This window comes from Gopherus evgoodei, unplaced genomic scaffold (genome assembly GCF_007399415.2).
Source record: "Gopherus evgoodei ecotype Sinaloan lineage unplaced genomic scaffold, rGopEvg1_v1.p scaffold_50_arrow_ctg1, whole genome shotgun sequence".
NCBI lineage: Eukaryota > Metazoa > Chordata > Testudines > Testudinidae > Gopherus > Gopherus evgoodei.
Window position 1 is genome coordinate 267,575 of NW_022060071.1, and position 72,089 is coordinate 339,663.

The following is a 72,089-nucleotide window of genomic DNA, read 5'->3' on the forward strand; positions in this document are numbered from 1 at the left end:
TCCTACTTGCTTTCTCCAGCTTCTGCAACAAAAAGTTGTCTCCCATACATTCCAAGAGCTTGTTAGATAATCAATGCCCTGGTGTAGACAGCAGGAGATGAATTCTTCCATTGACCCAGCTACCACTTCTCAGGGATTACCTGTGCTGAGGGGAGAAGCCCTTTCCATCCATGTAATTAGTGTCTATATTGAAGCTCCATGGCAGCACGTCTGTAGCATTTTAAGTGTAAACAACCCTTTAAACAGATCTTCCAGAAAATCATCCAGTCTGGGTCTGTCAACATGGGGAACTGGAGAATCCAGCATTTCCCTTCTCAGTGTGTCCCAATGTTCAGGGCCGGCTCTGGCTTTTTTGACACCCCAAGCAAATAAACCTGTGGGCCGGCCGGAGCGGCGAAGGGGGCGGGGCGGAACAAACAAATCTGTGGGCCGGCCAGAGCAGTGAAAGGAAAAACAAACAAACAAACAAAACCTGTGGGGCAGTGGGAGCGTGGGTGCAGGGGGACTCCTGGCTCCGCAGATGTGCCCTGGGCAGAGGGGGGCAGAGAGAGCAGGGGGGCAGCCAGGGCTTCCTTCATCAGGGCGCTTGCCACGCTGCCTGCCATGAGGCCTCTGCAGTGCTCCGGTTGGCGGGCAGGGAAGGACGCGGGCTGCTCTGCAGGGCTCGCTGCAGACCTGGCACCGCTCCCAGCAGGGCGCGCCCCTCCTCTGCACTGCCGCCCCCTACAGGGCTGCTGGAGCAGCGAAGCAAAAAGAAAAAAACCTGCAGGGGCGGCCGAAGTGACCAAGCAAAAAAAAAAAAAAAGATTGGGCAGAAGCCCCTTGGAATCTGCTGCCCCAAGCACGAGCTTGCTTGGCTGGTGCCTGGAGCCGGCCCTGACAATGTTTAATTAGTGCTAAATATTTGGACCTAATTTCTAGCTGGAATTTGCCTGGCTTCAGCTTCCAGACCTTTGATCTTGCTCAGCCTTCCTCTGGTAGATTATAGAGCCCATAATTATCCATGGTTTCCTCAACATGGAAGTCTCCACTTGATCATCTTTTTGATAAGTTAAAGAGATATACACCTTCATGTCTAACAATCCGGCTTTTTCTCTATCATCCAATCATTTTTGTTGCTCTTTTCTGCCCCGTCTCCAAGTTGTCAACATCTTTTTTTTTCAAATGGGGACCCCAGAACTGGAGGCAGTTTGTTTCACCAATCCCATGTGCAGAGGTAAAATCCTTCCTCGGCTCCAACTCACCACTCTCTGTTTATGCATCCGAGCACCACATCATCCCTTTATGCTACAGTGTCCCGCTCTACACTCATGATGAGTTTGTTGTCCACAATGTCCCTTAAATCCTTTTCAGGGTCCTTGGGTTCCATTATATAGTGCCCTAGTCTGTGGGTCAGGCCTGTGTTGCCTGTTTTGAGAGGATCATTTTACATTTGCCTGTATTAAAACATTTTCTTTACATGAGGCCCACATTCCAAATGCTCCAGTCTTTGGGTCATTTGCAAATTTTATCTACAGTGATTTTCTGTTTGCTTCCAGATCATTGATGAAAATATTGAATAGCATCAGGCCTAGAACTGATCCCTATAGAACCCCGCTACAAACAGCCACATTTACTAACAAAGGCCTATTGACTATAGCTTTCTGAGATTCATCAGTTAACCAGTCTTCAGTCCATGTTTTACATGATATTGCAGAGTGTTAATATTATTAACTCAATATTTTCCCCTACTAAATGAAATGCCTCTGAGAAATCAAGGTGTGCAGCATCTGCATTGTTCCCTTGATCAATCAATGTGTACTCATATAAAAGACGGAAATCAGGTTTATTTGACAAGATCTGTTTTGCATAAACTCTGTTGGTGACTGGCATTACATGCATTTCGAGATTTTTTTTAACTAATCCCATATCAGCTTTTCCATTGTTTCTTGATTTTGTAAATTCTTTTACAAAAAAAAATTTCCCTTTTCATTTAATACTTTACATTTAACATAAAACTTTTCTAGGATTTCTCTTGTTGTTAACATACTTAATAACCTCCTTTTTGTGATCCAGAGCCCTGCCAAACATGGAGCTTTCCCTGATGCTTTAATGTCCCTTATCAATTTTCATACTTCCCGAGTTCATTCTTAGCTATCTATTTTCCCTTTCTCCACTTTGTTACATATTGTTTCCCACCTCTCAACTGCTGCCTTCACTTTCCCACTGAACTAGGTTTTACCCAAAGTTGATCACTTTGTTGACTGTGGAATCATGAGTTTTCCATTATCTAATAAACTGTTATCAAAGAATCACCAATTTTCATTCATATTTTTCTGTCTAAATTTTTCCTCCCAGTCAATTTTTTTGACAATTTTCCTCAGCTTTGGGGAATTAGTCCTCTTGGAGCACTAAGTGTCTATAGATAGTACTGGTTGGGAATGGTCCATTTGAACGTAAATCAGTTTCAATTTTTATTTTCTTCTCCTGTATCATATGCTCTCTTCTTTGTCTCTTGTGTAAACTAAAGAGTCCCAGACTTTTCTATCTGTTTGCATATGGCAGCCTCCCCCATTCTCAAAGCCTGTCTTGGAAATCCCTTTTATATATGCTATATCAATGGAGCCCAGGTCTTTTCCCTGAGGTCATCCCAAAAGTTTGTTTTTTTCCACTCTCAGATTTCGAGCAACTGGATGAATGGGAAACTCACTACAATATGGACTCACTATCCTGGCTCTCATTGCATAAAGGAACAATGATAGATAACCAGTATCCACACTTGTGTTTCCTGTTGGTCCCTCTTCAGGTTCCCCCACCACAAAGTGTAGGAACTATTAACTCAGGAAGCATCAAAAAATATAGAATTAGATTGAGTAGTGTCATTGTTCATAGTTATTTTTTCTGAATAATAAAAATGTAATTTTTCAGTGTGTGAAGAGCTATCAATCTGCTTCTCCAATGAAAACAGTGTCCACTACTGCATGCTGTGTCTCATATTAATGTTCTCTCCATTCAGGCATTTCTACTGTGACCATCACCCAAGACCTTGGGAACACACAGAAAGTCAGGGGAACATACAATACATGCAGGAGACACTCTTATGCCTCAGAGTTGGACACCTTCTCCCCTATTCCATGTCAGATTCTAATATAACCTACTTCACCAACCCTTCCACCTTCATCCTGCTGGGCATTCCTGGCCTGGAGATGGCCCATGTCTGGATCTCCATCCCCTTCTGCACCATGTACACCATAGCCGTGTTGGGGAACTTCACCATCCTGTTCATTGTGAAGAGAGAGCCGAGCCTCCATGAGCCCATGTTCTATTTCCTCTGCATGCTGGCTGTCACCGACCTGGTCATGTCCACATCCGCCATACCGAAAATGCTGAGCATCTTCTGGTTCAATTCCAGGGAGATCAGTTTCAGTGCCTGCCTCATCCAGATGTACTTTTTTCACTCCTTCTCAGCAATGGAGTCTGGGATCCTCGTGGCCATGGCTTTTGATCGCTATGTGGCCATCTGCCATCCCCTGAGACATTCCACCATCCTGAAAAACTCTGTTGTGGCCAAGATAGGCCTGGCAGTCGTGCTGCGAAGTGGCATACTCGCATTACCTTATCCCTTCCTGGCGAGGCAGTGGCCATATTGCAGAACCAACACCATCCCCAATTTACACTGTGGACATATAGCTGTGGTGAAGCTGGCCTGCGCTGACATTCGCTTCAGTAGTTACTATGGACTGTTTGACCTTTTCTCTGAGAACGGAGTGGATGTGATTTTTATCACTGTGTCCTATACTCTGATCTTCCGGGCCATCTTCCGCCTCCACACAAAGGATGCCCGGCTCAAAACTTTTGGGACCTGCATCTCTCATCTTTGTGTCATCTCAGCTTTGTACATCCCAGATTTCTTCTTCTCTCTAACGCAGCGGTTTGGCCACAATGTGCCCCAGCACTTCCTTGTTCTCATTGTCAATGTTTACCTGCTGGTGCCCCCCATGTTACACCCCATCATTTACGGGGTAAGGACCAAACAGATCCGGGACAGGCTGCTCCAGCTCTTTACTCGTAAAGAGACTTAAATGTTTTCTCCATGTGCTCTGGCTCTCAGATTGCGCTCTGTGCAGAGCTGGCTGGTGCATGGTGATGAGGCCTCTTCCCTGAATCACTTACTGCACAGACAGCTGCGACCCAGTCATCTCTAAAACCAGTGTGTTCTCACATCTTATGGCAAGTCACTTAAGGACTCTGGTTAGAGTTAATATTTTAATGTTTATTCTTACTTTGTTACTAACTCTGTGGAGCAAGAGCCACCATCAGGACTCCTGGGAGCTATCTGAGCTCTGGGAGGGGGGTGGGGTATAGTGGGTTACAGCAGGAGGCAGATACATCTGGCGTCTAAAGAAGATCAGAATGGCCATACTGGGTAAAAGCCTCAGTCTTTAAGGAGGCTAATGAGGAGCTTAGGGATGATGGAAGGATGACAAATGGGAATGAGGATAAGGAGGTAGATATTACCACATCTGAAGTAGAAGCCAGACTCGAACAGCTTAATGGGATGAAATCGGAGGACCTAGATAATCTTCATCCAAGAATATTAAAGGAATTGACACACGAAACTGCAAGCCCATTAGCAAGAATTTTTAACGAATCTGTAAACTCAGGGGTTGTACCGTACGACTGGAGAATTGCTAACACAGTTCCTATCTTTAAGAAAGGGGGAAAAATGATCCAGGCAACTACAGGCCTACACACTGGGTAAAACCAATGGTCCATGTAGCCCAATAGCCTGTTTTCTGACAGTGCCCAGTGCCAGGTGCTTCAGAGGAATGAACAGAACATGGCAATCAGCTTGTGATTGATTTGGAGCATCTTGGCAGAAGCCTTGAGTCCAGACTGCTTAGCTTCAGCAAGCAGGAGTTCAAGCCTCCCACTCCACAGGAGCAACCAGGGAATGGGAGGAGTCCCAGGTAGAACAGCAGAAGAAGCCCTCAGCTCAGGCTGCCCTGAGACCTAGCTGCAGGGGCAGATAAGCCCTACCCATTTTTGTCCTCTCCATCTTCCATATTGCTCCAACCCAGGGTTTTTCTCATTTCCCCTGTTCTTGGACGAATCTCAGGGGGTGCTTTTTTTTTTTTGTCTCTCGTCCCTGACCGTTTAGGGGCTATTCTCCTCCCTGCAGCTCCCTTTCCCTTTTTGGAGATAGAGACAGGCTGTGCATCACCATCAGTACAGACGAAGCACAGTGGGCTACAGGGTTGTAACGGGGCCCCAGTCTGAGGATTATTATGGGTCCACAACAGCATCCCTCACTGTGCTGCGGGATAAGCTTCACCATTTTCTGGTGGATGCTTGTAATTTCAAGGGTAAGGTCAAGCTCTCTCTCCAGCATCGGGGAGACTTCCGTCTCATCTTCTGGGCCACAAGTGCTGTTTCAGAGGAGAGATATAGCTCAGTGGTTTGTGGGTTGTGACTTCAATGCTTGAGGTGGCTACTTAGGGATCTGGGGCAAAAATCAGTACGTGGTCCTGCTAGTGAAGGCAGGGGGCTGGACTCAATGACCTTTCAGGGTCTCTTCCAGTTCTATGCGATAGGTATATCTCCATATATTATATTAACCAGGAGGCAGGACATCCTGGTCTGCCAGCGGGCCTGTAACTTCTGTCACAAGCCTTTCAGGTTTGTCAGCGATTGTTGCAAGGCTGGCTGCAGATCCTCCTGCCAACAAGGATCCTCCTCAGGCAGCAGAATGAAGCCAACCATCTTTTCAACATTGAACTTCAGAGGCTCTAAGATGGGTCTCCACAGTTGCCAGGTACTCTCCTTCCTTTGTGATGCAGGGTACTCTGTGGTTTGCCTGCAGGAAACCCACAAGGATCCATCCACTAGTTGTCGACTGGCGCGGTATATTTTAGATACCTCAGCACTCATTTGGCTGGGGTGGCAACCCTGTTCTTCCCAACCTAGAGCCTGAGATGCCGGGAGTTGCTGAGATGATCGTCCCAGGTCACCTGCTGCACCTCCAGTCCTGTGTGGATGGGTTGACATCGAATCTGTTCAATTTCTACCCCCCCACCCTCGAATGCAGTTCAATTAAAAAAGTTCCAGCCTTCCAATTGGCTCTTTTGTCCAGATGCCAACTCACTTCCTTTTCGATTTTCATTGCAGTGAGATTTTTTACCATTTACAGGTAAAGCAAGTACAGAACAGCTACTAAGAGGGATTTTATAACTAACTGCCTGGCAGGGTCCATAAAAGGGAGCTACCCCCTCCACCCCCACTTCAGTTATAATGAATATAATGCAAAGCAGTGAATGTAATAAAGGCAAGCTAGTCCACTGGGCTACAATCTGGGGTTCAAGGCCACCCAGAGAGGGGGACAAGTGAGGCAATTGGCCCCAGGCTCTGGGCCACACGGGAGCCCCACGAGCCCTGGCTTGGCAGCGGTCCAGGTCTTCGGCAGCATTTTGGCGACAAGGGACCCTTCAATCACTTCGAGTCTTCGGCAGCATTTCAGCAGCGAGGGGCCCTTCAATCGCTCCAGGTCTTCGGCGGCATTTCGGTGGTGTGGGACCCTTCAGTGCTGCCAAAGATGGGGAGCGACTCAGGGCTGCCTGAGGGGGAGGCAAGTGGGGCAGGTGCCCCCTCAAGAGCTTTTCTGGGGGCCCTGGAGATATCTCGCCTGATGCATCCCAAGACTGCATTAGCTTTTTTCATGGCCATATCACACTGGCAGCTCATAGTCACCCTATGATCAACCAGTGCTCTGAGGTCCTTCTTCTCCTCTGTTACTTCCAACAGATGCGTCTCCAGCTTATAACAATAATTCTTGTTATTAATCCCTAAATGCATGACCTTGCACTTTTCACTATTAAATTTCATCCTATTACTATTACTCCAGTTTACAAGTTCATCCAGATCTCCCAGTCCTTCTCTGTATTGGCAATATAAATCCACTAATAACCTCCCTCCAGCCTGACAATTCACCTTTCTGTATGACTCGTTGTAGTTTCCCCTTTAACCAGTTCCTTATCCATCTTTCAACGTTCATATTGATCCCCATCTTTTCCAATTTAGCTAATAATTCCCCATGTGGAATTGAATCAAATGCCAAAGTAAATTAGACCCACTGCATTTCTTCTGTCTAAAAAATCTGTAACTTTCTCAAAGAAGGAGATCAGGTTGGTTTGGCATGATCTATCTTTTGTAAAACCATGTTGTATTTTGTCCCAATTACCATTGACTTCAATGTCCTTAACTACTTACGTTTTCAATTTTTTTTCCAAGACCGTACATACTACAGATGTCAAACTAACAGGCCTGTAGTTGCCTGGATCACTTTTTCCCTCTTTCTTAAAAATAGAAACTATGTTAGCAATTCTCCAGTCATACGGGCTGCCAGTTACTTTAATATTCTTGGATGAAGATTATCTAGGGCCCCCTAATTTAGTCCCATTAAGTTGTTTGAGTTTGGCTTCTACCTCAGATGTGGTAATATCTACCTCCATATCCTCATTCCCATTTGTCATCCTACCATTATCTTTAAGCTCCTCATTAGCCTCGTTAAAGACTAAGACAAAGTATTTGTTTAGATATTGGGCCATGCCTAGATTATCCTTAACCTCCACTCCATCCTCAGTGTTTAGTGGTCCCACTTCTTTCTTCATTTTCTTGTTATTTATATGTTATTTACTATTGGGGTTAATTCCCTTTGCAAGGTCCAACTCCATATGGCTTTTGGCCTTTCTCACTTTACCCCTCCATGTTCTGACCTCAATAAGGTAGCTTTCCTTGCTGATCCCTCCCATCTTCCATTCCTTGTAGGCTTTCTGCTTGTCTTAATCACCTCTATGAGATGCTTGCTCATCCAGCTCAGTAATTCCAGGCCTTCTCCATCTTTAGATCCCCAAGTTCTTCAATCCAATCCAGTTCCCTAATTTCCTTAATTTTTTAAAGTTAGCCCTTTTGAAATAAAAAACCCTAGTCCCAGATCTATTTCTGTTTATCCTTCCATTTAGTTTAAATTGAATTAGTTCATGATCGCTCAAACCAAGGTTGTCCCCTACAACTATTTCTTCTACGATGTCCTTACTACTCACCAAAACCAAATCTAAAATGGCATCCCCTCTTGTTGGTTCAGCAACTACTTGGTGAAGGAATCCATCAGCTATTGCATCTAGGAAAATCTGAACTTACGTAGACACAGGGAGGCAGGGTTAAACTCGCCCCACCCCCTTGAATTGCAGGAGCTGATCAGGTATAAAATCTGTTACAATGCTGAACAGCTCAGTACAGAACCCTGGGGGACACCACTGTTTACCTCTTTAAATTTTCAGCACAGAGCAGCACAGAGCTCATCATATATGACACTCAGACTGTATTGCCGGTAACAGCTCAATCTGGGTCTAGGGCTTGTGCTGTGAACAGGACTCAAGTATGAAACTCAAGGGGCCTAGAGGCCCCTGACCTCCATAAATGGTGCCTTCTTCCCAGCTGCTCAGTAGCTGGGATGGAAGCTAGTGCTGTCTGACAAGGAGAATGCCTGCAGGTACGAGGTGGCCACAGGTCTGTTTGCTTTAACCATTATGTGCGCGGAAAGAGAGAAACTGGAAACAGAGTGGACCCAAGGGGGAGCCCTTGGAAGGGTGTGCTGAAAGAATTGGAGAATCTGGGGGATCCAGGCCAAAATTAGTCTCAGGGACCTGGAGCTTGGTGCACAGTCTCTGCTGCCAGATGGAGGTGCTAGAATGGAAGCTGCATCCTGACAGTGGGCCTAGAAACCCAAAACCAGAGACGGCCTGAATATTGCTCCAAACCAAAATCACATGGGTCCAGTGAGTGGGACCCAAACACAGTCACTAGGCTGCTGTCCAGCCACAAGAGCTGGAGTGGAGCTGTGACTGCAAACGTGGAACTGCCTTGCAGATGCTAGTGGACTGTGAGTGGAAGGGGAGTGGATCTGGGCAGGGTGATGTCCACAAGATGTTGTCTTCAAACACATATGGCTCCTCTGCCCTCAGTGTTTTCCCAAATGCTCTGGTTCCAGGATTTATCCAGCTGGGCTCCCCTGAAGGAAATTTTTTGTGAACCAGGAAGTGCTGGTTTCGGGTCAGGGAGAGGATTTCTCTTCTCCCTTGGAAAGTGCTCCCTGGAATGGAAGAGGCAGGAAGTGCCTGTTTTAGTGGGTTTCATCCCATCTCTCTCCGTTCACTAAGGTCCGTCTCTCCCTTTCCTTTGTAACTCAACCCCTCGCCTCACCAAATGCCTCTCACTCTCTGCCAATTCTATTCTATATCCCACGCTTGGTGCTACTTACAAACACTCTAGGCGCTGTTATTCCATCGACTTCAGTGGCCACTGCAGGTGCAGCACTGGGAATCGCTGCAGCTGAGAGCTGATCTGGTTGGGCAAGAAGCTGTGTGCATTACTCTGGTTATTCGTCCAGGTAAAACGAAGTCCCTGGCCATTATCATCAAGCAGCCTACAACTTGAAACTGTAACCTGACTGGTATTAACCTGTCAGGAGGGATTTCTAAACACGTGCAAGGCTGCTTGAGATGTAGCACTTGGAGAGCAACAGCTGCTTCCCTGTTCCCTTCTGCAGCCTTTGTGGGGATGTCGTGGCATCAGGCTTGCTGCAAAGCTGCAAGTCTATAGAGCAATGGGTACCCCAGCTCCAGTAGATGGAAGTGAAATGTGGGGGCAGAGGAATTCTGAGCACTCGGACCTGACATTTTCAATGCTCCTGGTCTCCAGCAGCTGCTCCGAATCAAAGGGCAGCACAAGATTAGGAGTTAGGATACATTAAACCCACAACTGCCCCCATCAGCTGTGTCAGTTTTGGCAACCTTCTTGCTGGGGACACATTGCTAGAGTAAATGAGCAGCAAATTCTGAAGTGGGCTTACCAAGGAATGCAGTTAAACAACCAACAATCACGTGGGCGCCAAAAGCTTCAGTAGCACGACAAGACAGCCCTGCATGACTATGCAACCAGACCCCCTTAAGCACCTTCCCAACGGTCGATCAGGGCAGCACTCAGTTTTCAAGGAGGCTACATTCCTTTGGTATTTCCCATGAAGATGATGCTGACTGGCAGGACGAATGGCTCCCCAGATACTGTGGGAAAAGGTCTGTTAATCCAGTAAAGTGTGTGAGTCTGAGGTCTGACAAACAGGAAGTGTAGGTGACTATCACTGAACAAGAAAGTTAAAGGGACATTTTTAAGGGATCACTTATTACATGTGAGATGAGTAATGGGGAAAACACTCTTTCATTTTACTTTGCTCTGTACCTCAGATTGATTTTCTCCTGTATTACATACCAGAATGTAGTCTTTTTCAATACATTGATTAATGTCTTTGTAGCCTATAGGACTAACCTGCTTGCATATGTATAGATATCTTTTTATTTGATGTATTTTGTTAGGTTTATAGAAGTGTATTAAAGTGAGTTTGGCTGTAATGCAAGAGACCTACAGGCCATATCTTTTATGTTAAGCTAAAGCAAAGTTAGCATATCTAGATTAATATATTTTATTCAGAAAGCAAAGTTGACATATAGCTTGTTATCTAAATAGATGAGTATCCATGCCTATGTCTATGACCTTTTATTTCGACTGATAGACAATGACGAATGGCATAGCAGAGGTTTCCCACAGACTTAACAAGTACACCACAAAGACTAATGTGCGTACATACCTGTCATCAAAACGCACATACATACCAGCCTATGGGGTAAGTGTACCCTAACATTTCTGTGTTGAGGAATGAAATTTGGGCATAAGAGGAAGGATTTCTGGCATTTGCCTTATAAAAGAGGCAACCACCTCAATATAGGATCTCCATTCTCTCAATTTTTTTCCATTTTCTTCCTGGCTTTAGATCTCCATTTTTCTCTCTATCTCCATTTCTCACGTACTTCTTCCACTACAATGACTGCTACTATTCATAGGCTAAACTTGTTCTTCTTAAACTTTAAGTTTCAAGAGAACTAGGCTAAACTTGGTTTCCCTAAGTTTTATTCTTTGTTTATTAGGTTTTGATTTAAGTTTAAGATAGTCAAATAGAACCTAGTCAGCTTTAACAGCTCTTAGCATTTTCTAAGCACTGCATCCCTCACTCAAGAATTGAGAAACCTGAACTGAAAAGCTGGTCCTGTGTCTCTTACCACCAGGTTTTCAAGGAAGGGTTTGAGGATATTAACCACAGGCTTGTTGCATATAATACTATGTAATCATGTGTATCTTTGAATAGCAGAAATGCAATTGTAACTTTGTAACTCTTGAGTATTTTACCTTTTACTTATTATTATTGGTTTTAATAAAAAGTCTTTAAGGCTCTATCTGTCTCAGTGTGAGCTTTCTCTCATACCCCCGAGGATCCTTTATAAATTCTGTGGAGCCTGATTCAGGACAAGAATTTTTATTTTCTGATCAAACAGACTGGCAAGCCTAAACCCATATTAATTATTATTAATATTATTATGAAGATCAAATAAAATTACATTAATAAACTAAATTCCCATATTATCCAAATTAATATTATCAGTACACCCTAAATCAGAAGCTTATATAAAAATAGAAAATTGTATCTCAGAGAGATCTAGTTCAATAGACATAATGCTGTGACACTCTGTACCCCAAAGCAAGACACTCGTACCCCCATATTCCTCACTGTTATATTATTTCAATAAATCTTGTACAAAATATGTCAATGGAAAAGTTGTGATTGGCTGAACATGATTATCTTATTTGTATGCATGTCTCATTTTTATACCTGATATTATGACTGTTGACTACGTATCTGTATTTCAGATGTGTTTGTTCCTGTGGTAGCTCCCAAACGGTAGTTTACATCCTGTCTACCTAGCACATTGTCAATGCACTATTCATGTTTGGGACCCATCAGTGTACACAACGGATGATGGAAGAAGCTTCTCCCCACCTGATGGACTTTTCTGGGGAGATTCTTGCCAAGATATGGCTAATGGCTCCTTCTATGACCCATCAAAACATGCAAGGACATGTGACTAGCTCCTGTGACTCTGGACTCTATATTCAGTCTGTACTTCTCCACTCACTGTGCTTTGGGCTTTATTTGGAGGAATGAAGTTCCCTCCGCATGGCAGAAGCTGTTAAAAGTGGAAATGACATCACCACTTGGTCTTACTCCTTACAACCCAACACCTGAAAACAGGGTTAGAGGAAGTAAACTTTGACTAAGGAGATTGTCCCAGGGTGTAAAGTAGAATTAGCAGTCTCTGAATGGAAGATTGGTGGACAGTTTGTACCATCAGGTTGAGACACTGTTTGAGTCAAATCTTGTCTAGTATATAGAACTCAGTTTATGATTTTGTTTTATTTCTCGGGTAATCTAGGAGTTTGGATTTTTGTTCACCAAGGAATTGGTGAAGTCTCTCAAGGCTGCCCAGGGAGGGGAAAATTTTGGGGGGATAGAGGTGTGCCAGACACAGAACTTCCGGCTGGTGGCAGCGTACCAGATCTAAGCTAGTAATTAAACTTAGAAGGGTCCATGCAGGTCCCCACATCTGTATCCTAAAGTTCAGAGTGGGGGAAAACCCTTGACATGGTGGAAGAAGTGGGATAATTGTTTTTTTTTTAAGAACCCAAAGCCAGTGAGATTTTTTCTCTCCTTTCTAGCTGCTTGAAAAGCAGCCTGAGGGCAGAGTTGTTAAGTTTTTTTAGCAAGCGTCTTTGTTAACAGGAGGCTTCAAGCTGGGAGCAAACAGATAGCAAAAAGGCATTTGCAAGCTGAATTGTTGTTTTTTTTCTTTCCACCTCTCTCGGGCATAGCTAGTTAGAAAATCTCTGTTAGCCAAGCAGCCTGAGTCAGTGAGTTCCAGGGGAGTGTGGCCAGCACAAGAAAGCAGAAAAATGAGTACCAAAAAAGCAACTAAACAGGAAATGACTAGCCTGGAAGCAGAGGAGAGAGCCAAGGAGGCTGTCACAGGAGAGCTATAGAGATGATGGAGATGAAAGAGAGAGAGAAAGAGAAGAGAAAGCCAAAGAAGTGACAATTCACCCATTCATGTTAAAATCTTTAAACTTGCCTACAGCTGAATTACCTGTCCAGTACAAGGGCTGGTCAGGAATGTGGACTTTTGCAGTCTATGACAATTATCCCATCCCCATGCTACTGGGGGAAGACTTGGCCAACCAGGTAAAGCTGGCCAAGAGGGTGGGAATGGTCACCCGCAGCCAGGCCAGGCAAGCTTCCACACCCATCCCTGTTCCTGAGCCGTCCACCAGGGCCCCGTCTGTGTTACCAGAGTCCCAGACAGAGGTGGTGGAACCAGATCCCATGCCAACAACTGCAACAGCCATAGTGCATCCAGTCCCAGAACCGGAACTGGAAAAGCAACCAGCACCAGAACCGTTGCCAGCACTTGCAAACCCATCTACCACTCCAACACCAGAGGGCACCAGCGGGCCTGAACTGGCAGAAGCAGCAGACAAGCCTACGCAAGAGGCTCAGCCAAAGCCTGAAATATCACATAGTGCACCAGCGGAGAGCGGTTCACCATCAGCGAAAACAACCCCATCACCTACATCGCTTCCAGAGGGACCAAGCCCAAGTCCCCAGTCTGAGGAAGAACTGGTGTCTCCAGCCTCAAGGGAACAGTTCCAGACTGAGCAGGAAGCAGATAACAGCCTTCAGAAAGTGTGGGCGGCGGCACGGAGCACCCCACCACCTCTCAGCTCTTCTAACTGATCCCGGTTTGTTGTAGAACAAGGACTTTTATACAAGGAGACTCTTTCTGGTGGACACCAGAATGACTGGCATCCTCAAAAACAGTACCGGGTAAAGCTCTTAAGCTTAACCAATGATCATCCCAGTGGCCATTCTGGGGTAAACAGAACCAAAGACAGGTTGGAGAAGAGATTCCACTGGGAGGGGATGGGCAAGGACGTTGCTAATTATGTCCAGTCCTGTGAGGTGTGCCAAAGTGTGGGAAAGCCCCAAGACCAGGTCAAAATCCCTCTCCAACCACTCCCCATAATTGAGGTGTCATTTCAGCGAGTAGCTGTAGATATTCTGGGTCCTTTCCCAAAGAAGACCCCCAGAGGAAAGCAGTACATACTGACTTTCATAGATTTTGCTACCCGATGGCCGGAAGCAGTAGCTCTAAGCAACACCAGGGCTAAAACTGTGTGCCAGGCCCTAACAGACATTTTTGCCAGGGTAGGTTGGTCCTCCGACATCCTTACGGATTCAGGGACTAATTTCCTGGCCGGGACCATGAAAGAACTGTGGGAGACTCATGGGGTGAATCACTTGGTTGCCACCCCAGATCACCATCAAACCAATGGCCTGGTCAAAAGGTTTAATGGAACTTTGGGGGCCATGATACGTAAATTCGTGAATGAACACTCCAATGACTGGGACCTAGTGTTGCAGCAGTTGCTGTTTGCCTACAGGGCTGTACCACATCCCAGTTTAGGGTTTTCACCATTTGAGCTTGTATATGGCCACAAGGTTAAGGGGCCATTACAGTTGGTGAAGCAGCAATGGGAGTGGTTTATGCCTTCTCCAGGAACTAACATTCTGGACTTTGTAAGCAACCTACAAAGCACCCTCCAACACTCTTTAGCCCTTGCTAAGGAAAGCCTAAGGGATGCTCAGGAAGAGCAAAAGGCCTGGTATGATAAACATACCAGAGATACTTCCTTCAAAGTAGGAGACCAGATTATGGTCTTGAAGGTGAAAATGGGCCCATAAAATGGAAGCATCATGGGAGGGGCCATTCGCAGTCCAAGAGCACCTGGGAGCTGTTAACTATCTCATAGCATTCCCCACATCAACCATAAAGCCTAATGTATACCATGTTAATTCTCTAAAGCCCTTCTATTCCAGAAAATTACAGGTTTGTCAGTTTACAGCCTGGGGAGGAGATGACGCTGAGTGGCCTAAAGGTGTCTACTACGAAGGAAGAAGTGACGGTGGCATGGAAGAGGTGAACCTCTTCACAATCCTGAAACGTCTGCAGCGGCAACAGATCAAGGAGCTGTGCACTAGCTTCACCCCATTGTTCTCAGCCACCCCAGGACGGACTGAACGGGCATACCACTCCATTGACACAGGTAATGCTCACCCCATTAGAACCCCACCCTACGAGGTGTCTCCTCATGCTCAAGTTGCTATAGAACAGGAGATCCAGAACATGCTGCAGATGAGTATAATCTCCAATAGTTTTAGTTCCCAAACCAGATGGGGAAATTCGCTTTTTCGTGGACTACCGTAAGCTAAATGCTGTCAGCTCGTCCCGACAACTATCCAATGCCACGCACCGATGAGCTATTGGAAAAATTGGGATGTGCCCAGTTCATGTCTACAATAGACTTAACCAAGGGCTGCTGGCAAGTACCACTAGATAAACCTGCCAAAGAAAGCTCAGCTTTCATCACCCATGCGGGGATGTATGAATTTAATGTGCTTCCTTTCAGGCTGCGAAATGCACTCGCCACATTCCAAAGACTTGTAGATGGTCTCCTAGCAGGATTGGGAGAATCTGCAGTTGCCTACCTCAATGACGTGGCCATTTTTTTCTGATTCATGGGCAGAACACCTTAAATACTTGGAAAAAAAGTTTTCGAGCGCATCAGGCAGGCAGGACTAACTGTTAAGGCTAAAAAGTGTCAAATAGGCCAAAACAGAGTGACTTACCTTGGACCCAGCTGGGACAAGGAACAACAACTCCCCTACAGGCCAAGATGGATGCTATCCAAAAGTGGATGTCCCAAAGTCAAAAAAACAGATCCAATCCTTCTTAGGCTTGGCCGGATATTACAGGCGATTTGTACCACACTACAGCCAAATCGCTGCCCCACTAACAGACCTAACCAAAAAGACTTAGCCCAATGCAGTTAAGTGGACTGATGAGTGTTAGAAGGCCTTTAACCAGCTTAAGGTGACACTCATGTCTGACCCTGTGCTAAGGGCCCTAGACTTTGATAAACCATTCCTAGTAACCACAGATGCATCTGAGCGTGGTGTAGGAAGAGTTTTAGTGCAGGAAGGACCGGATCAAGAATTCCATCCTGTCGTGTTTCTCAGCAAGAAACTATCTGAGAGGGAAAGCCACTGGTCAATCAGTGAAAAAGAGTGCTACGCCATTGTATATGCCCTGGAAAAACTATGCCCATACGTTTGGGGATGGCGCTTCCAGCTACAAACTGACCATGCTGCGCTAAAGTGACTTCATACTGCCAAGGGAAACAACAAAAACCTTCTTCGATGGAGGTTAGCTTTCCAAGATTTTGATTTTGATTTTGAAATTCAACACATTTCAGGAGCTTCGAACAAAGTAGCTGATGCACTCTCCAGTGAAAGTTTCCCAGAATCAACTGGTTATCTCTAGCTTGCTTGCTAGCATATATATACCTGCCCCTGGAAATTTCCACTACATGCACCTGAGGAAGTGGGTATTCACCCACGAAAGCTCATGCTCCAAAACATCTGTTAGTCTATAAGGTGCCACAGGATTCTTTGCTGGTTAAAAATTGTCCTTGAAATGTGAAATCTTGTAGTTTTATATAATTAGTAGTATATGTACAGGTGCATGTGTTTTATTAATCTGTTTATTCTAAAGTTCTAGGAAGAAATCACCACCAGTGTGGTTCCACACTGTCTGAGATTTGGGGTGTGTGTCTTAAACAGATGGTTAAGGGTTAATGTCTCTTTTACCTGTAAAGGGTTAAGAAGCTCAGTAAACCTGGCTGACACCTGACCAAAGGACCAATAGGGGGACAAGATACTTTCAAATCTTGGTGGAGGTTCGTTGTTTGCTCTTGGGGCTAAGACGGACCAGACGTACACCCAGGCTTTCTCAATCTTTTTGAATCAGTGTTTCATGTTTCAAAATTGTAAGTAATAGCCAGGCAAGGCGGATTAGTCTTATGTTTGTTTTTTTCAACTTGTAAATGTTTCTTTTTTACTGGAAGGATTTTTACCTCTCATAGACTCTGTTTGCTTTAACTTTGAATCTAAGGCTGGAGGGGGATCTCTCTAGTCTATATGAATCTAAATACCCTGTAAAGCATTTTCCATCCTGATTTTACAGAGATAATTTTTATCTTTTCTCTCTTTAATTAAAAGCTTTCTTTTTTAAGAACCTGATTGATTTTTCCTTCTTTTAAGACCCAAGGGGATTGGGTCTGAACTCACCAGGGCTTGGTGGGGGGAAAGAAGGTGGGGTATGGTTAATTTCCCCTTGTTTTAAAATCCAAGGAGTTTGGATCTTTGTTCACCAGGGAATTGGTGAAGTCTCTCAAGACTGCCCAGGGAGGGGAAAGTTTTGGGGGGATAGAAGTGTGCCATACACAGAACTTCTGGCCGGTGTCAGCGTACCAGATCTAAGCTCATAATTAAGCTTAGAAGGGTCCATGCAGGTCCCCACATCTGTACCCTAAAGTTCAGACTGGGGGAAAACCCTTGACACCTCTGTATTGAGCCGAAATATGTGTGTGTGACTAAGGCCGGGGGTGCATTAGGATTTTACATCATAGAATGACAGAGCCATAGAGTTATAAGGGAACACAAAGGATAGCTAGTCTATCCCCTGACAAGATGCAGAATTTCTTTTGTCTTAGTCATCTAAGATTGGTGGTCATTCATATGAGTTTGGAAAACCTCCACAGATAGATCTTCCATGACTTCCCTGGGAGTCTGTTCCATTGGCCTCCTGTACTTAAAGTTAGGAAGATTTTTCTGAAATTGAATTTAAATCTGCTAGGCTGGAATTTGAACCCATTGACTCTTGTCCTGCTCTTCTGTTGTAAGACAGAATAACTTTCCTCCACCTTTTTATGGCAGCCTTTCAAGTGTTTGAATACCACTATCCTGTCCCCCATTAATCTCCTCTTTTCCAAGTAAACATCTTGGTTTCTTTGGTTTGCTCTTACAGTTTGCATTCCATCCCTTGCATAACATTTGTTACTTGTCTATGGATCTTTTCCAGATTCTCTACATCCTTTGTATACATTGAAGAGCAAAATTTGACACATTTCTCCAACTAACAGCTAACCCACACTGAGTAGAGGAATATAACACAACATAGTATTTGCCTTTTTTGAAACATTTTTCCTAATGTCAAACCTAAACCTCCCGTGCTGCAATTTAAGTCCATTGCTTCTTGTCTTCTCTTCACAGGTTAAGGAGAACACTTTTTCTCCCTCCTTGTAACAAACTTTAAAACTGTTATCATTTCCCGCCTCAGTCTTCTCTTATTCAGAAGAAACAAACCTAGATCTTCCAGTCTTCCCTCAAACACTATGTTTTCAAGACCCTTAATCATCCTTTTCTCCAGTTTTGAATGGAGAATGTTTGAATGTTTTTCTGATTCTGTAAAGACTTTCAACCCCTCCCAACTTAGTATCATCTGCAAATTTAACAAGTTTACACTCTATGCCATGATCTGAATCATTGATGAAGACATTGAAAAGAACCGGACCCAGAACTGATCCCTGCGGAACCCCACTTGTTATACCTTTTGAACCTGACTGTGAGCCACTGATAACTATCCTCTGGGATCATTTTTTTCAACCAGGTATGCACACACCTTATAGTAGCTCCATCTAGATTGTGTTTCCCTAGTTTGTTAATGAGAAGATCATGCGAGACTGTATCGAAAGCTGTACTAGTGTCTAGATATACCACAGCTACTGCTTCCCTACATCCACAGTGCTTGTTGAATCCATGCTAACTATCACTTATCACTTTATTATCTTCTAGAGGTTTGCAAATTGATTCCATGATTATTTGCTCCATTATCTTACCTGGTACAGAAGTGAAGCTGACTGGTCTGTAATAGCCTGGATTTCCCTTATTTCCCTCTTTATAGACAGGCACTATATGTGCTCTTTTCCAGTCTTCCGGAATCTCCCCTGTGTCCCATGACTTTCCAAAGATAGTAACTAACGGCTCAGATAGCTCCTCAGTTAGTTCCCTCAGAGTATTCTAGGATGCATTTCATCAGGGCCTGGTGACTTGAAGACATCTAACTTCTCCAAGTGACTTTTAACTTGTTCTTTCCCTATTTTAGTAGATGAATCTACCCCATTTTCACTGGCTTTCTCTATTGTAGGTGCCCAAACACCACCCACCCTCCTGGTGAAAACCAAAACAAACAATGGTTAATCACCCTCACTGCTAAATATTTGTCCCTAATTTCGAGCTGGAATTTGCCTGGCTTCAGCTTCCAGCCCTTCTGTCTCACTCAGCTTTCCTCTGGTAGATTACAGAGCCCATTATTACTCATGATTTTCTCGAGAGTGCCTCACCGTAAAATGGGCCATGGAAGCATTGCGCTACTACTTGCTCGGGCGCAGATTTGTCCTCATGACCGACCATGCCCCTCTCCAATGGATGCAGCGGAACAAAGAGAAGAACACAAGGGCGACCAGGTGGTTCTTATCCCTCCAACCTTTCCAGTTCCGTGTGCAACACAGAGCAGGGAGCTGTCACGGCAATGCCGATGGCTTGTCACGTGTGCACTGTCTGGCATCCCAAGCTGCCCAACCCCTTGGTGTGGAGCAGGGGGGAGGGATATGTGATAGACCCAAACCAGTGGGGTACAGGAGTCTGGTAGAGGGCAAATATACTAGTCACTGGCTGAGTAGTTTTCTGTTCCCTGAGTGATCAGAGCAGGGGCTGCACTAGAGTAATCAGGAACCTGCTAGAACCAATTAAGACAGCCAGGCTGATTAGAACACCTGCAGCCAATCAAGGCAGGCTAATCAGGGCACCTGGGTTTAAAAAGGAGCTCACTCCAGTCAGGCCGGGGGGAGCCAGAGGAGAGGAAATACGTGTGAGGAGCTGGGAGCAAGAGGCGCAAGGAGCTGAGAGTGAGAGGCTGTGCTGCTGGAGGACTAAGGAGTACAAACGTTATCAGACACCAGAAGGAAGGTCCTGTGGTGAGGATAAAGAAGGTGTTTGGAGGAGGCCATGGGGAAGTAGCCCAGGGAGGTGTAGCTGTCATGCAGCTGTTATAGGAGGCACTCTAGACAGCTGCAATCCACAGGGCCCTGGGCTGGAACCCAGAGTAGAGGGCGGGCCCAGGTTCCCCCCAAACCTCCCAACTCCTGATCAGACACAGGAGAAGTTGACCCAGACTGTGCGGAAGATCACTGAGGTGAGCAAATCTGCCAAATAAGTGCAGGACTCACCAAGGTAGAGGAGGAACTTTGTCACAGTATTCTAGGATGCATTTCATTAAGCTCTGGTGACTTGAAGATATTTAAATTTTCCAAGTGACTTTTAACTTCTTCTTTCCCTATTTTAGTAGATGAATCTACTCCATTTTCACTGGCATTCTCTATTTCAGGTGTCCAAACACCACCAACCATCTTGGTGGAAACCAAAACAAGCAATGGTTAGTCACCTCACTGCTAAATATTTGGCCCTAATTTTGAGCTGTAATTTGCCTGGCTTCAGCTTCCAGCCCTTCGGTCTCACTCAGCCTTTCTCTGGTAAATTACAAAGCCTGTTATTACCCATGATTTTCTCCCCATGAAAGTCTCTGCTTGGTCATCTTTTTGATAAGTTAAAGAGAAATATGCATTCAAGTCTAACGATCCAGCTTTTACTCTATTCTCAAATCATTTTTGTGGCTCTTTTCTGCACCGTCTCCAAGTTTTCAGCATCTTTTCAAATGTGGACCCCAGAACTGGATTCAGTTTACTTCACCAATCCCATGTGCAGAGGTAAAATCCTTACCCTGCTCCAACTCACCAACTCAATATTTTCCACTACTAAATCAAATGCCTCTGAGAAATCAAGGTTCATTGCATCAGCACTGTTCCCTTGGTCAACCAATTTGTACTCTCACAAAAGGATGAAATCAGGTTTACTTGAGAAAATCTGTTTAAATTGGCGACTGGCATTACTTACATTTTTAAACTTTTTTTTTAACTAATCCCATACCAGCTTTTCCATTCCTTGTCAACTCTTTATCTAATATATATATATATATAAAACCCTTTCCCTTTATTTTTAGTACTTTATATATAACACAGGAATTGACATAAATCATTTCTAGGATTTAAATTTTTATTCTTAATATAATTAATAACCTCCTTTTTGTGATTCATAGCGCTGCTACACATGGAGTTTTCCCAGATGTCTTAACTTTCTTCATCAATTTTCTTAACTTCCGATTTCTATTCTTGGCCAGCTATTTTCCCTTTTTCCTCTTTGTTACATATTGTTTCCCTCCCCCTAATTGCTGCCTTCACTTTACCTCAAAACTGAATTTTTGCCCAAAGTTGTTCACTTTGTTGACTGTGGAAACATGAGTTTTCCTCTATTTAATGAGCTGTAATCAAAGTAATACCAACATTCTTTCACATTTTTTCTGATTAAATTTTTCCTCCCAATCAGTTTTGCTGACAATTTTCCTCAGCTTTGGGGAATTAGTCTTCTTGGAGCACTAAGTGCCTATCAATAGTACTGGCTGAGAACTGTCCATTTGAACGTAAATCAGTTTCATTTTTTATTTTCCTCTCCTATATCATATGTCCTCATCTTTGTCCCATGTGAACAGTAAAGAATCCCGGACTCTTCACAATCCTGAAACGTCTGCAGTTTTTTTTCCCCCTCTTGGATTTTGAGCAACTGGATGAATGCGGATCTCCCTTCAGTATGGACTCCCTATCCTGACTCTCCTTGCATTACGGAACAATGATGGATAACCACTATCCACATTTGTGTTTCCTGCTGGTGCCTCTTAAGGTTCCCTCTGCAAAAGAGTTTAGGAATTATTAATTCAGGGAGCACAAGAAAATATGGAATTGGATTTTGTAAGGTCATTGTTAATAGTTATTCTCTCTGAATAATGAAAATGTAAATTTTTCACTGTGTGAAGACAGATCAATCTTCTTATCCCATGAAAACAGCTTCCACTACTGCATGCACAGTCTCATATTAACGTTGTCTCTCCATTCAGGCATTTCTACTGCGACCATCACCCAATGTCCTGGGAACACATAGAAAGTATGGGGAGCATACAGTAAATGCAAGAGACACCCTTAAGCCTCAGAGTTGGACGCTTTCTCCCCTACACCATGTCAGATTCGAACACAACTTACTTCACCAACCCCTCCACCTTCATTCTACTTGGCATTCCTGGCCTAGAGGCAGCCATATCTGAATCTCCATTCCCTTGTGTGCTATGTACGCCATAGCCGTGTTGGGGAACTTCACCATCCTGTTCATCGTGAAGAGAGAGCCGAGCCTCCATGGGCCCATGTTCTATTTCCTCTGCATGCTGGCTGTCACCGACCTGGTCATGTCCATATCCACCCTACCCAAACTGCTGAGCATCTTCTGGTTCAATTCCAGGGAGATCAGTTTCAGTGCCTGCCTCACCCAGATGTACTTCATTCACTGCTTCTCAGGGATGCAGTCTGGAATCCTCGTGGCCATGGCTTTTGATCGCTACGTGGACATCTGCCATCCTCTGAGATATTCAACGACCCTGACAAACTCTGCTGTGGCCAAGATAGGCCTGGCCGTGGTGCTGCGCGGTGACATACTCGCATTACCCTATCCCTTATTAGTGAGGCGGTGGCCATATTGCAGAACCAACATCATCCCCCACTTCTATTGTGGGCATATAGCTGTGGTGAAGCTGGCCTGCGCTGACATCCGCATCAGTAGTTACTATGGACTGTTTAATATTCTCTCTGTGATCGGAATGGATGTGTTTTTTATCAGCGTGTCCTATACTCAGATCCTCTGGGCCATGTTCCACTTCCCCACAAAGGATGCCCGGCTCAAAACTTTTTGTACCTGCATCTCTCATCTTTGTGCTATCTCAGCTTTGTACATCCCAGATGTATTCTCTTCTCTCGTTCAGCGGTTTGGCCACAATGTGCCACTACATTTCCTCATTCTTATTACCAGTGTGCACCAGCTGATGCCCCCCATGATACACCCCATCATTTATGGGGTGAGGACCAAGCAGATCCGGGGCAGGCTGCTCCAGCTCTTTAGTCATAAGGGGGCCTAAATGTTTTTTCTTTGTGCTCTGGCTCTCAGATTGAGCTCTGTGTAGAGCTGGCTGGCGTATGATGCTGGGGCCTCTTCCCTCAATCACTTCCTGGACAGACAGAGAGACATTAAACCCTGTCCTGTCCTTACTGTGCCATGTCAATGTGATGAACTGGGGAGTCAGTCTATGAACACTACACTGGGTTGCCACCTTTCTAATTACTGGCAGATGGATCTCTGGAATTACTATCTTGCCCCATCTCTTCTGTCAAGCTTCGACCCCACTGTGTGTCTTCTCCCCAAGGTCCTGCCCCTGTCACTTGCTCCTGTCTTCCCCTCCCCTTCTCAGCTGTGACCCAGTCATCTCTAAAACCAATATGTTCTCATATCTTGTGGCAGTCACTTAAGAGGGACTGGTTAGTTTTAACATTTCAATGTTTATTATTACTTTGTTACTAACTCTGTGCAGAGATAGACTCCTGGGATCTATCTGAGATCTGGGAGGGGGGTGGGGTATTGTGGGTTCCAACAGGAGGCAGATACGTCTGAGGTCTAAAGAAGAAGATCAGAATGGCCATACTGGGTAAAACCAATTGTCCATGTAGCCCAGTAGCCTGTTTCCTATCAGTGCCCAGTGCCAGGTGCTTCAGAGTGAATGAACAGAACATGGGAATCAGCCTGTGATTCATGTGGAGCAGCTTGGCAGAAGCAGGCAGAAGGCCTGAGCCAAGATTGCCTCAGCTTCATCTGGCAGGAGTTCAAGCCTCCAACCATAGCAGAAGTCATGGTGGGAAGGGAAGGGCACTGGCTGCAGCAGCAGAAGAGCCCCCAGTTCACGCTGCCCCAAGCCCTAGACACAGTCACAGAGTGGAGGCAGGAGCTGTTGGGGGAATGTGGAGAGAAGCGCTACTCATTTTTGTCTTCTCCATCTTCCATACTGCTGCCGTCCAGGGGTTGATTCCTTTTTCCCTCTCTTTGGATGAACCTCAGGGGGAAGTTTTTTTTGTGTCCCCTCCCTGACCCTTTTAGGGGCTGCTCTCTTCCCTCCAGCTCCCTTTCCCTTTCTGCGGCACCACCGGTACCATCGCCAAACCGGTGGTCTGATCTCTCTTTGCCGATCTCCATGGGCTGCAGGGTCATAACAGGGACCCAGCCAGAAAATCATCAGAAGTCCACAACACTGTCTCCCACTGTGCTGTGGGATGAGCATGACAGTGTCTGGTGGACACCTGTGATTTCACGAGTAAGGTGAAATTCCTTCTACAGCATTGGGGAGACTTCTATCTCCTCTTCTCGGCCACAAGGTCTGTTTTGGAGGAGTGGAGGGGAACCGGGAGCTGGACATCCTAGTCTACCAGTGGGCCCACAACTTCTGTAACAAACTTTTCAGGTTGGTCAGCGATTGTTTCAAGGCCGGCTGGGGATTCTCTTGCCCACAAGGATGCTCCTCAGCCCTCAGAATGAAGCCAACCATCTTTCAACATTGAACCCCAGAGGCTCTAGGGTGGTTCTCCATGTTGCAAGGTGCTCTCCTTCCTTTGTGATGTAGGGTATTGTCAGGGTTCCCTCCCCACTCTGAACTCTGGGGTACAGATGTTGGGACCCACATGAAACCCCCCCTGAGCTTATATTCCACCATATTAGGTTAAAAACTTCCCCAAGGTGCAAATTCCTTTCCTTGACCTTGGATGGTATTGCTGTCACCATTAAGTGATTTAAACAAACATTCAGGGAGGGGCCACTTGCGGAACTACCAACTATGGTTTGTAACCTGTCCTTTAAATCAGCTTGTGTACCCAATGACAGGAAGATAGGTAATGTGACACCGATATTTAAAAAAGGCTCTAGAGGTGATCCCAGAAATTACAGATGTGTAAGTTTAACATCAGTACTAGGCAAATTATTTGAAACAATAGTAAAGAATAACATTGTCAGACACATAGAAAAACATAAATTGTTCGGCAAAAGTCAGCATGGTTTCTGTAAATGGAAATTGTGTTTTACTAATATATTAGAATTCTATCTATCATTAGCCTGAAAGATTGGCTGCCCTGCTGGGGTAGTTCCTAGTCCCATATCTTCCCAACAAACATTGTCATGAACCAGGACAACCTCTCCTTGTTTCAATTTTTGTTCACACTGAAGCTGCGGCAGTTCTAGTGGTCAGAGTGTCCATTGGCTTCCTGTTCCTATCCAAATATCGGGTGTTATTCCAGGAGCACCGAGTACAAATCGGCTAGGCTCACCAGGGTGTTTAATTTCCCAAACATTGCGGTGAATTGCCCAATCTCACATGCATCCTCCCCACGGACCCAGCAGGATTCGGTATGTCGGAGCCCACATCCCTCCAACCAGCCCGTGCGCTTTGAAGCAGCACTATGAGTGTCTGCATTTCTACCCTGAAACCCTCCAAGTATGTCTCCAAGGCCACAATTCAGATGGCATCCCCGAGGCATTTGTAAGGGCACTGGGCCAAGTCTGATGCTCAAGATCACTCCGAATGGCCATCAGCTGGTCATTCAGGAAATCCTGAATCTCTGAGCAGGCCAAATCCCACTTCAATATCTTCCCTGCCTCAGTGATGTTAAGTGCCATCCTTGTTAGCAAACCCTGGGTTATGGAGCTGAGGGTGGAGATAACATGCAGTCTGCCAATTCCACCCTGTATGTGTGCTCCAGTAATAATTCCCGTGTCTCTCTCCAGCTGCCCTAGTTTTTCCTCATGCTGTTGGCCTTTGTAAAGAGTCCAAATTGCTGCTGCACTATTGGCATTCAAATCTCTTTTCCTTCTTGAGACGATCCATGCCCTTTGCTCTGGTAACCAAATGGCAGCCCCCTTGGAGCAATTTGGGTATACAGAGGTGACCTGAAAACTGGATAATGGCAGTGTGAATGTTACAGTCCCTAGTGTGGCATTAACTAGTGTCCATCGATACCCTAGCACATCTCTCTTTGGTACAGTGTCATACCACCTTTCTTGGTTAACAATTCTCATATAGCTCTGAGAAGCTTCACCATTAAGGGCATCAGCAGGGGAATACTGCAGTATGGTGCAGGTTAAGTTACTGGTTATCGGGATTACTTCAGTACAGGTAAAATTGCCATCAGTGGAACACACTTTCTGAGTGTGAGTTTGATCATTTACTACTTGGGTAAGCAAATAACAATGAGGACCCCTTCCTTCCAGTATATTGCAGGCTCTGGGAATGGCCATCATGGCAACCCAGTTATGAAACCCACCAATCTCAATGATGGATTCTTGAAGCTGTTTGTAGTGATCTCATACACTTCTGTCTCTACTGACCCATCTGTTTTCCACTCAATCTTTCGCTTGTATGAGACTCTGAATCTTAAAAAAATAAATTTTCCAAACAATATTTAAATAAATCACTAAGGTGTGAAGGCCTTGGCCTTTGAGTCCCATCTGAATATATGGGATTGCTGATATTTGGGTAAGTTACAGGGGTGGTAGTGGTTGTGGAGGAGCTGGTGGGGGCAGTGTCCATGGCAACAAGGCGGTTTTGGTAATCATCATCCAGAAGCCAGTTAGGCAGGGCAGTGCAGCCTGATGGTACTTGTCCATAAGTGCAGAGCCTAGCCCAGCCCACCACTCAACCCACACTCCCAATCACGGTCCCTCCAAATTCCTCCCTGCCAATTTATAATACTCCATCTCCTCCACCAGGGCCAATTCTTAATGTCTTTTGTAGTCAGAAATCCTTGGATCTTGGTAGTTTTGGCAGAGTGAGTGTTCCTTCTTCTTTCCCGGTATAGTTGTGGTGCAGGATCATGCAGGGGAAAGCTTACTAGCATGTCAGCCTGTAGTGGGTTGGTATCTTTAACAGATACTGGCTATATGATGGTTCTGTTAGTGGACAAATGAGAGGTTACTAGCACTTCACCTTGACTTTGTTTCCCACTGTCCAGGAGGGAAAGAGGCATCAGAAAGAGAGAGAGGTTGATTAGTAGTTAGAGCTGCACCGTCTTGAGGTGATGGGTCCTTTTTGCAGTGAGACACGTGGGTCCAGGCAGTCACGCCTTGTCACTTCACAGCGGTGTTGGTAGTCAGCAAAACTTGAAAAGGGCCTTTCCAGTGCGGGGTTAGAGCGATCTTTCGTTGATGGACCCCCTGGTTCCAATGAATGGCAGGGCTGTCAGGAGGCTTAGGCAGTGTCTCTTTCACCTGTGAATAAAGAGACCCAACAGATTTCATTAATGCCTGACAGTTAAGCATTGTCTCATCCATCAAATGAACGTCCATTTGGGCAAAGGTCAGAGGAGGCGCTGCTGGAAGTTGCATCGGCCTCCCTGTCAGGATTTCATGAGGGCTAAGTCCAGTCTTTAGGTTGAGGGTGGCCCTCATGCTCATTAATGCTAATAGAAGGGCATCTGGCCATTTTAAGTTTGGTTCCACATAGATCTTGGCAAGTTTATTTTTCAAAATCCCATTCTGACATTCTAATGTCCCCAGGGGCGGCTCTAGGCACCAGATAAACAAGCAGGTTCTTAGGGCAGCAAAATATACGAGACGGGACAATGCTGGGGCCCCAGCTCATACCTCAAGCAGCGTCCTGGGCTGGATACTGACCACCCTGGGGGGCAGTATCCAGCCTTTTTTTCTGCCTCCGGGTGTGACAGGGAAGGGAGCCAGCTAATAGGGGAGTGTGTCCCTGCCACTCTCCCGCAGTCAGTGGCCATCCCCAACCCCTCAGGCGGGAGCCGGTAGCACAGCCCTGCTCTGGCTGTGGAGGACGGGCCCCTCTTCCTTGACTTTTCCGCCCCGCTGCACGCCAAGTAGCAGCCTGTCCTCTGCAGCCGGAGCAGTGCCGCTCTACCGGCTCCCGCCTCGGGGGTGGGGGTTGGCCGCTGACCGCGGGAGAGCGGCGCGAACAAGCCAAGGAGCAGCCTGTCCTCTGCAGCCGGATCAGGGCCGCTCTACCGGCTCCCGCCTCGGGGGTGGGGAGGTGGCCGCTGACCGCGGGAGAGCAACAGGAGCCGGTAGCGCGGCCCTTCCCTGGCTGCAGAGGATGGGCCACACCTCCTTTGCTTGTCCCTGCCACTCTCCCATGGCCACCCCCCATCCTCCAGCAGCAGCCCCAACCCTTGGCCCTGGGAGCGGCGGTGACGGGAGATGAATCCACCTCAAGCCAAGGGGTATGTGTTTGGGGGAGTGGAGCAGAGGAGGAATCTGGGAAAGGAATAGTGGGAGTACAGGAATGTCTCCTGACTGGTCACTTGGGAGAGGAAGCCCAGGACAGAATGGCTGATTCAGCATCTGTGCATCCAGGCACTCGGCCTGTGACTCAAGTTTGAGAGGGGATGTGTCACTGGCCTCCTGGAGGGGAGCAGTCACACAACTGACCTCTTGGGGATAGAGAGAGGGGGGACAGAGGGTAACTCAATCCAGCTCTATGGTGTGCTTGTGAAAATGAGCTGTCTCTTTAGAAGCATAGAATCACAGAAAATTAGGATTCAAAGTGATCTCAGGAGGTCATCTAGTCCAATCCCCTGCTCAAAGCAGGACCAAACCAACTAAATCATCCCAGCCAGGAGTTTGTCAAGCCTGACCTGAAAAACCTCAAAGGATGGAAATTCTACCACCTTCCTAGGTAACCCATTCCAGTGCTTCACCACTCTCCTAGTGAAATAGTGTTTCCTAATATCCGACCTAAACCTCCCCCACTGCAACTTGAGACCGTTGCTTCTCGTTCTGTCATCTGCCACCACTGAGAACAGCCAAGCTCCATCTTCTTGGAACCCCCCTCCAAGTAATTGAAGGATGTTATCAAATCTCCCCTCAGTCTTCTCTTCTGCAGACTAAACAATCCCAGTTCCCTCAGCCTCTCCTCATAAGTCATGTGCCCCAGCCCCCTAATCATTTTTTTGCCCTCTGCTGGATTCTCTCCTATTTGTTTATATCCTTTCTGTAGAGGGGAGGCCCGAAACTGGACGCAATGCTCCAGATGTGGTCTCATCAGTGCCAATTAGAGGGGAATAATCACTCCCTTGATCACCCAGCAATGCTTCTAATAATGCAGCCCAATATGGTGGTTGCCTTCTTGCTACCAAGGGCACAGTGCTGACTCATATCTAGCTTCTCATTCACTGTAGTCCCCTGGTCCTTTTCTGCAGAAATACTGCTTAGCCAGCCTGTCCCCAGCCTGTAGCGGTGCATGGGAGTCTTCCATCCTAATTTCAGGACTCTGTTACCTTGTTGAACCTCATCATATTTCTTTTGGCCCAATCTTCCAATTAGTCTAGGTCACTCTGGACCCTACCCCTACCCTCCTCCATATCTGCCTCTCCCCTCAGCTTTAAGACAGGATGTACAGCCCACTGAATAAACGGTTGTCTGTGAAAATGCTAATGATCCACCTTACAGAGAGAAGGAGGAAATTCTGGTAAGACACAGACAGCAGCGGTGAAAGAGGTGCTGGGAGAAGGCGCAACAGTTTGCTCAGAAAGCACAGATCACCATCAGAACTGTCTAGAAAAAGTGTTTGGAGTGGGGATCACAAAGAAAGCCCAAGTGCTGGGTGAACTTTTTCCATGCGCATAACCCTGGGTTGGGAAGCAGCTTCAGTGAATGCTTGCCAACATGCAAAGTGCTCTTACATCCTTACCTCGTCAGAGCCTTGAGTACCAAGTACTCAGTGATGACCTTGAACTGAGATGCCCACTTAAAGGGACACTGAGGGGAAAGGAAAACCAGTAGCTAAACATATGTTAAGGTTCAAGTAGTAGTTGAAAGCCAAAATGTATTTTCAATAACCAAACTGTCCAAGCAGAAGGTGTGGTGTAATAAATATATCTGAAAATGCCTACCTGTAATAAAAGATTTGATATTATTGGTAAATATCATGATGCAAAGCTTGTTGCTAAGGGTAAAACTTATAACGAATAATTTGGTATTAATGGTAAATCCTATGGAAACTTGTACCATTCATGAATTTTGAGAAAGGCTTTTGGACATAATGTGTGCTTGATATGAATACGTCTATTTCAAGTTGACAGCCAAATCAAAAACTTAAGGTCGATAACTATTAGAACTATATGTGCAAAAACAATTTTGTTATGTTCCAAGAAAAATATAGAGAATCAGTAGAAAAGGAAACAACACCAGCGGAACTGATATAAAATTATGTAAGAATTGGAGGAAATGGCACACCTTGGCTCATGGCAGCCTGCCCTGGATTGTCTCATTGCAATTGTGTGTGTAGAAGTCGTAGGAAATAAAGGCAAAGAACTGATGACAAGACAGAATGGACTATAAATGGTTGCCTATGATTTCCACAAATCAGAGACATTTATTGATCCACAGCCCTGTTTGGATATAGATGTGGTTTTTGCCAGCTCCCTGCATCTAATTATCTTATGATCGAAAGGAATCTTTACTGACCATCAGGATCATTCTGAACTTTTGACTCCAGTATAATTTGAGGTGTGAATGTAAAGTGAGTAAAGTTTGTTTTGTAATCAATAAAGAGCACTTAGAGTATTATACACCAAGACTATGTCCGGAATCTCTCTGATCCCCATCCCGTAAGGAGACCTCTATTGTGAGTCTAACACTAGGAGTAGTAAACAAGAAGCCCTATGGGATAGTGCATCTCAGCTAATACCTGTAAACAGGCTCAAAGCTTATCACAGCAGGGAAACTATGATAAACCTGGTCAGCTGTATGCAATTGGAAACTGAGGCACATTGTCTCATGACTTGATGAATATCTCTATTGACATATCCCCATTTGGAAAAGCAGAATGGTTAACAATGTGCAAAGATACAAAGAGAGGTTTTTCTAGCGATCCAGAGAAGACACATTTTCAGACTTTTGATCACAGGGCTGATCTACAAAGTCTTAAAAGGTACACAGAACTTTACAAGAACACCTATAGGTAACACTGCAATTACAATGTTTTGCAGCACTCGGGACTCAAATGTTCAGAATCTAAAGATGGTCTTCAGTACTCTGCCTCCACATTAGTCAGTGACCAAAGTGAAGAAGGGGTAGATTTTTTGCATGGCCATACCCTGGGGTTGGGAGGCAGCGCACGGGGCGAGCCAACACAGGAAGTCCTCTTACATCTTTATCTCACCAGACCCTGGCATACCAAGACCCCAGGACAATCTGAGACTGAGATCCCTATTGAAGGCCACACTGAGGGAAAGGAAAGGAAACCCAGTAGTTAAACACATGTTAAGGTTTAGGAAACAGTTGAAAAACACAATGAGAATTGACCAAACCAAACTGTCCAAACATAAGGCTTGGTACAATAAAAATATTTGGAAATGCCTACCTGTGAAAAAAGGTTTGGTGTTACTGGTAAATCTCAGAATGCAAAGTAAGTTGCTAATGGTAAATCTTAGGATAAAAAAATTGGTACTGATGGTAAACTTATGGAAAGATGTAGCATGCATGATTTTGGGGAAAACCTTTCGGACATACACCTCTACCCCGATATAATGCTGTCCTCAGGAGCTAAAAAATCTTACCGCAGTATAGGTGAAACTGCGTTATATCGAACTTGCTTTGATCTGCTGGAGTGCGCAGCCCTACTCCCCTGGAGCACTGCTTTACCATGTTATATCCGAATTCGTGTTATATCAGGTCGTGTTATAATCGGGGTAGAGGTGTACTAGGAGTAATAATCAACATGCCGTAGGTGGCTATTGCTTCTCAGCTAACACTTGTTCAAAGGCCCAAAGTTTATCACAGAAAGGAAATGATAATAAACCTGGTCTGCAGTCTGGAGGGGGAAACTGAGGCACCTCACCTCATGGCATTGATGAATCCATGTATTGAGTTACCACTAGTTGGAAAAGCACAATGGCTAACAATGCTGCACAGAAAGCACACTAGCTGACTTTTGAGATCACTAGGCTGATCTATAAAGTGTTGAAAGGTACACAGATGTTTGCAAGACTACCTGTGGATAACAATGTTTGCAACACTTGGGAGTTTTATGATCAAAAGGTAAAGGGAACCTTGAGCACACTGCTTCTGCATCAGTCAGTGACTAACACTCCTGCAGTGACCTCAGGAGGGAGGTGTGATTCTCTGTTCCCCAAAGCAACACCCTGGCAGCCCCATATTTACCATGGTGATATGATTATGATGTGATTTTTACAATGCATATAAAATATGTCATGTATGACATCAGTGGAAAATTATGATTTGATGAATATGATTAACCTATTAGAATGCATATGTTATTTTGTACATAATGTTCTGAAAAAATGGAAGGGCATGTGACCAGTTCCTGTGACTCTGGACTCCATCTAGTGCCTGTACTTTTCCACTAATTGTGCTGGTGGCTTTTGCTTGGAATAATTAATCTCTCTCTACCTGGGAGAAGCTATAAAATGTGGAAGCGACTGTCATAACATTTTTCCCATATCTGGACCTTAGCGTCCAAAATATGGGTGTTAGCATGAAAACCTCCAAGTTTAGTTACCAGTTTGGACCTGATAATGCTGCCACCAGCCAGGGATTTATACAGTGCCTAACTCACTGTGGTCTCCCCAAAACCTTCCCTGGGGGACCCCAAGACTCAGATTCCTTGAGTCTCACAACAAAGGGGAATAAACCATTTCCCTTCCCCCTCCTCCCCTCCAGGTGTTCCCTCCCTGGGTTCCTGGAGAGATATACAGAAGTAAGCTCCGTGAATCTAAACAGAGGAACTCCACCCTCCCTGTTTCCAGTCCTGGAAAACACAAGTACCGAGAGAGCTAATCTCTCCCCCCACCCTTTCACCCAGAGGGTATGCAAAGTCAGCCTAGTAAATCTAACACAAAGAGATTTATCCCCTGACTTCTTCCTCCCACCAATTCCCTGGTGAGCTGCAGACTCAATTCCCTGGAGTCCTCACTAAAGAAAAACTCCAACAGGTCTTAAAAAGAAAGCTTTATATAAAAAGAAAGAAAAGGACATAAAAATGGTCTCTCTGTATTAAGGTGACAAATACAGGGTCATTTGCTTAAGGAAAAAAAATGAATAAACAGCCTTATCCAAAAAGAATACAATTTAAACTTTCCAGCAACTACACACATGTAAATACAAAAGAAAACAATATAAACCTATGGTCTTACTATCTTTGTAGTTACAACTTGGAAACAGAAGATTAGAAAGCCAGGAGATAGAAAAATCACTCTCATAGCCGAGAGGGCACAGACACAAGACAAAAAACAACGAACTCACACCCAAAACTTCCCTCCACCCAGATTAGAAAAAATCTTGTTTTCTGATTGGTCTTCTGGTCAGGTGTTTTAGGTCACTGCTTGTTAACCCTTTTATAGGTGAAAGAGACATTAACCCTTAACTATCTGTTTATGACAGTGACATCATCACTTGGCCTCACTCCCCAAACAACTCAACACAAAAGACGTTAGAACCTGGGATTGAACTGAGGACGTGATCCCAAGCTGAAGGGATTTCTAGCCTGTGTGTGGAAAATTGGTGGATTGTTTGTACCATCAGTGCGACACATTGATTCAAAGCCTGTCTAGTGTATAGAACTTAGTGTGTGATGTTGTTTATTTCCCAGATTTCAGCTTTGTTCTTTACATTATTACTTACAATCACTTAAACAATTGATCTTTCTTTAACTAATAGATCTGGTTTATATTGTTTTCCTTAATACAGGATGTTGTTTGAAATGTAAAAGGGAAATCTGCTCAGGCTGGTGTATTGTCCTCTCCACATTGAGGGAGGGGCAGTCTGGGAAAGAAACTTATACTGGACAGGCTTTTGGCCAGGGCAAGATGGTACAGCTCTTGGGTCCTAGGCTGGGGATCTGGTTGGAGCCTCTCTATTGTAGTTTCATGGCTGGCTAGTGAAATCATTCATGTAACTGCAGCTGGGTGTGTCCTTGTCTGTGTGTGGCTGTGTAAGTGCAAGACCTGCAGATGTTTACAGCTTCTCACAGCCTCACAGTGTGAGACCAGCAAAGAGTCCTGTGTCACCTTATAGACTAACAGATGTATTGAAGCATGAGCTTTCGTGGGTGAATACCCACTTCGTCGGATGCATGTACATTCACCCATGAAAGCTCATGCTCCAATACGTCTGTTAGTCTATAACAGGGGTCGGCAACCTGTGGCACGCGAGCCCATTTTTCATGGCACTTGGGGCAGGCTGAGCTCTGTGTTTTCCACCGCCAGCTCCTGCCAGCCGGGGACCTGCCACCGGTCCCACTCAGTGCCAGCTGCTGGCCTGGGGGAAGGAACCCCAGGTCGGCAGAGGGCTAAGACCCCAGCTGGCAAGGAGCTGGTGGTGGAAACCCCAGATCGGTGGTGATTAGCCCACTGCCGCTCTGGGGTTCCTGCTGCTGGCCCCTTGCCAGCCAGGGTCCCCCCTGCCGCAGCCCCACTCAGTACCCGCTGCTGGCCTGGGGGAAGGAACCCCAGGCTGGCAGTGGGATGAGACCCCAGCTGGAGGTAGTTTGGTTATATAGTATAGACTTATAGAGAGACCTTCTAAAAAACATTACAATGTATTACCGGCACGTGAAGCCTTAAATTAGAGTGTATACGTGAAGACTCGGCACACCACTGCTGAAAGGCTGCCGACCCCTGGTCTATAAGGTGCCACAGGAGTCTTTGCTGCTTTTACAGATCCAGACTAGCACAGCTACTCCTCTGATACTTGACAGTGTGAGAGGGGGCCCAGATTGGTTTGCCAGAGGGTTCGGCGGTCTGGAGCTCCATGTTGCAATCCATGGAATTCCTTTCACCCCGTCCCAGTGAACAGGCCCTGCAAGACCATTAAGACCATTTCCCTGCTGTCATGTGGTCATTTACTGAGAGAGAGACCATGGTTATGGAAGGGAAGTCAGGACACTTGGATTCTCTTAGCCCGTGTCTGTGTGAATTTGGAAAGTCATGTCTCCCTGTGCCTCAGTTTACTGCTCAGTGAAATGGGGATGGTTCATAGTGACTTTTCTTTGCTAGGTTTTTGAAGATTCGTCAATGAAAGGTGCTGCACAGTTTAATGATAGTTATTGATGAGAAGTACTGATCTCTGATCCCTTAGCGACAGCCCCATCTGTTTGCTCTAAGTGCTTATATCAGAGGGGTAGCCGTGCTAGTCTGGATCTGTAAAAGCAGCAAAGAATCCTGTGGCACCTCATAGACTAACAGACGTTTTGGAGCATGAGCGCCAAAACGTCTGTTAGTCTATAAGGTGCCACAGGATTCTTTGCTGCTGTAAGTGCTTGTGTCTCTTCTTAGTCAACTTTCTCCAGATCTCTCTGTCTACTATCTACGCATCTATCCTGAGAGTTTACAGGACATCAGATCCTCTGGAGAGTTGAGCATTATCCCTAGTTTTTTTTTACTCATCAACTATAAGTTTTAAATATATGCACACAAACGTACAGAGCAGCCAATTCCTCTCTGACTCAGCACAGAGCCCAGGAGTTCTCAACTCCCTTTGGGAAGGTTCCTTAATTGCTGTTTACTTCTAAAGCTGGATAATTAGCACAGAAGCAGAGACAGGCTTGTCCACAGTCTGTTTACATTCAGATGCTCCCTTGTCCTCTAGAGTCTGATCAACCCCCCCTGGGATTACATAGAGCTATATTATAAACTGTGCAGACTGTGTGTTGGCTCTCGGCATCGGATGCTGCTGCAGATGCTGGATTTAGAGAGATGTCGGTCACAGATACCTGAGGGGGATTCCCAGGGAGGACATTTCCATCTCGTAATTCACAGGTACCCATCTCTTGCTGAGGCGCTCACCCAATCGACAATCCTTCTGCAAGGTGGGTGTGGTGGGATAGAGAGTAAGTCTGTGTCCTTTCCACTCTGCACAACCATGGAACATCCCAGGGCCCTTGCCATAAATGATGAATTTGCTAAAGAATCACTGGCCAAAAAGTCACTCTTTTCTGGGCACCCCTGTTCATCCTCCCTGACGGACTCCAGCCCCAAGGTGGTGCATTTCAGTGGCACAGTGAATCCTTCAGGATGAAAGATGTTAGTAGATGTGCAATACAAGGCCAAATTCTGAGACCACAGCTCGTACTTTGCTCAGGCCTCAGGGAGGCAAAACTCCCCTTGGAGCAAGAACTGAGTACAGAGATCAGAGCCAACTGTATGTTAATGCACAGACACTGTCACGCCCTCCACTTGCATTTCATGACTCTGTCTATTAATGTGGCAGAGGGACAGGGGCTGTTACCTGACTTTTATCTTCTGCAAATCTTGGAGGTGCTAGGGATCCTTGCTAGAACAATAATGAAAATTTTTCCATATGGATAACACACATTTCTCCTAGCTTCATTCAAGAAGTCTACTGAAATGTTATGCCTGAAACTAAAAAAAATAAAAATAAAATCTTGAAGTAGACACCCAACATGTGATATTTCAGAACAAACTCCAAAAACTTGGCAAATTTATAAGCAGCTGGAAATGAGGTCTTCTAATGGAAGGAGTCAGACAGCTTTAACTACAGGTGATGCCAGCAGGACCACCTATAATGGCCAATCCATTTGTCAATCCCATTCTTCTATGCTCTTTGCTCCAATAATGTTGGTAGCAAGAAGTTCTATAGACCAAATAGGAATTATGGTGGCAATTTTCTTTTCTCAATATTATATGTTCAGACTTTCAATTTAACTAAATGTTCCCTTGTTCACGTTATGAAACATATTAAATATAAATGCCTGATCTACTTTCTTTATCAATAGATCCATACGGTTTAATATCAGAAGAGAGCAGTTGACAATCCAGTCTGACCACCTATAAAACACAGGCCCATTAAATTTCACTCAGTTACCTCTGAATTGAGCCGAAAGACGTGTGTGTGACTAAGGCCGGATCTACACTAGGATTTTACATCATAGAATGATAGAGCCATAGAGTTATAAGGGATCGCAAAGGACAGCTAGTCTATCCCCCGACAAGATACAGGATCGGTTTTGTGTTAGTCATCTAAGACTGTTGGCCATTCACACAACTTTGGAAAACCTCCACAGAAGGAGCTTCCATGACTTCCCTGGGAGTCTGTTCCATTGGCCTCCTGTACTTAAAGTTAGGAATATTTTCCTGAAATTTAATTTAAATCTGCTAGACTGGAATTTTAACCCATTGCCTCTTGTCCTGCCCCTCTGTGGTAAGACAGAATAACTTTCCTCCACCTTTTTAAGACCACTATGATATCCCCCATTAATCTCCTCTTTTCCAAATAAACATGCTGGTTCCTTTGGCTTGCTCATACAGCTTGCATTCCATCCCTTGTGTAACATTTGTTACTTGCCTGTGGATCCTTTCCAGGTTCTCTACATCCTTTCTGTTAATTGGACACATAACTCCAGCTGAGACCACGCCGACTTCTGCTAATATAACCCAACGTTGCATTTGCATTTTTTGAAACATTTTTCCTAATGTCCAACCTAAACCTCCCTTGCTGCAATTTAAGTCCACTGCTTCTTGTCTTCTCTCAGAGGTTAAGGTGAACACTTTTTCTACCTCTTTGTAAAAACTTTTAAAGTATTTGAAAACTGTTATTATTTCCATCTCAGTCTTCTCCTTTCATGATCACTTTCCCTCAAGTTGCCTTTCATTTTCAAATTCTCAAACAGTTCCTCCTTATATGTCAAAATTAAGTCTAGAACGACCTCTCTCCAAGTAGGTTTCCCAGCATCTGGAACAAAAAATTCTCTCCAATACATTCCAAGAACTTACTGGATAATCTGTGTGCTGGTGTAGACAACATGAAATGAATTCTTCCATCGACCTAGCTCCCACCTCTCTGGGATTACCTGTGCTGAGGGGAGAACCCTTCCATCTGTGTAAGTAATGTCTATATTGAAGCATTATGGCAGCACAACTGTTGCATTTTAAGTGTAAACAACCCTTCAAGGAGATCTTCCAAAAAACAACATCCAGTCTGGATCTGCCAACATGGGGAATTGGAGAATCCAACACTTCCCTTCTCAGTGAGTCCCAATGGTTAATCACTATCAGTGCTAAATATTTGCCCCTAATTTCAAGCTGGAATTTACCTGGCTTCAGCTTCCAGCCCTTTGGTCTCACTCAGCCTTTATCTGGTGATTACGGAGCCTGTTATTACCCATGATTTTCTCCCCATGAAAGTCTCTGCTTGATAATCTTTTTGATAAGTTAAGAGATCTATACCTTCAAGTATAACAATCCATCATTTTCTCTATCCTCCAATCATTTTTGTGGCTCTTTTCTGCACTGTCTCCAAGTTTTCAACATCTTTTTTCAAATGTGGGCCCCAGAACTGGATGCAGTTTATTTCCCCAATCCCATGTGCAGAGGTTAAATCCTTTCCCTGCTCCAACTCACCAACTCAGTATTTTCCACTATTAAATCAAAGGCCTCTGAGAAATCAAGGTTTGTTCAATCAGGGTTGTTTGCTTGATCCACCAAATGTGTACCCTTGATCAACCAATGTGTACTCTCATGAAAGGATGAAAACAGGTTTCTTTAACAAGATCTGTTCTGCATAAACCCTGTTAGCGACTGGCATTACTTACATTTCTAGACTTTTTTTACCTAATCTTATACCCATTTTTCCATTGTTTCTTAACCTTGTCAATCTTTTTACATATAAAAAACCCCTATCCTTTCATATTTCAATATTTTACATTTAACACAGGAATTGACATAAACCCTTTCGAGGATTTCTCTTGTTCTCAATATACTTTACAAACTCCTTTTTGTGATCCATAGCCCTGCAAACATGGAGTTTTCCCTGATGTCTTAACGTTCCTTATCAATTTTCCTAACTTCTGATTTCTATTGCTGGCCAGCTATTTTCCTTTTTTCCTCTTTCTTACATATTGCTTCCCTCCCTCTAATTGTTGCCTTCACTTTACCAAAAGTTGTTCACTTTGTTGACTCTGGAATTGTGATTTTTCTCATATCTAATAAAATGTTATCAAAGAATTACCAATATTCATTCATATTTTTCTGTCTAAATTTTTCTTCCCAATCAGTTTTGCTGACAATTTTCTTCATCTTTAGGGAATTAGTCCTCTTGGAGCACTAAGTGTCTATCGACAGTACTGGTTGGGAACTGTCCATTTGAATGTAAATCAGTTTCCTTTTCTATTTTCCTCTACTGTATCATATGCTCTCCTCTTTGTTCCTTGTATGAACTAAAGTGTCCCAGACTTTTCTATCCTTAATAGAGACTGGGTGACCAAAACTGAGCACATTCCCGAACATCTTATGCTTCATCCCATATCTTGGGGATCTGAACATTTTTTTTATTTTGTCCACTGCTGTGAATGAGCAGGTGTTTCTCTTGAGCTGTTATCACTGGGGCCCAGGTCCTTCCCCTGAGGGATGTTCTAGCTGGGATGTTTCTCCCAGCACATGTCTTCCTAAAAGGTTGTTTTTCCCCCCTCTCTGATTTTCCTGGTTGAATGGGGAACTCCCTTCAGTATGGACTCCCTGTCGAGGCTCTCATTGCATTAAGAAGCAATGATGGATAACCACTATCCACACTTGTGTTTCCAGCTGGTGCCTCTTAAGTTTCCCTCACCACAAAGTGTAGGAATTATTAATGCAGGGAGCACAGTATTTAGTAGTAGTATTTAGTAGGGTCATTGTTCACAGTTATTCTTTCTGAATAATGAAAATGTCATTTTTCAGTGTGTGAAGAGCAATCAGTCTGCTTCTCCCATGAGAACAGCCTCCACTACTGCATGCAGTGTCTCATATTAACTTTGTCTCTCCATGCAGGCATTTCTACTGTGACCATCTACTGGGAACACACAGAAAGTCAGGGGAATGTATGGCAAATGCAGGAGATACCCTAATGCCTCAAAGTTGGACACAATCTCCCCTACGCCATGTCAGAATCTAACAAAACCGACTTCACCAACCCCTCCACCTTCATCCTGCTTGGCATTCCTGGCCTAGAGGCAGCCCATATCTGGATCTCCATTCCCTTCTGTGCTATGTACGCCATAGCCGTGTTGGGGAACTTCACCATCCTGTTCATTGTGAAGAGGGAGCCGAGCCTCCATGGGCCCATGTTCTATTTCCTCTGCATGCTGGCTGTCATCGACCTGGTCATGTCCATATCCACCCTACCAAAAATGCTGAGCATCTTCTGGTTCAATTCCAGGGAGATCAGTTTCAGTGCCTGCCTCACCCAGATGTATTTTGTTCACTCCCTCTCAGGGATGGAGTCTGGAATGCTCGTGGCCATGGCTTTTGATCGCTACATGGCCATCTGCCATCCTCTGAGATATTCAATGACCCTGACAAACTCTGTTGTGGCCAAGATAGGCCTGGTCGTGGTGATGCGCAGTGGCATACTCGCATTGCCCTATCCCTTCCTGGTCAGGCGGTTGCCATATTGCAGAACCAACGTCATCCCACACTTTTATTGTCAGCATATAGCAGTGGTGAAACTGGCCTGTGCTGACATCCGCATCAGTAGTTACTATGGACTGTTTGATCTTCTCTTTATGATCGGAATGGACGGATGTTTTATCGCCGTGTCCTATATTCAGATCCTCCGGGCCATCTTCCGCCTCCCCACAAAGGATACCTGGCTCAAAACTTTTGGGACTTGCATCTCTCATCTTTGTGCCATCTCAGCTTTGTACGCCACAGATTTATTCTCTTCCCTCATGTTCCGATTTGACCACAATGTGCCACTGCATTTCCTCGTTCTCATTAGTGGTGTGTACCACATTGTGCCTCCTGTGCTACACCCCATCATTTACGGTCTGAGGTCCGAACAGTTCTGGGACAGGCTGCTCCAGCTCTTTACTCATAAAGAGACCTAAATGTTTTCTCCCTGTGCTCTGGCTCTCAGATTGAGCTTTGTGCAGAGCTGGCTGGTCCATGATGCTGGGTCCTCTTCCCTGAATCACTTCCTGGACAGACAGAAAGACATTAAACCCTGTCCTGTCCTTACTGTGCTGTGTCAATGTGATGAACTGGGGAATCAGTCTATGTACACTACACTGGGTGGCCACCTTTCTAATTCCTGGTAGCTGGATCCCTGAAATTGCAATCTTGCCTCAGCTCTTCTGTCAATCCTGAACACTGCTGCGTGTCTTCTCCCCAAGGCCCTGCCCCATCTCTTGTTCCTCTCTTCCCCTCTCCTTGTCAGCTGCGATCCAGTCATCTCTAAAACCAATATGTTCTGATATCTTATGGCAAGTCATAAGAACATAAGACCAGACATAATGGGTCAGATCAAATGTCCATCTAGCCCAGAATCCTGTCCACTTACAGTGGCCAATGCCAGGTGCCCCAGAGCGAGTGAACCTAACAGGTAATTGTTATGTAAAGCCTCTGCTCAAATGCAATTGTAAGATCTGTAACTTGTATCATTAAGTTCTGCAACCTTTTTCAGACTTGTAACTTCAGTTATTGTTAACAGAGCCTTTGAAGTTTTGTAACCTTTGCAAGCTCTGTAACCTTTTCAAGTTACTACTTGTATGAACTTACTAGCTTTGTAATATCCCATCTGGGAGGAGCGGGACTGCAAGGAGAAAGGAGCCCAGAGACAGGAGCCTGGTGTGTCTGATATAATCTGCCCTGGGAAGGAAATCACAAAATGCTGTAAAGAAAAGAAGAACTCATCTGGGAATGCTTCTCTGTGATGGACACAGAAGGCAAACTCAGTGTATGTTCCAGCAAAAGGAAGCAGCCATGGACACAAGCAGCTGCTGCTCCTTGACCTGCTCAGCAGCCTGGATTTGTGAGCGCAGGTGGACGCACCCTAGATCTAGCGTGCTTCAGCTTGTCAGCCTCCATGCTGTCTCCAGTAACTCTCTGCCTGTGTAAGTGTGTGGGTGCATGAGGGTACGAATGTGTGCATGTCTGAATAAGCTCCATCTCTGTTCCACATGCTGACTGTGCGCTGTGTGAAGAAGAACTTCCTTTCATTTGTTTTAAAGCTGCTGCCTATTAATTTCATTTGGTGGCCCCTAGTTCTTGTATTATGGGAACAAGTAAATAATGTTTCCTTATCCACTTTCTCCATATCACTCATAATTTTATATCTCTATCATATCCCCCCTTAGTCTCCTTTTTTCCAAGCTGAAGAGTCCTAGCCTCTTTCATCTTTCCTCATATGGGACTGTCATAAACATATAGCTAAGGGTTAATGTCTCTTTCACCTGAAAAAAAAGTAACCTGAAGCACCTGACCAGAGGACCAATCAGGAGACTGCATTTTTTCAACTCTGGGTGGAGGGAAGTTTGTGTCTGAGTTCTTTGTCTTCTGCCTGAATCTCTCTCAGCTATGAGAAGGATTTTTCTATTTCCTGCTTTCTAATCTTCTGTTTCCAAGTTGTGAGTACAAAGTGGGTTTTTTCTTTTGTATTTACATGTCTATAGTTGCTGGAGTGTTTTGAATTGTATTCTTTTTGAATAAGGCTATTTATTCATATTTCTTTTAAGCAATTGACCCTGTATTTGGAGGTTTTCATGCTAATCCCCATATTTTGGACGCTAAGGTCCAAATCTGGGACTAGGTTATTGACAGGGACCCATTCCAAACCCCTCATCATTTTAATTGCCCTTCTCTGAACCTTTTCTACTGCTAGAATATCTTTTTTGAGGTGAGGAGACCACATCTGTACACAGTATTTGAGATGTGGGCGAACCATGGATTTATACAGAGGCAATAATATTTTCTCTGTCTTTTTCTCTATCCCCTTAAGTCACTTAAGGGAAACAAGTTAGTGTTAAATTTTAATGTTTATTCTTAATTTGTTACTAACTCTGTGGAGAGAGAGACCCCATCAGGACTCCTGGCTGACAAAGCCCTGGCTGGGATGATTTAGTTGGGGATTGGTTCTGTTTTGAGCAGGGGGTTGGACTAGGTACCTCCTGCGGTCCCTTCCAGCCTTGATATTCTGTGATTCTATCATACCTGGGATCTATCTGAGCTCTGGGAGGGGGGTGGGGTATAGTGGGTTGCAACAGGAGGCAGAAACATCTGGGGTCTAAATGAGAAGATCAGAATGGCCATTCTGGGTAAAACCAATGATCCAGGCAGCCCAGCAGCCTGTCTTCTGACAGTGCCCTGTGCCAGGTGCTTCAGAGTGAATGAACAGAACATGGCAATTAGCCTGTGATTCATGTGGAGCAGCTCAGCAGAAGGGGTCAGAAGTCCTGAGTCTGGGCTGTCTCAGATTCATCTGGCAGGAGTTCAAGCCTCCAGCCCTGCTAGGAGCTGCCAGAGGAGGGGACGAGCCCAGGCTGCCCCGGCTGGAACGGTAGAAGAATCTGTCAGTTCTGGCTTCCCTGAGCCCTAACCGCTGCCACAGAGTGGAGGAGGAGGATAGGAGAGAAGCCCTACTCATTTCTGTCCCCTCTATCTTCCATACTGCTGCCAGCCAGGGGTTGTCTCAGGTCCCCTGTCCTTAGACGAACCTCAGGGGGTGGGTTTTTTGTGTCCCCTCTCTGACCCTTTAGGGGCTGCTCACTTCCCTCCTCTCCCTCACCCTTTCTGGAGATATAGGCAGGTTCACGGCACCACTGGTATAGTCGCTGCACTGGTGGTCTGCTCCCTCTATGCTCATTTCTGTGGGCTATAGGATCATAACAGGGGCCCCACCAGAGGATCATCATAGGTCCACGACATCGTCCCACACTGTTCTGTAGGATGAACTTCACCGTTTTCTGGTGGACACATGCGATTTCAAGGGTAAGGTGGGATCCCTCTCAAGCATTGGGGAGACGTCCATCTCATCTTCTGGGCCACGAGGGCTGTTTTGGAGGAGTGGAGGGGGATGGTGTAGAGAGGAGGGCTTTAGATTTATTAGGAACTGGGAAAACTTTTGAGATGGGGGAGCCTGTACAGGAAGGATGGGCTTCACCTAAACTAAAGTGGATCCAGGCTGCTGGCACTTAACATTAAAAAGGTTGCAGAGCTGTTTTTAAGCTAAGAGATGGGGGAAAGCCGATTGCTGCAGAGAAGCACATGGATCGGACAGAGACTTCTCTTAGAGGAGAGTCTATTCACAGAGACTGTGTAGGTTCTAGTCAGGAGGAGAGGATTAAAGAGGATAAACTATGGCCAGACCAGATGATAAACAATCACATAAAAAAGAATCTGGCACATCAGAAAAGGGCAGACAAATAAACAGGGACAAGTTTTTCAAGAGCTTGTACACAAATGCTAGAAGTCTAAATAATAAGATGGGTGAACTAGAGTGCCTTGTGATAAAGGAGGACATTGATATTATAGGTATCACAGAAACCTGGTGGATTGAGGACAATCAATCAATGGGACACAATCATTCTGGGGTACAAAATATATCGGAAGGACAGAACAGGTTGTGCAGAGGGAGGAGTGGCACTATATGTGAAAGAAAATATAGAATCAAATGAAGTAAAAATCTTAAATGGAGCCACAAGTTCCATAGAATCTCTATGGATAGAAATTCCAGGCTCTAATAAGAACATAAAATTAGGGATTTATTATCGACCACCTGACCAGGACGAAATGCTAAGGGAAATTAGAGAGACTATCAAAATTAAGAACCCAATAATGGTGGGGGATTTCAATTATCCTCAGATTGACTGGGTGCATGTCACCTCGGGACAAAACGCAGAGATAAAATTTATCGATACTTTAAATGACTTCTTCTTGGAGCAGCTGGTATGGGAACCTGCAAGGGGAGAGGCAATGCTGGATTTAGTCCTGAGTGCAGCGCAGGAGCTGGTCCAAGAGGTAACTGTGACAGGACTGCTTGGTAAAAGTGACCATAACATAATAACATTTAACATTCCTGTGGTGGGAAGAACACCTCAACAGCACAACACTGTGGCATTCAATTTAAAAAAGGGGAACTATGCAAAAATGAGGAGGTTAGTTAAACAGAAATTTAAAGGTACAGTGACTAAAGTGAAATGCCTGCAAGCTCCATGGACTCAATACAAAGACATCATAATAGAGGCTCAACTTAAATACATACCCCTAAACTAAAAACACAAAAAAAAGAACTAAAAAAGAGCCACTGTGGCTTAACACAGGGGTCTCTGCTTCTGTAGGGAAAGCCCCTGGCGGCTGGGCCAGTGTGTTTACCTGCCCCGTCCAGAGGTCCAGCCAATCATGGCTCTCACTGGCTGTGAATCGCTGCTCTGGGCCAATGGGAGCTTCTGGAAGCAGTGCAGACTGAGGGACTTACTGGCTGCCTCTTCCAGCAGCTCCCATTGGCCCGGAGCAGCGATCCGCAGCCAGTGGGAGCCGCGATCGGCTGGACCTGCAGATGGGGCAGGTAAACACACCTCCCAGCCCACCAGGGGCTTTCCCTACAGAAGGAGGGTCCCCTGTGGAGAAACTCTGGTTTAACAACTTTGTAGAAGAAGCAGTTAGAGATAAAAAGGCATCTTTTAAAAAGTGGAAGTCAAAATCTAGTGAGTTAAATAGAAAGGAGCATAAACACTGCCAAATTAAGTGTAAAAAAGTAATAAGAAAAGCCAACAAGGAATATGAAGAACAACTAGCCAAAAACTCAAAAGGTAATAACAACATGTTTTTTAAGTAATTCAGAAGCAGGAAGCCTGTTAAATAACCAGTAGGGCCCCTGGACAATCGAGATACTAAAAGAGCACTTAAAGATGATCAAGTCATTGCAGAGAAACTAAATAAATTCTTTGCTTCAGTCTTCCTGGCTGAGGATGTTAGGGAGATTCCCAAATCTGAGCCATCCTTTATAGGTGACAAATCTGTCACAGATTGAAGTGTCACTAGAGGAGGTTTGGAATTAATTGGTAAACGTAACAATAACAAGCCACTGGGACCAGATGGCATTGACCTAAGAATTCTGAAAGAACTCAAATGTGAAATTCTGGAACTACTAATTATGGTTTGTAACCTGTCCTTTAAATCGGCTTCTGTACCCAATGACTAGAAGACAGCTGAAGTAAAGCCAATATTTAAAGATGGCTTTAGAGGTGATCCTGACAATTACAGACTGGTGATCCTGACAATTACAGACCGGTAAGTCTAACGTCAGTACCGGGCAAAGTAGTAGAAACTATACTAAAAAATAAAATTGTCAGTCACATATAAGAACATAAATTGTTGGGCAAAAGAAAACATGGTTTCTGTAAAGGGAAATCATATCTTACTAATCTATTAGAGTTCTCTGAAGGGGTGAACAAACCTATGGACAAGGGGAATTCAGTGTACATAGTATACTTAGATTTCCAGAAAACCTTTGACAAGGTCCCTCAACAAATGCTCTTATGTAAATTAACTTGTCATGGGATAAGAGGGAAAATTCTTTCATGGATTGAGAACTGGCTAAAAGACAGGAACAAAAGGCAGGAATAAATGGTAAATTCTCAGAATGGAGAGGGGTAACTAGTGGTGTTCCCCAACGGTCAGTCCTCAGACCAATCCTATTCAACTTATTCATAAATGATCTGGAGAAAGGGGTAAATAGTGAGGTGGCAAAGTTTGCAGATGATACGAAACTGTTCAAGATGGCTAAGACCAAAGGAGACTGTGAAAAACTTTGAAATTATCTCAGAAAACTAAGTGATTGGGCAACACAATGGCAAATGAAATTGAATGTGGCTAAATGTAAAGTAATGCATATTGGAAAAAATAACCCCAGTTATACATAGAATATAATGGGAGCTAACTTAGCTACAACAAGTCAGGAAAGAGATCTTGGAGTCACCATGGACAGTTCTCTGAAGACATCCGCACAGTGTGCAGAGGCTGTGAAAAAAGCAAACAGGATGTTAGGAATCATTTAAAAAGGAATAGAGAACTAGACAGAGAATATCTTAGTGCCCTTATATAAATCCTTGGTACACCTACATCATGAATACTGTATATAGAAGTGGTCTCCTCATCTCAATAAAGATATACTGGCATTAGTAAAAATTCAAAGAAGGGCAACTAAAATGATTAGAGGTTTGGAACAGGTCCCATATAAGGAACGATTAAAGAGGCTAGGACTCTTCAGCTTGGAAATGAGGAGACTAAGGTGGGATATGATAGAGGTATATAAAATCATGAGTGGTGTGGAGGAAATGAATAAGGAAAAGTTATTGATTTGTTCCCATAATATAAGAACTAGGGGCCACCCAATGAAATTAAAGGGCAGTAAGTTTAAAACAAATAAAAGGAAGTTCTTCTTCACTCAATTCACAGTAAACCTTGCCTGAGGAAGCTGTGAAGGTTAGGACTATAACAGGGTTTAAAAGAAAACTAGATTAAATCATGGAGGTTAAATCCATTAATAGCTATTAGCCAGGATGGGTAAGGAATGTTGTCCCTAGCCTCCGTTTGTCAGAGGATGGTGATGGATGGCAGGAGAGAGATCACTTGATCATTACCTGTTAGGTTCACTCTCTGGCAAATGTGGAGACACACCGTAGACCCTCTGGTGTTTAATGTTGAAAAGATAGTTGGCTTCATTCTGAAGGCTGAGGAGGATCCTCGTGAGCAGGAAATCCCCATCCAGCCCTTTGCAACAATCAATGACTGATTTGAAAGCCTTGACACCGAAGTTGTGGTGCTATCCTTCTTTGTGATGTAGGCTACTCTATGATTTGCTTGCAGAAAACTCACATGGATACAGCCTCCGAATCTAGTTGGCACCTGGATTGCGGAGACCAGGTATATTATAGACACCTCAGCACTAATTCTGCTTGAGTGACCCCCGTGTTCTCCCTCAACCTACAGCCTGATATGCTGGGAATTGCTGAGGTCATGCCAGGTCCTCTGCTGCACCTCCAGGCCTGTATGGAGGGGCGGACATTGACTCTGTTCAATGTCCACCCCCCAGTGCAGACCCAGAGTGGATGTGTTTCTAGCAACAGGTGTCTGCCATCCTCGGCAATTTGGATCCTCACGATTGCCTGATTTTAATACCATCTTTGAAGATCAGAATTGCACAGGGATTGAAAGCAGCCAGGCTGCTGCTGGCATCCTCAGAGAGCTCATCACTCCTTGCACGACCAGCACTCGGATGAGTATTCCGCCTTTACCTGTGTCCAGACGGAGGTTGATCGGTTGCGCTACTCCTGATTGGACGGCATGTATGTATTTTGTTTCCATCTTGCCCAGGCCCACTCCTCCAGCATTTGACTGGCCCAGTTCTCACCCACCATTTAGTGGGCAGGATCACGTCTCTCATCTCAGAGCTTGCCTGGGGCATTTCACCCTTCATACTCCCTGCACATATTCCAAGAGCTGGGGCCAACTTATTGCCTACTGCTCGGGTTTTCCTTGAAGAGGTCCTAAAATAGGGTTCTCCCCACCCACCTCTCACCCCAATGCTTCTGGAATTCTTGAATTGGCTCCTGCCCATGAGTCCCCCTGGGTCCCTCACTTTCATAACCCGAGCCAGCTCAACACCCTGCAGCTGCTTCACTTCTCAATTCCACCAAGGGAACAACTTTACATACTCATGCTCCAAGCACTTCACTTCCTCAGATGCCCTGATACCAAGTGGCGGGACCTAGTACCACCTTCCAGGGTGACGAACCCCAGAGGGCCAGCGAGTACTCCACCCTGGTCCCCACAGCCCACTGGGGATATTGATTGGTGGGTCCTTCATGGAGCAGTGAGCACAGGCAGGTACATGGCCCAGTTCACCCCCATTCCAGATGCCTGTCCATTTTGTGGCATGAGGCAGACCCTGGCGCATGACTATGTAGAATGTGCAAGGTTGCAGCCCCTTTTCCTACACTTCCACAACTTCCACAGGAGGTTCTGGCTGCACTTTTCCCCAAACCTTTTCATCTCTGCTACATGCTTTAGCTCAACATACAGGATGTGGCCTGCAGGTCCTTTGTGTTACAGGGGAAATATACTCTAATATTAATCTGTAAACTTATTAATAAAACAAATAATCAAATCCTAAGCAAATAAGAAACTTATAAGAAAAGATATATCAGCAAGCAAGTAAGCTAGATCATTGTTTACCACAGCTGCAGGCTGCTAGTTTGTAATGGTCAGGGACTTAGAAGTGACAGAGAGGGAGTGACACGTCTCCTTTTTTAGTCACATCCCCTGGTGAACCTAGTTTAAAGCCCTCCTCACTAGGTTAGCCAGCCTGCCTGCCTCTCTTCCCAGAACAACATCTCATGCTCGAAGAATACAAAAGTCTTCTCTCTGACATCACCTGTGTAACCACACATTCACCTGCACAATTCAACGGTCCCTACCTGGGCCATTTCCTTCAACAGGGAGAATGGATGAGAACACAGCTTGTGCCTCAAACTCTTTTATCCTTCTTCCCAGAGCCATGTAGTCTCCAGGGATCTGCTCAAGGTAATTCCTGGCAGGACCATTGGTGCCTACATGGAGAAGGAGGAAGAGGTAGTGATCTGATGTTTTGATCAGTCTTGGCAGATACTCTGTCACATCCTGTATTCTAGTTCCAAGCAAGCAGCACACTTCTCGGTCTGCACATTTCTCTATATGTAATGCAAAGCAGCGCACTTCTCTATACACAATGCATAGAGCCCAAGGCTGTGCTGCAGGGTATCACATCAATGCAGTGTGTGATTCTACAGCTTTGATTAGGGCCTTTTGGTAGTAGCACACTAGGAATACTAAAATTATAATCTTCATTTCATGCATGGAGAGGTTGTGGTTCAGAGCGAGGAAGTGACTCTGGTCACCCAGTGAGAAGGTCACCCAGCAAATCCATGGCAGAGCTCGGACTTTTTGCCCCCAGGTCACTGGTCTCTGCGATGCTTTGTCTCTAGCTCATTGACTTGGGCCAAATCCTCAGCTGGTGTAAGTGGGTGCAGCCCCATGGAAATCAGGGGACATTCCCTCTCTAGGGAAATAAAGGGAGAGAGAACGTCACACCTCTGTGCTACTGCATGGACCATAAGAGCCAGGTCTGAGAGGCACTGAGCAGTGGACTGCCAGCTAGGGGCGACGTTCCTGGCTCAAGACACTTCCCCTTCTTCTGTCTCAGTTTTCCCATCTGTAAAAGGGGGATACCTCCTGGAAGCAGTGAGCAATAGTCTGTAAAGCACCTATCTGTGGTTTCCATGTAACACCATGTCTCCCTGTGACAAAGCAGAGGATGCCAAATTCAGGACAAAGAGCTGAGAAATAGGGCAGACTCACCCCAGACTGGTGGTTATTCTATCATTAGATTATACTAAGCCAGTAACAAATGTAAACTTCTGTCTCACTGCACTGCTTAACTAGAAGCCAAAAATACAGTCTCCTTAGGCATCCCAGCCCTTGGCTCACCACTCGAACAATGGGCACCCAGATGAGCAGCAAGTGAAAACCAATTTCACCATATTTAGCATCCTTCTCAAGAGATCACCCACTTAGAAAGGCCAATATATGACTCAGATCTTACCAATAATCACAATGTTGCCAATCCATTAGTAACTAAACACTTAAGGTTAAATAATAAAAGAAAAGAAGAAGAGATATAAATGGTTAATAAATGAGATACATACAAGTGATTTTTCAGTGTTCATAGATCAGGATCATAGCAATGATAAAATAAATTGCTAGCTTGCCCAAGTGTCTCTGAAAATCACACAAGCAGGTTGGGGGTCATCAGTCCTTGTTCAGAGCTTCCTATTTAGATACCCAGTCCAGAGAAATAACCACAAGATGAAGATGTCTCAGGGGTCCTTCCATATCTTCCCCACCTTGCATGAAATTTTACAGTCCCAAACAAAGTCCACAGTGCACGTGCCTGGAAAATTATTCTCCCAAGTGGAGTCCAGGGTCCCATGAGCATATCGTGTGTCCTTACATTCTTTGATGACAGATAAGAGCAGCCACTGATCATTCTTAGGGTAGTGTATTGATTCTATGGCCCATTGTGAGAGGTAAGTGTCCTTGAAAGTTTATCAACAAATAGCTGTGTGGCCTTATCTACCAGAGGGGTGTTACCCAGGAACACAACACATGTTTGATAAAACTCCATGGCCAATATTCAATATTTCACATACAAAAATGGTATATAAATTAGGGCAGAAAATATCATATTGCTTCTATATAAATCCATGCTATGGCCACATCTTGAATATTGAACGCAGATGCAGTCGCTCCATCTGAACAAAAAAGCCATATATTTGTACGGGGAGACTTTGGCAAACCAGTAAAGTGCTTGAAACCACTATGGCTTATCGTTAAAGGCAGCCTAGTCAGCAAGCTGTAAATTGGCCATTCAGCAACCTCAGCTTGACCAAGGCAGGAGGGGAAGGGGGTTGGCGTGCCACAGCAATGGCAGCTTGACCCTGTGTCCTTCCTGATAAGAATTGTGTTGAAGTTGCTGATACATTTTAGAGGAGCAGGATGTGCCCCAGGAATGTCTCCTGGGGTCTCAAGGCTGCAGTCTCTGGAAAACCCACACCTGTGTCATAAACAGATGGTGAAGGGTTAATGTCTCTTTTACCTGTAAAGGGTTAAGAAGCTCAGTGAACCTGGCTGACACCTGACCAGAGGACCAATGGGGGGACAAGATACTTTCAAATCATGGTGGAGGGTGTCTGTTACAGCTATCCCCCTATTTCCCCATACTCCATTTTGTTTTTGTTCTCCTCCTGTGGCCGCCCTGCCCTGGCTGTTAAGTTGTTTACCAGGGCCACTGCCCTTCTCAAAGGGAGGGCCCCTTAAGTTGTTTACCAAGAGCCATTGCCCTTCTCAAAGGGATGGCCACTTGTGCTGCGTGCTAAATGGGACCACTGCCCCGTTCAAAGGGTTAGTCCTGTTATCACCTCGTTGAACCTGGGCTCGGTGTAGGGCAGGCAATGTCCAGAGCTGCAAGACCTAATGTGTTTTTAAGATCTTGAGCATGAGTCATAGGCCTCATGTGCTCTTGAGTCACCTATTGCACAGGACTCTGCCCAGACATGTTTCTGTGCTCACCTGCCTGGTTTTTCCCTGTGCCTCCTATCCTGTGACAGAGGGAGCCTGTCAGGATTACTGGTGGGAAACTGCCTGAGTTTGCCTTTAAAACCAGACATTTTTGGAACAAACATCAGAAAGGTTCCTGCATTGGTGCCTGGTCTGATCAGCCAGGGGTTCTGGGGGGTCCTTTCTCCGCTCTCATTTTAGTTTTGAGCTACTCCCATTTTTTGAACGCCCCCCCCACGAAGAACAAATTGCTGCCTGAGAGATCTCCTGATTATTGAGACCATACCGAGCCCTCCTTTCCTCTTCTGATGTTGCTGCTGCTTCTGCCTTTGCTGCTGCCTTGGGGACTGGTAAGAATCCCTCTGTAAAACTTTCTATACTTTTATTTTATTATTTTAGCTGCTGGCTCTGTTTCCCCAGCACACAGACTCAAGCTAAACCTGGGTCTGTGTCTTAAAACCTCTCAAACTCCAGGGCTCTTTGCCGCTAAAAATAAGTTTGTGCCGCTGCTAAGCTCTGCTCCTGTGGGCTTTGCCTTGGGGCTCTCTGCTTTCAGCTGTATCCAGCCCTGTAGCCACCATCCCTTGGCTTCCTTGGGAGCTGGGTCCTGGACACATACCACTCTGCCCTCTGTAACCTCCCCATAGCATAAGGTGCACCATAGGTCTTGATTTTTTTAGTTTAATAAGTCATAGTTTGTTAAGATTGTAGAGCTTGTAAGTTCTCCTGCCTTGTTATAGTCACTGTTTTGTTGCTCCGTATAGTTGCTTGTTCTAGCTTTGCTTAGAATTGTGATATTTGTTGTTTTGCCCAGTCGTTGGTTAAGATAGATAAGGTTTTTGCCGCTTGAATTCGCCTTCCCGCTGTCCCGATCTCTCCCTGAACTTTCCCGTGTCTGTTTTTCCCCCGCTCCAGTCTCCCCCTCTGTGTGCTCCTCCGTGTGTCCCTGTTATCGCCCTTTGCTGATTCCCCCCCGCGTCTGCATCACCCTCCGAACTCCCCTAACCCCTTGCTGCTTCTCCCCCTGTGAAACTTCCCAAACCCTTGGCCGCTTTTTTCCCTTTGTTTTTGGTGTCCGCTTGTTGCTTAAACCTCTCTCCAGCCCTTCTCCGCTGCCCCTCCCCTACCGCAGATCACCGTCCCGCTGCTCCATTGTCCTCACCCCGCAGGGCTGCAGAGTCCCTCGCTGCTTCCAGCCGCTCTCTCCTCTCATCAGTTACCACTGATCATTCACTCCCCTCCCCACTCCTGTTCCTTGACAGATTATCTGCTATCCTGGCCTCACAAATTAAGTCATTACTTTTCTTTTATACCGTTACATTGCATAAATTCACTTATATTCACATTTTACTTGTAATTATAACACCCCATTGGTTGCTTCCACTTTTCTGATATACTTTGTATTTGCATTGATACCATTGTGTTACATTGTGTATAAGGCCACTAACCACTTAATACATTCTATCTAAAATTGTTGACCATTTTATATAGAAGCTACCATTTTATTTTGCATTTCTTTTTGATATGCTGATTGACTGTACTGTACCCCATTGTGCTGAACCTCACTTACTGTACCCCACTGTTAGAACTCTCTACACTGTTCAATAAGAACCCCCCCATCATTGTCTATTGTAAACACCCTATACACCCCATCCCATCATATTTCATTGTTAAATTCCCACCACTTCCTTTTTTCCTTTAATAATGAAATTAATTGGAACCCCACCTGAGTGGTAACTGCTCCCCAAGATCCCATATACCTGCAGGCAGGGACAGAGGGAAGTCTTTGTTTGTGTTATTTGTTTTGTTCGTTGTTCACTCTTGGGGCTAAGAGGGACCAGAGGTACAACCAGATTCTCCAAATCTTTCTGAATCAGTCTCTCATGTTTCAAACTTGTAAGTAGCCAGGCAAGGCGGATTAGTCTTATGTTTGTTTTCTTTCAACTTGTGAATGCTTTTCTTTTTGCTGGAAGGATTTTTACCTCTGTTTGCTGTAACTTTGAATCTCAGGCTGGCGGGGGAGGTCCCTCTAGTCTATATAAATCTAAATATCCTGTAAAGTATTTTCCATCCTGATTTTACACAGATAAATTTTACCTTTTCTTTCTTTAATTAAAAGCTTTCTTTTTTAAGAACCTGATTGATTTTTCCTTGTTTTAAAATCCAAGGGATTGACGCTGAACTCACCAGGGATTCGGGGGGGGGGAAGTTAATCCCTCTTTGTTTTAAGATCCAAGGAGTTTGTATCTGTGTGAAGCTTCCCAAGGCAACCCAGGAAGGGGAATGTCTGGAGGGGGAGGGAAGAGGGGAATGATTTATTTCTCCTTGTTTTAAATCCCAAGGGGTTTGGGTCTTAGGTTCCCCAGGGAAGGTTTTGGGGGAAACAGGAAGTGTGCCAAACGCTATATTTTTGGCTGGTGGCAACGTACCAAATTTAAGCTGGTAATTAATCTTAAAAGGGATCATGCAGGTCCCCACCTTTTGGACACTAAAGTTCAAAGTGGGGAAAAAATCTATAACAATCTGGTTAATCAATAATCAGAAGGAACTTCTTGCTTGATCATTGAAATGCTGACTTCACAAGGTTTCTTTATGGGACATGTCATTCTATTACTAATGTATAAATAAGGGGACTCGTTTGGAGACTCTGCGGGACTGGTCTCTCCCTCTGGATGCATCTTCTGTTCCCCAGCAGCAGACGGGCTGCCGCTATATCACTCAAACCCACACTCAGCTTTGGTAATTATCAAGGGTTGGGGGTGTTTTACTAATCTTGTTGCAGATATATGTAAGTGTTTGAGACTAGCAAAGTTTAGCTTTAAGTGAAAGCACTCTTGTGTTGTCCTGTTTGTGCCAGCCATCTATTGGTCGGATGGCCGTGTCTCCCCTGATTTATTTCCGGATACCTCCTCGTACAGAGTAAAAGTTACCACGAGCTTTGGGTTGAAAGAATCCTGGGTAACATATTGGAACTGGAAAAGGTTCAGAAAAGAGCAACAAAAATGTTTAGGGGTATGGAGCAGCTTCTGTATGAGGAGAGATTAATAAAATTGGGACTTTTCAGTTTGGAAAAGAGTTAGCTAAGGGGAGATATGACTGAGGTGTATTAAATCATGACTGGTGTTGAGAGAGTAGACTGAGCTTCATGACTAGCTGGCTGGTGACAGGGTGCTGGGCCATCTTCTCTGAATCACTTACCGGAGAGTGAGAAAGACTTTAAACTCTTTCCTGACCTCACTGTGCTGTGTCAGCATGACAAGCGGGGGAACTTGTCTATGTATAATATAACGGGTTGCTACTTCTAATTACTGAAAACTGGACCCCCAAAAACCCACCCCTTGCCTCACCTCTTCTGACAAGACTCCACCGCTGTTTTACCTCTTCTCCCACAAGGACCTGCCCTTGCCTCTTGCTCCTTTCTTCAGCTTCCAAGCACTGGAATGGGTTCCCTAGGGAGGTGGTGAAATCTCCTTCCTTAGCTGTTTTTAAGGTCACTCTTGACAAAGCCCTGGCTGGGATGATTTAGTTGGGGATTGGTCCTGCTTTGAGCAGGGGGTTGGACTAGATGACTTCCTGAGGTCCCTTCCAACCCTGAGATTCTATGATTCTAAAGACACAGTCCATTTCCACAAGCGTGCCAGGAACAAATTCCTGAAAAACTGGAACCTAGATTGGGGTACCCTCTTTCCCCTCAGCCCCCTCACCAAGTGGTCAATGTTAACCGTGAGACAAGAGGCTACTTAGATTATGGAAAACTAGGGTTTTTTTGGCAAAAGCAGTGTATCTAATTCCTACATAAAAGAAGGAAAATTAATCAAATGTGAGACCCCCCTTCATTTCTAATACTAACATGTCCTTAAATCCTGAGACAAGTCACTTAAAGGACACCAGTTAGGTATAAAATTGTAATGTATATTCTTTCTTTGTTACTAACTCTGTGGAGAGAGGGACCCTGTCAGAACTCCTGGGTTCTGTCTCAGCTCTGGAAGGGGAGTGGGTTCTGGCGAGAGGCAGATAAATCTGCTGCCTATTAATTTCATTGGATGGCCACTAGTTCTTCTGTTACTTGAAGGAGTAAATAACATTTCCTTACTCATGTTTTCCACACCATGCATGATTTTACAGACCTCATATCTAAACTTTGTTATCTCTTTTCCATGCTGAAATGTCCCACACTTTCTAATCTCTCCTCATATGAACAGTGTTCCATACCCCTAATCATTTCTCTTGCCTTTCACTGTGTCTTTTCCAATGCCCCAGAAGAGGGATCAGATAGAGGAAGTGTTTTTCAGCCCTTCAAAACCAGAGAGACTGGACAAGTCAGGAGAAGCTGGGGCAGGAGAGAGGCACAAGGGTGGCAGAGGGGACTCAGGTTGCAGGGCTATGGCTGCAGCAGAAAGACAGATTCCAGATGCAGGAAAAGCCATGAGTTGCAGGAGGGACAAAGTATGCTCCAGTGATGTGTGGATGATGTAATGGCTATTGGAAAACATAATCCCAACTATATATATAAAATGATGGGGTCTAAATTAGCTGTTACCACTCAAGAAAGAGATGCTGGAGTAATTGTGGATAGTTCTCTGAAAACATCCACTCAATGTGCAGCAGGGAATCAGTTAGAAAGGGAAAGATAATAAGACTGAAAATATCAGATTGCCTCTATATAAATCCATTGTACGCCCACACCTAAAATCCTACTTGCAGATCTGGTCTTCCCATATCAAGAAGATATATTGCATTAGGTTACTTTTAGTTTTTGTGTTATGAGAAGGAGTAAATAACTTTTTCTTTAATTTTTCCACACCATTCATGATTTTACAGAATTTCTCTCATATCCCCCCTGAGTTATCCCTTTTCCAAACTACTATGTCCCAGTCTTTTCAATCTCTCCTCATATGGAAGCTGTTCCATACCCCTAATAATTTCTGTTGCCCTTTTCTGTACCTTTTCCAAATCCAATATATCTTTTTGGAGATGGGGCGATCAGATGTGCACACAGTATTCAAGACGTGGATATATCATGGATTGATAGAAACATTTGTGATATGTTCTGTCTTATTATCTATCCCTTTCCTAATGATTCCCATCATTCTCTTAGCTTTTTTGACTGCCTCTGTACATTGAGCAGATGTTTTCAGAGAACTATCCACAGTGACTCCAAGATCTCTTTCTTAATGGGTAACAGCTAATCTCAACCCTATCATTTGATACATCTAGCTGGGATTATATTTAGCTATGCGCATTACTTTGCATTTCTCAACATTGAATTTCATCTGCCAACCAGTTGACCTGTCCCCCCAGTTTTGTGAGATCTCTTTTCACTCTTCAGAGTCTTCTTTGATCTGAACAATCTTGATTCATTTTATATCATCTGCAAATTTATTCACCTCACTGTTTACCCCTTTATCCTGTTCATTTATGAATATACTGAATAGCACTGGCCCAGTACAGACCCCTTGGGGACACCACTATTTCCCTCTCTCCATTTCACCCTTTATTCCTACCTTTTGTTTCCTTTCTTTTAATGGGAATGCTTGGTAACATTTTCAGGATCATATAATAAGCTTGAACTTAATTTAAGGACGAGTCTTTTGTTATCGTAATCACCCTGCCTCTGTTTAGAAACAAACTCCCTGCCCCAAAGGCAGAAACTGGGAGAAGCACAGAACTCACCACATATCACACTCGATCTGTGTTGCAGTAACAGCTCCATCTGGGGCCAGGACTTGTCCTGTGAGCAGCCGCAGGGATGGGGCTGCTATTCCATCAACTTCAGTGGCAACTCTGGGTGTAGCCATGGGTTTAAAAGAGAACTGGGGGTTTTAAAAGGGAACTGGATAAATTCATGGTGGCTAAGTCCATAAATGGCTATTAGCCAGGATGGGTAAGGAACGGTGTCCCTAGCCTCTGTTCATCAGAGGGTGGAGATGGATGGCAGGAGAGAGATCACTTGATCATTGCCTGTTAGTCACGCCCTCTGGGGTACCTGGCATTGGCCACTGTCGGTAGACGGATACTGGGCTGGATGGACCTTTGGTCTGACCGGTAAGGCCGTTCTTATGTTCTTATGTTCTCAATGGGAATCGCTCCAGCTAAGAGCTGATCTGGCTGGGCAAGAAACTGTACACATTACTCTGGTTATTCATCCAGGTAAAACAAAGTCCCTGGCCATTACCGTCATTAAGCAATCTTCAATTTCAACCTTTAACCAGATTGCTATTAACTTGTCCAGAGGGATGGCTGAACAGATGGCAGCTTCATAGACAGAGCTGGAGGCATCTCGAAAGATGTGGCACTTGGAGAGCAGCAGCTGCTGCCCTGTTCCCTTCCGCAGCCTTTGTGGGGCTGTCATGGCATCAGGGTGGCTGCAAAGCTGCAAGTCTGTAGAGCAATGGGTACCCCAGCTCCAGTAGATGGAAGTGAAATGTGGGGGCTGAGGAATTCTGAGCACTCTGGCCTGACATTTTCAATGCTCCTGGTGTCCAGCAGCTGTGGATTAGGAGAGAGGATACATTGAACCCACAACAGTCTCCATCGGCTGCGTCAGTTTTGGCAGCTTCCTTTCTGTGGACACATTACTAGAGCAAATGAGCAGCAAATTGTGAAGTGGGCCTACCAAGGAATGCCACTAAGTGGCCAGCAATCACACGCACACCAAAAGCTTTGGTGGCACAAGACAGTCACTGCGTGGCTATGCAACCAGACCCCTTTAAGCACTTTCCTGGAGACTGATCAGGCCAGCACTCCATTTGCAAGGAGCCTACATTCCCTTGGGATTTGCCATGAAGAAGATGTTGATGACTGGCAGGACGAATGGCTCCCCAGATACTGTGGCAAAAGGGCTGTTAATCCAGTACTGTGTGTGAGGCTGAGGTCTGAGAAACAGAAAGTGCAGGTGACTGTCACTGAACAAGGAAACTTAGAGGGACATTTTCAGGGGATCATCTATTGCGCATGTGATGGGTAGCTGGGAAAACACTCTTTCATTTCCTTGGCTCTGTAATTTGGCTTGCTTTCATTCTGGTGGTACTTAACAGAATGCAGTCTTTTTCAGGGCATTGATGTATGTCTTAAACGAAAATAGAACATTATATCTCAGAGAGCTCTACTTTGATAGACATATTGCTGTGACAATCTGTACCCCAAGGCAACACCCTGGCACCCCCATAGTCATCACTGTTATATTACAGTGGAAACCCGCTATAACGCACCCTGCAGTAATGGAAAACAGGTCGAGTCTGGCCCCGGTGGCAGCCCTTGTCCTTCCCTCCCTGGTGACCGACGACTTTCAATTCACCTGAGGCAGGAGCGGGGCAGAGCCCTCCCGGCAGGTGGTGCGGCAGGAGAGGCTGAGTGGTGAGTGTCCCTGACAGCCTCCCTTCTTTCTTTCTCCCCCCTGCTTCCTCCATCCCGCTAGCCGGGGCGCGCACTCTGCTGCCCAGGGCATGTCTGCAGTGCGGAGAGTCCCGCTAGCCAGAGTGCAGCCGCCGCCTACCCAGAGGCTCACCAGTTCGACCAGGGGATGCAGCCACAAGCCGCCAAGTAAGTGCCACCAAACGTTTGTGCCCTCGTTTTTTTTTTGCTTCACCGCTCCGGCAGCCCCATTTTTTTTCTCGCCATCCTGCTCCTCCTGCCTTGGACAAACCTTCCTTAATGGTTGTAAGTTGAAACTGGAAGTTGAACATAAGTACAGAGGAACCCGCTATAACATGACCCCCATTTACCACCATCACATTTGTTGGACCCCAATTATCGCACTATAGCGGGTTCCACTGTATTTCAACAAATCTTGTACAAAATATGTCTCGTGAGGTGTCCAATGGACTTTTCTGGGGAGATTCTCGCCAAGATACGGGTAATGGCTCCTGCTATGACCCATCAAAACATGCAAGGGCATGTGACTAGCTCTTATGACTCTGGACTCCATCTTGTGTCTGTACTTTTCCACTCACTGTGCTGGTGACTTTTGCTTGGAAAAATGAAGCTCCCTCTACCTGGCAGAAGCTATAAAATGCAGAAGCAACATTATCACTTGGCCGAATTCCCCAACAATTCAACACGAAAGACGTTAGAACCTGGGAATGAACTGAGGATGTGGTCCCAGGCTGAAGGGATTTCTAGTCTGTGCGTGGAAGATTGGTGGATTGTTTGTACCATCAGGGTGACACACTGTTTGAGTCAAAGCCTGTCTAGTGTATAGAACTTAGTTTGTGGTTTTGTTTATTTCTCAGATTTCAACTTTGTTCTTAAGTATCACAGAAGTAGCCGTGTTAGTCTGGATCTGTAAAAAGCGACAAAGAGTCCTGTGGCACCTTACAGACTAGCAGATGTACTGGAGCATAAGCTTTTGTGGGTGAATACCCACTTCGTCAGACGTGCTCCTCAAAGGTTATGCTCCAATACGTCTGTTAGTCTATAAGGTGCCACAGGACTCTTTGCAACTTTGTAACCGTGCTTTGGGCTTTATTTGGAGGAATGAAGGAATGAAGTTCCCTCCACATGGCAGAAACTGATAAAAGTGTAACTCCCCACATCTGAATACCTAACAACATGGCTAGAGGAAGAAACTTTGACTAAGGAGATGGACCCAGGATGCAAAGTGGAATTCCCAGCCTCTGGGTGAAGACTGGTGAACTGTTTGCACCATCAAATTGAGACACTGTTTGAGCCCAGTCCTGTCTAGGATATAGATCTCAGTTTATGATTTTGTTTTATTTCTTGGGTAATCTACTTTGGTCTGTGCACTTATTACTAATAATAACTTAAAATCTATATTTCTATACTTAATAAAGCTGTATATATATAAAACCTAAAACAAGGTGTTGTACACAGGGAAGTCTGCTCAGGAACAGGGGCTGGTCCACAGCTTGTTCTGAGTCAGACTTGCACTGCTGTAGAGTGGGGATGAGACAAAGAGGTTGCCAGTTTGTTATATTCTGTTTGCGTATTTCAGTAAAGGGAGGGCACTAGAGAAAAGCAGCACAGTCAGTGAAAACAGTGAAACAATGGTGAAGTTGGAGCTATTCGGATTGCAGGCAGTAGAAAAAAGGAAAAGAACATAGGGGAATTTTGGAGCTGACGCAGGCAGAGGCTGCCAGAGAGGAGGCTGAACACGGAAGGGCTATGGGACTAACACATTGAGAAACAGAGAAGAAACAGGGAGAGTGGAAACAGCAATTGGATTTGCTGATAAAGCAGAACCAGAATCGCTTCACTCCACTGATTTGCACTTCTACAAAAATCCACAAATGGGACCAGTGACCCTGAGTACAGAAGCTCCTCAGTCACCTGTCACTTATCATACTGGGTTTCTAAAATTAGCCTCTACACAACCACAAATGAAGCACATCGAGGCTGCTATCATTAATTGCAGGGAACACCTTGGTGGGAAGACACAGGGCAGAAGTGTCTGTGGTTAGCAGGGTATAGAGCAAGAAGGTGACGTGTTGCCAGGACATATGGCAGAGCTTTCATTAGAAGAAGTCAAAAATCCTTGTGCCTTTGCCCGAAGTGCACATAAAAACTGAGTGTTTCAAAGCTTATTATCGGTGTGGGTTTTGGACGATAACCCTACTGATATGCTAACCCTCAGGTACTTTTCTGCAGAAATGCTGCAATACCACTCGATCCACAGTATGTAGCAGTGCATAGGTGTCAAGGTTCCTTCCCCACTCTGAACTTTAGGGTACAGATGTCGGGACCTGCATGAACACTTCTAAGCGTAATTACTAGCTTAGATCTGGTACCACTGCCACCATCCAGAATTTCAGTGTCTGGATCACTCCTTGTCCCCCCAAAACCTTCCCCTCCCTGGGTAGCCTTGAGAGACTCTTTCACCAATTCCCTGGTGAGTCCAGATAAAATCCCTTGGATCTTAAAACAAAGAGAAATTAACCATCCCTCCTCCTTTCTCCCACCAATCTCTGGTGAGTCCAGATCCAATCCCCTTGGATCTAAAAACAAGGAAAAATCATTCAGGTATTAAGGAAAAAGGCTTTTAATTAAAGAAAAGAAAGGTAAAAGAAAACCCTCTGGGAGAGATTAGCATACCAGCTACTCTCACAGACAAGAGATTTCAAACACAGAGGATGTCCCCTGGGCACAATTTTAGTTACACATTAAAAAAAATAATACCCAAATACCCAATTTGATTCTGCCTCTATTTGCATAAGACAGGTTACAAAGAAATAAACATAAATATATTTATTCTTTTCTAAAACTTACTACTCTGATAAGAGGCTGGTTCCTTGATCTTTTTCACTCCAGCTGAAACTGAAACTCAAGAAAGGAAAAACTTCCCTCCTTCCTTTTGAAACATCTTGTTCCCCCATTGGTCCCTCTGGTCAGGTGTCAGCTAGGCTAGGTGATCTTTTTAACCCTTTACAGGTAAAAGAGGCATTAACCCTTAACCATCTGTCTATGACAACGGGATTCTTCTATCCTAATCACAGGTCTCTGCACTTGTCCTTGTTGAATCTCATCAGATTTCTTCTGGCCCAATCCTCCAATTAGTCTAGGTCAGTCTGGATCCTATCTCTACCACCCAGCATATCTACCTCCCTAGCCGCTCTAAGACAGGATATGGATCCAACTGAATAAATGGTTGTCTGTGAAAATGTTAATAACCCACCTGATAGAGAGGAGAAGGAGATTCTCTGGGCTGGTAAGACAAAGAAAGCAGCTGTGAAAGTACTGCGGGGAGAAGGCACAACACTTTGCCCAGAGAGCACAGATCACCATTACAACCCTCTAGGAAAAGTGCTTGCAGTGGGGATCACAAGGAAAGCCCAACTTGGGGGGTGGACTTTTTCCATGGGCAGAGCTCTGGGTGGGGAAGCAGCTTCACTGATGGCTAGCTAACATGTAAAGTGCCCTTATATCCTTCCCTCATCAGAGCGTTGAATAGCAAGTACTCAATGATGAGCTTGAACTGAGATCCCTCCTGAAGGGGGGACTGAGGGGAAAGGAAACCCAGTAACTCAGAGTATGTTAAGGTTCAGGATGGAGTTAAAAGACCAAATGCATTTTCAACAAACCAAATTGTCCAAGCAAAAGGCGCGGTGCAATAAATATTATTGGAAACGCCTACCTGTAATGAAAGGTTTGATGTTATTGGTAAATGTAATGATGTAATGTTTGTTGCTAGTGGTCAACCTTAAAACAAAGATGTCAAGTATCAGAGGGTAGCCGTGTTAGTCTGGATCTGTAAAAGCAGCAAAGAATCCTGTGGCACCTTATAGACTAACAGACGTTTTGGAGCATGAGCTTTCGTGGGTGAATGAGGAAGTGGGTATTCACCCACGAAAGCTCATGCTCCAAAACGTCTGTTAGTCTATAAGGTGCCACAGGATTCTTTGCTGCTGTTAAAACAAAGAGTTTGGTATTGATGGTAAATCCTATGAAAAATTATAACATGTATTCTTTTTGGGAAAGGCTTTTGGACATACTAGTTTTGGGATATATAAATTGATTTATATCCATCTAATATATTATATTTTGAGGCCTAGTATCAATGACATATACTTGACACGAATACACACATTTCAAGTTGGCAACCGAAGCAAGAACTTAAGGTCAAGAACTATTAGAACTATGTGTGCAAAAACAATCTTGTTATGTTTCAAGAAAAATACAGAGAATCAGTAGAAAAGGAAACAACACCAGCTCAAGAGAGAAAAAATTGTGTAAGAATTGGAGGAAATGCATTTCGTCCTGAGGTGACATGTACCCAGTCAATATGGGGATAGTTGAAATTCCCCACTATTGTTGAGTTCTCTTTTTCGATAGCCTCTGTAATCTCCCTCAGCATTTCATCGTCCCTATCACTGTCCTGGTCAGGTGGTCGATAATAGATCCCTATTGTTATATTCTTATTACAGCATGAAATTACTATCCATAGAGGTGCTGTGGAACACGTGGATTCATTTAAGATTTTTACTTCATTTGATTCTATATTTTCTTTCACATATAGTGCCACTCCTTCCCCTCCACCCTTCCCCGACCTGTTGTGTCCTTCTGATATATTTTGTACCCTGGAATGATTGTGTCCCATTGATTGTCCTCAATCCACCAGGTTTCTGGATGCCTATTATATCTATATCCTCCTTTATCATGAGGCACACTAGTTCATCCATCTTATTATTTAGACTTCTAGCGTTCGTGTACAAGCACTTGAAAAACTTGTCCCTGTTTATTTGTCTGCCCTTTTCTGAGGTGTCAGATTCTTTTTTATGTGAATGTTTCTTTTCTGATCTGGCCCATAGTTTATCCTCCTCCATCCTCTCCTCCTGACTAAAAACTAGAGAATCTCTATCAATAGACTCTCCTCTAAGAGAAGTCTCTTTCTGATCCGTGTGCTTCTCTGCAGCAGTCGGCTTTCGCCCATCTCTTAGTTTAAAAACTGCTCTGCAACATTTTTAATGTTAAGTGTAGCAGCCTGGATCCACATCCTTCCTGTGGCCCCAGCCCCTCCTCTCTATATCATTGTCACATCCGCGCATTGAGGCTCTGCCTGCCTACCCAGCCCTGCTTATGGAACTGGAAACATTACTGAGAATGTCATCATAGAGGTCCTGGACTTCAGTCTCTTTCCTAGCAGCATAATTTTGGCCTCCAGGATGTCTCTCCTACCCTTCCCTATGTCATTGGTACCTACATATAACACGAACACCCACTCATCCCCAGCACCACATTTGAGTCTTTCTAGATACCTCAAGAAATCCACAACCTTTGCACCAGGCAGGCAAGTCACCATACACTTCTCCCAGTCATCACAAACCCAGCTATCTGTTTCTAACATACCAGACATATTATTCTCCATCCCATATCTTAAGAATCTAAATATTGTTTTGTTTTTTTTTTCACTGCTGAAAATGAGCAGGGGTTTCTTTTCAGCTGCTATCAATGTCGTCCAGGTCTTTTCCCTGAAGTATGTTCTAGTTTGGATGTTTCTCTCATCACACGTCTTAGAAAAAGGTTTTTTTTCCCCCCTCTCTGAGTTCCGAGCAACTGGATGAATGGGGACCTCTCTTCAGTATGGACTCCCTATCCAGGCTTTCATTGCATTAAGGAACATTGATGGAAAATCAGTATCTACACTTGTGTTTCCTACTGCTGCCTCTTAAGGCTCCCTCACTACAAAGTGTAGGAATTATTAGTGCAGGGAGCATCACAAACTATGGAATTGGATTTAATAAGGTCATTGTTCATAGTTATTTTTTTCTGAATAATGAAAATGTAATTTTACAGTGTGTGAAGAGCGATCAATCTGCTTCTCCCATGAACACAGCCTCCACTACTGCATGCAGTGTCTCATATTCACATTGTCTCTCCATGCAGGCATTTCTACTGTGACTCTCACGCGAGATCCTGAGAACACACAGAAAGTCAAGGGCACATAGGGCACATGCAGAAGACACCCTTATGCGTCACAGTTGGACACCATCTCACATACTCCATGTCAGATTCGAACACAACCGACTTCAGCAACCCCTCCACCTTCATCCTACTGGGCATTCCTGGCCTGGAGGTTGCCCATATCTGGATCTCCATCCCCTTCTGCACCATGTACATCATAGCCATCTTGGGGAACTTTACCATTCTTTTCATTGTGAAGATGCAGCTGAGCCTCCATAGGCCCATGTACTATTTCCTCTGCATGCTGGCTGTCAGCGACCTGGTCCTGTCCACACCACCTTACCCAAACTGCTGAGCATCTTCTGGTTCAATTCCAGGGAGATCAGTTTCAATGCCTGCCTCACCCAGATGTATTTCGTTCACTCATTCTCAGGGATGGGGTCTGGAATCCTCATGTCCATGGCTTTTGATCGCTACGTGGCCATCTGCCATCATCTGGGATATTCCACCACCCTGACAAACTCTGTTGTGAGCACTATAGGCCTGGCCGTGGTGCTGCACAGTGGCATACTTGCATTACCCTATCCCTTCCTGGCGAGGCGGTGGCCATATTGCAGAACCAGCATCATCCCTCACTTCCATTGTCGGCATATAGCTGTGGTGAAGCTGGCCTGCGCTGACATCCGCATCAGTAGTTACTATGGCCTGTTTGATCTTTTTTCTGTGATCGGAATGGGCATGTTCTTTATCTCAGTGTCCTATATTCAGATCCTCTGAGCCATCTTCCACCTCCCCACAAAGGATGCCCGGCTCAAAACTTTTGGGACCTTCACCTCTCATCTTTGTGCCATCTTAGCTTTTTACATCCCACATTTATTCTTCTCTCTCATGTTCTGGTTTGGCCGCAATGTGCCACTGCACTTCCTCGTTCTCACTGCCAGTGTGTGCGAGCTGGTTCCCCCTGTGCTACACTCCATCATTTACGAGGTGAGTACCAAACAGACCTGGGGCAGGCTGCTCCAGCTCTTTACTCATAAAGAGACCTAAATGTTTTCTCCTTGTGATCTGGCTCTCAGATTGAGCTCTGTGCAGAGCTGGCTGGTGCATGGTGCTAAGGCCTCTTCCCTGAATCACTTCCTGGACAGTAAAAGTGAGATTAAACCCTTTCCTGTGCTTCCTGTGCTGTGTCAATGTGATGAACTTGGGAGTCAGTCTGTGTGCACCACTACCACCTTTCTAATTGCTCACAGCTGGATCTCTGAAATTACAATCTTACCCAAAGTCCTTTGTAAAGTCTCAACCCTGCTGTGTGTCTTCTCCTCAATGCCCTGCCCATGTCACTTCCTCCTATCTTCCCTTCCCCTTGACAGCTGCAACCCAGTCATCTTAAAACCAACATGTTTTCACATCTTATGGGAAGACTCTTAAGTGGGGCTGGTTTGTGTTAACATATCAATGTTTATTCTTACACTGTTATTAACTCTGTGGAGACAGAGAGATCTCATAAAGAATCCTGGGATCTATCTCATCTCTCGGAGGTTAGTGGGGTATAGTGTGTTAGAGCAGAAAGGGCTGTTTTGCAGGAGTGGAGGAAACTAGGAGGTAGGACATCCTGGTCTACCAGTGGACTTGCAACTTCTGTGACAAGGCTTTCAGGTTGGTCAGCAATTGCAAGGCCGGCTGTCGATTCCCTGCCCACAAGGATCCACCTCAGCCCTCAGAATGAAGCCAACCATCGTTTCAACATTGAACACCAGAGGCTCCAAGGTGGGTCTCCACACTTCCCAGATGCTCTCCTTCCTTTGTGATGTAGGGTACTTAGCGGTTTGCCTGCAGGAAACCCACATGGATCCAGCCACTGAGATTAGTTGGCGGCAAGAGTGGGGGTCTGGGTATAATGTAGACACCTCAGCGCTGAGATAGTCGCCCTGTTTTCCCCCGACCTAGAGCCTGAGATGCTGGGAGTTGAAGAGGTGATACCAAGTTGCCTGCTGCACCGCCAGGCCAGTGTGGAGGGGCTGACTTTGACTCTGTTCAATGTCTACCTCCCGAATGCAGACCCAGAGTGCGTGTGTTTCTATCAACAGGCGTCTGCCGTCCTCGGCACTTTGGATCCTAAAATGTGCCTGGTCCTGGGTGGGGATTTTAATACCATCTCTGAGGACCAGAATCGCTCAGGGATCGAGAGCAGTCATGTCGCTGCAGTCATCCTGAGAGAGATTGTCAATCATCACTCCATGGTGGACGACTTGCATGACCGACACCCGGATGAGAATTCAACCTATACCTGTGTCCAGGTGGAGGTCGATCGGTTGTGCTACTCCTGGTTGGACTGTATATATACATTTTATTTTCCACTTTGCCCAGGACCATTCCTCCAGTATATGGCCAGCCCAGTTCTCGGCCCACCATTTAGTGGCCATCAAGGCCTTCTTCATCTCGGGCTCACCTTGGGCTCTTCACTCTTCAGACCCCCCTGCGCATACTCCAGGTGGTGGCGCCACCTTAATGTCTACTGCTTTGGTTTTCTTTGAATGGGTCCTAAAATAGGGTGCTTCCCACCCACCCCTCACCCCAATGCCTCAGAAATTCTTGATTGGGCTCCTGTCCCATGAGTCCCCCTAGCACCCTCCCTTTCATAACCTTAGCTGGATTCACACTCTGCATCCGATTCATTTCTGATTCCACCAAGGGAACAACTTTACATGCTCATGCTCCACGTGCTTCACCTCTTCAGTTAACCTGATACAAAGTGGTGCATCACAGAACCACCTTTGGAGGGTGAGGAATCCCGATGGGGCTCCACACCGGTCCCACGGCCCAGCGGGGATATCGGCTGGTGGCTCCTTCATGGAGCCATGAGCACAGGCATGTACATGGCACAGTTCGCCCCCATTCCAGATGCCTGCCCATTTTGCAGCATGAGGCAGACCCTGGCGCACGCCTGTCTACAAGGCGCAAGGTTGCAGCCCCTATTCCAACTCCTCCACAACTTCAACAGGAGGATCTGTCTGCACTTTTCCCCAAACTTTTTAATCTCTGCTACCTGCTTTAGCTCAACATACAGGATGTGGCCTGCAGGTCCCTTATGTTACAGGGGAAATATACCCTAATATAAATCTGTAAACTTATTATAAAAACAAATAATCAAATCCATAAGAAAATAAGAAACTGATAAGAAAGATATATTGGCAAGCAAGTAGTCTAGACTGTAGGTTACCACAGCTGCAGGCTTCTAGCTGGTAATGGCCAGGGACTTAGAAGTGACAAAGAGAGGGAGGCATGTGTGTGGGGGGATGAATTACAGAGGAAAGAGAGAGCTGGACCTAAATGCATCAGGGGACAGAGAGGTAGGACAAAACCCACTGGAACAGGGACTCCCTGTCTCTGCCTTTCTGGGGAGCACTTTCCAAGGGACACACAAACTCTCTCTCTGACCCCAAATAGACATTTCCAGTTGCTTCAGCCCACCCTTTTCAGAGCTCCCCCTTGGGAACAGGCTGTTTCCAGTTTCTCCTTTTTGAGTCACATGATCGCTAAACCAAGCAGCCACAGGCTTTGCAAAAGGGGTTGTGTGACACATGGCCAGAAAGAGTTAAGCAACTTGCAGGCTATTGTCCCAGTCACCCTTTAGAGACAGGTTAGAAAAGTATGTAAATGGTAATTAGGGCCATTCCACCTTAAGTAGGCCAGAACTTTGATATGTAGACTTGTATTATTAAAGAACTGGAAGAAGTTAGTGACTCTAGTAGTCTACATTTACAGACAGCTTCTTAGAGATTAACATTGCAACCAAATGATTCGTGTCTAGAGCTGTATTCGATTAATTCAGAGATGAAAAGGAAATATTATTAGATGGATCTTGGGTGCAATAATCTCATTTTCATTATGTCTCTTTAAAGTTTTTTGTGTACACTTTATGAACTGCTTCATGGACAATAACCTTACATTAATCCAGGTAGTTAATTACCAGCGATGTTTAGGAAATAGAAGGCTACTTCAAAAGCCCATTGTTCACCCAAGGACTGTTGTGCTGCCACCAAACTGTATAAAAGGCTCTTGGAACCTGATCCTTTTGATCTCAGATCTGCTTAAGCATCATCAGGGGAAGCTTGAGTCACAAGACTCTGGTCTCCAGTTATATCCTGAATCGCCCTGATAATGAAAATTTTCACATTGGACTGTACTCTCTTGATTAATTGAGAAAAAACTCTGTGGAACTCTGAAGCCAGCCATCTCTGCTATGAAACTGACTAAAAAACCTCTAATCGTGCTTCTGTGTCTAATTATCTTTTAACCAATACGCTCTCTTTTTTAATAAATCTTAGTTTAGTTAATAAGAATTGGCTGTAAGTGATTATTTGAGTAATATATGAAATATTCAATCACCTGGGAGGTGCTGTGTATAAGCCTTTTGGTTTGGTAGAACTTTATTATATGATAAACATGATTTTCAATAATCATCATCATACTTGACTTGGCTGTGTGGGTGGAAGCCCAAGGCTGGGTGGCTTTAAGGGACTGTGTTTTGTCTTCTGTGTAAGCAGTAAAACATTGTGAAAGTTGTTTTGCTTCTGCCTTGGTAAATCCAAGTATTAAAATAACCACCCATTTGGGGGATTATCTGCCCCTTCTTTGCAGTTTGCCCTAATTGTGCAATCTCAGAATGGGCCCCCCTGGAACCCCATTCACAGGTTGCTAAAACAATTACTCTACTTTAGACAGCACAAGAGACACCCAGATTCAGGAAATCACAACACAACACAACACAACATCTTCACACCATTTCCTTTTTCAGTGGAGTTAAGAACGGTCCTGTTGTGTTAGACCAAAGGTCCATCTAGCCCAGTATCCTGTCTTGCAACAGTGGCCAATGTCAGATGATTCAGAGGGACTGAACAGAACAGATAATTATCAAGTGATCCATTCCCCATCAACCTTTTCCATCTTCCAGCAAACAGAGGCTAGGGGCATCATCCCTGCCCATCCTTGCTAACAGTCATTGAGGGATCTATCCTACATGAATTCATCTAGTTCTTTCTGAAAGCTGTAATACTCTTGGCCTTCACACCATCCTCTGACAAGGATCTACACCGGTTGACCATGTGTTGTGTGAAGAAATTTATATATATAAATAAATAAAACATAACTAGAATGGGTTTTATGCTACATATGCCATGTAACGTATCTCTGTAAAGGCCATGATCTACTGAATCTATTAATCCTATTTGTATGCATGTATTATTCATGTATTCAAGGTTATGAATATTGGCTGCATACTTGTTTGATTCTATATAGGCTGTGGTGAAGCAGTTGGTCGGGTTCCTGAGAAAAGGCTATTCTCGGTAAGTGTCCCATCAAGAAACACTTAAGCCAGCAATGAACCTGGAGACACAAATCCACATCTGGGCTTTCCCAGGAATGTGGCTTGGCTGGGAAGGAACTCAGTCATGTGTGGACATGTGAGTCACCCAGGTGACTCCAATACTCCATCTTTTAGCTGAACTTTGCATAGGAGAGAGGAGAGGATCTACACCCACAAGAGAAAGTCTATTTAAGCCCAGGGGAGACCTCACCATTTTGTCTTCAGCTGGCTAAAGAGAGAGCCTCTCCACCCACAAAGATACCTGAAAGAACCTGGAACAAAGGACAGTGACTGCAAGGGGTGTGAGTGATTGCTGGACCCAGACTAAAAGAAAATTAGTCCGTAAAAGGAAGCCTTCTGGAACTGATGAGGAATTTCTCTCTATTCAGTTGGATTAGACATAGTCTGGAGTGTTTTATTTTATTCTTCTTGGTAATTCACTTTGTTCTGTCTGTCACTACGTGGAAGTACTTAAATCCTACTTTCTGTATTTAATAAAATCACATTTTACTTACTAATTAACCCAGAGTATGTATTAATACCTTGGGGAAGGGGGCAAACAGCTGTACATTTCTCTCAGTGTTGTAGAGGGCGAACAATTTATGAGATTTATTTGGGTTTAGACCCCAATAGGAGTTGGGCATCTTAGTGTTAAAGACAGGAACACTTCTGTGAGCTGCTTTCAGTTAAGTCCGGAGCTTTGGGGCAAGTAATTCAGTCCCTGGGTCTGTGTTGGAGCAGACGGGCGTGTCTGGCTCAGCAAGACAGGGTGCTGGGACCCCGATCTGACAGGGAAAGCAGGGGTAGAAGTAGTCTTGGTATATCAGATGGCAGCTCCCAAGGAGGGTTCTGTGATCCAACCCATCACACACCTCTGCAGTAAACTAAGGGGGGAGATGTGACATTCTGTGCCCCAAAGCAACACCCGGGCACCCACCCCCATATTTAACTTGGTGATATGATTGTGATGTGATGCTGGACTCCATCTTATGTCTGTTCTTTTCCAGTAACTGTGCTGGGGGTTTTTGCTTGGAAAAATGAAGCTCCCTCTACATGGCACAAGCTATAAAATGTGAAAGCGACATCATCACTTGGCCTCACTCCCCCCACAACTCAACATCAAAGATGTTAGAAATTGGATTGAACTGAGGACATGGCCCCAGGCTGAAGGGATTTCTAGCCTGTGTATGGAAGATTGGAGGATTATTTGTACCATCAGGGTGACACAGTGTTTGATTCAAAACCTGTCTAGTGTATAGAACTTAGATTGTGATGTTGTTTATTTCCCAGATTCCAGCTTTGTTCTGTACATTATTACTTATAATCATGTAAACAATCAATCTTTCTGTAATTAATAAATCTGGTTTATATTGTTTTCCTTACTACAGGTTGTTGTTTGAAACGTAAAAGGGAAATCTGCTCAGGCTGATGTATTGTCCTCTCCACATTGAGGGAGGGGCAGACTGAGAAATAAACTTACACCGGTCAGGCTTTTGGCCAGGGCAAGATGGTACAGCTCTTCGGTTCTAGGCTGGGGAACTGAAGGGAATTGGCTGGAGCCCCT

At 44.9% G+C, this 72,089-nt stretch overlaps 2 protein-coding genes and 1 pseudogene across 2 annotated transcripts; all 3 read left to right on the forward strand.

Annotated features, from left to right (window-relative positions):
- Positions 1–3,113: 3,113 nt before the first annotated feature.
- On the forward strand, positions 3,114–4,061 carry LOC115643101 (olfactory receptor 52E4-like). The gene has a single exon (XM_030546907.1). It carries the CDS (start codon positions 3,114–3,116, stop codon positions 4,059–4,061), a length of 948 nt encoding a protein of 315 aa, XP_030402767.1.
- A 17,998-nt stretch (positions 4,062–22,059) lies between these two features.
- LOC115643063 lies at positions 22,060–23,006 on the forward strand (annotated as a pseudogene).
- A 16,806-nt stretch (positions 23,007–39,812) lies between these two features.
- LOC115643053 (olfactory receptor 52E4-like) lies at positions 39,813–40,760 on the forward strand. The gene has a single exon (XM_030546871.1). It carries the CDS (start codon positions 39,813–39,815, stop codon positions 40,758–40,760), a length of 948 nt encoding a protein of 315 aa, XP_030402731.1.
- Positions 40,761–72,089: the final 31,329 nt, after the last annotated feature.

Bases quoted from the DNA above. Each gene is read 5' to 3' on its own strand.
- LOC115643101 (XM_030546907.1), top strand. From the start codon at position 3,114: ATGTCAGATTCTAATATAACCTACTTCACCAACCCTTCCACCTTCATC.
- LOC115643053 (XM_030546871.1), top strand. From the start codon at position 39,813: ATGTCAGAATCTAACAAAACCGACTTCACCAACCCCTCCACCTTCATC.